General features: G+C 40.4%; 2 protein-coding genes across 2 annotated transcripts; both read left to right on the forward strand.

Annotated features, from left to right (window-relative positions):
- Positions 1 to 16,405: 16,405 nt before the first annotated feature.
- LOC142550152 (uncharacterized) lies at positions 16,406 to 17,011 on the forward strand. The gene has a single exon (XM_075659388.1). It carries the CDS (start codon positions 16,406 to 16,408, stop codon positions 17,009 to 17,011), a length of 606 nt encoding a protein of 201 aa, XP_075515503.1.
- A 198-nt stretch (positions 17,012 to 17,209) lies between these two features.
- LOC142550153 (uncharacterized) lies at positions 17,210 to 31,871 on the forward strand. The gene is made up of 6 exons (XM_075659389.1): positions 17,210 to 17,903; positions 18,159 to 18,252; positions 30,203 to 30,467; positions 30,579 to 30,827; positions 31,164 to 31,692; positions 31,798 to 31,871. Exons 1-6 carry the CDS (start codon positions 17,210 to 17,212, stop codon positions 31,869 to 31,871), a joined length of 1,905 nt encoding a protein of 634 aa, XP_075515504.1.
- Positions 31,872 to 72,089: the final 40,218 nt, after the last annotated feature.

A 72,089-nucleotide genomic window follows, 5' to 3' on the forward strand; every position in this document is an offset into this window, starting at 1 on the left:
CCCTGATAAGACTGCAAAGGTGGTAGATGAATTCAGTAAGTTATTGAAGGAGCAAGCAAAGGTCCATGGCGAACAAATTCTGTGGGGACCCGGACGCTAATCATCTTCTTAATCATCTTTGGGATTTAATTATCAATTAAGATAAACAGGGTCTAAATTTTTTTTTTTTAAAATATAAGTGCGGAACGTAATGGAATTTAACAAATATACATCTCAGTATAAAAGTACAATAATGTACAACAATTATTCAAACTAGTCTAAGGTTCAACTACTAATTTTCAGTATTAAACCAAGTCTACATCCAAGTCCGGAATCACCACTCTAATCTCGATCTCTCATCATCCTCTTGACCCTGATCCTGTCCCACCTGTTGTCATGCACACATACAAACAAGACAACAGCCGAATACTCTGGTGAGAATAAATCCCAGTATAAATAATGTATACATGCAGTTAACTGAATTAACATAAAAGCATGAATTATATCTTGTGACACCTCAACCCGTTAACAATAAAAATAGCAGCAGAATTTAAAATTTTCTTATAAAATGAAGAAAGGTTTCAAAATACATCACCATAAAATGTTTAAAAGTAATAAATGATCATTCAAATGATATAACAAAATACAAAATATCATTCCTATGATCATGATCCAAAAATACTTGCAAAATAACATCTTCCTTCCAACTTCGTATGCATATGACTCCGGGCCACAATCAACGTCCTGGTCCGTCGCTCTTATCTGCATTACATGAAATAACTGAAATGAGTATAAAACTCAGCAAGTGGAACTCTTACATAGCAATGATACATAGTATATTCTGTAAAACATGGCTTTGGAAACATAAAATACCATCAACTCTGAAACATGTATATCGTAGCAATAGAATAACAATGAGATGGTATTTCTCTTTACTATGGTGGATTTATATCAATAGTAACTCTGTCTGTGGTGCTCGTATCCCATCGATATAAATCGACAACTCTGAGGGATATAAGCCTATGGTCGTTGATCAACTAATTGCATGCAATCTCTGACTATGTATCTATCAATCTATAAAACATTTAAACTCTTTCTTTGGGACATTTCATCAAACACTTTGATATTCTTTCTCTTTTGTATTCCCTTCTCAAAGTTGAGACATCAATTGCCTCCACAATACACAACAAAGGTATCAATACATAAGAGTGAATCAAATGAAGGGAATGACACAATAAAACCTTTGAAACACAATACATATATAATCATGTGAGCACAAGGGATGAATTTCCACTTACAAACCACAAGAACACCTTGAATTTATAATCTTGGTACAAAACCTACAACAATAAACCATGTATTGAACCATCAACAACTCAATAATCATAAACCCATGCCAAATAATCCATAAAACCAACATAAACAACAAACCCGTATCATCTCTCTTCCAAAACCAAGAAATAACATAACCAAAAGCTTACCTTAGCTTCCTAGCACCAAGAAGAACTTCGATCTTAACTCAAATCACCAACTAAAAGCTTGAATGGAAGATAGGAAGTGAAATAAATAAGGAACCCTAGCCTTCCCAAGGAGAGAAATCCGAAAATGAGAGGTGAGAAATTAGAGAAATGAGGGCAAACACTTGTATTTTAAAACTAAAAATACCAAAACACGATTTTTAAAATTGCTGGCCGCTCGGGCGGATATATTTTTCTGCTCGGGCGTGGAACTCTCGGCCAGAAATCCAAAATTTTCGAAGTAGGCTCGCCCGGGCGCACAAACATTCCCCCCCGGGCGCGCACTCTGCGCACTGCCACTCCAAAGATTGCTTCTGAAACGCCTCTTCCCTTCATAATTTAGAAACGTGGTAAACTACAAAGTTGTAGCTCTATGTCTTATCTTGAATTGCTCAAAATTTCAGATCAATTGGACGTCTAAGTAAAACGTTATGCCCATTCTCCCAACATATGTCACTGGAGGAACGTCGAAACACACGAAACACTTCGGGGCACTTTTGGCTTACCTTCCGCAATGATTTGAACAAAACTCAAAATAAGAAAGTTATACCTCTATGTCTTATCTTTCAAATGAAAAAGGCCTCACCTCATTTGGATCAATTTACAATTTATCATGAATTTAATCGTAAAGCCGCTACAAAAGCACTACATATCATCTATAACCAACCATACTATAAATCATAAATCGAAACTCTTAACATCCAAACTATACCTAAACTTGACCAAGTAGTCAATAAACTTATGAAAACTTAAACCATACCGTACACCAGGCTTGGCTATTACAATCTCCCCTCCTTAGAGGAATTTCCTCCTCGAAATTGACGTCACTGCACGAACAACTCAGGATATTTCTCTCTCATCTCATCCTCTGGTTCCCACGTGGCCTCTTCGATCAAATGGTTCCTCCAAAGAACTTTAACGATGCCGATATCTTTGTTCCTCAAAACTTTAACTTTGCGGTCCAGTATCTGTACCGGAATCTCTTGGTACGTCAAATTCGGCGTCAAGTCCAATGGCTCGTGGCGAAGAACATGGGAAGGATTCGCAATATACTTCCTGAGAATCGATACGTGAAAAATATTATGGACTCTGTCAAGATCTGACGGTAGGGCTAACCTGCAGGCTCGATCACCAACTCTGTCCAAAATCTCAAATGGGCCAATAAATCTCGAACTCAACTTGCCCTTCTTGCCAAACCGCATCACACCCTTGAGAGGTGCTATCTTCAAAAACACGTGATCGCCAACCTCAAACTGCAAAGGTCTACGACGTACATCCGCATAGCTCTTCTGTCTCGACTGCGCTGTCTTTATCCTCTCTCTAATAACAGCAACTACATCAGCAGTCTGTTGGACCAACTCTGGACCCAACATCTTCCTCTCACCAATCTCATCCCAATACAAGGGAGATCTACACTTCCTGCCATAAAGTGCTTCGTACGGTGCCATCCCAATCGTCGCCTGGTAACTGTTATTGTACGTGAACTCCACAAGAGGCAATTTAGAATCCCAGCTACCAGAGTAATCAATAGTGCAAGCTCTGAGCATATCCTCTAGAATCTGAATAACTCTCTCTGATTGACCGTCGCTCTGAGGGTGATATGCTGTACTGAAAGCTAACCGTGAACCCATAGCTCTGTGCAAACTCTTCCAAAACTCTGAAGTAAATCTAGGGTCACGATCAGACACGATCGACACAAGAACACCATGAAGTCTAACAATCTCTGCTACGTACTCTTCGGCATACTGATTCATGGAATACGTCGTCTTGACTGGAAGAAAATGCGCTGACTTGGTCAATCGATCCACAATAACCCAAATAGAATTAAAACCCTTCTGCGTCCTTGTATGACCAGTCACGAAATCCATCGTAATATGCTCCCATTTCCACTGAGGAATCGGTAATGATAGCAATGTCCCAGCAGGCGTCTGGTGCTCAATCTTCACCTGCTGACAAGTTAGGCACTGAGAAATAAACATGGCAATATCTTTCTTCATACCTGGCCACCAGTAGAGTCTACGAAGATCCTGATACATCTTGGTGCTGCCTGGATGTATCGAATATGGTGCAGTATGTGCCTCTGTCAAGACGTCTCGCCGAATATCATCACCAGTAGGAACACAAATACGACCTCTGAATGTCATCAAACCGTCTCCATTCACTCCAAACTCTGAATTACCTCTCTCCTCAGCCCTGGCTCTCAACTATGACAACTGAACATCAACAGCCTGCTCTCTACGGATCCTGTCCGTCAAAGTAGCCCGAATGACCAACGCTGAAAAGCGAGCAATGGTCCCCGGAACCACCAAAGCTATCTCCTCTCGCTGCAAGTCTAACAACAACGGCTGCTGAATCATCGAACTCAAAGAAGAACTCGATTTACGGCTCAAAGCATCTGCTACAACATTCGCTTTCCCTGGGTGGTAACTAATCGTCACATCATAACCTTTGACAAGCTCTAACCACCTCCTCTGCCGCATATTGAGCTCTTTCTAAGAGAACAAATACTTCAAACTCTTGTGGTCCGTGAAAATTTCACACTTTTCGCCATATAAGTAATGTCTCCAGATTTTCAAGGCGAAAACCACAGCTGCCAGCTCCAGATCGTGCGTAGGACAATTCTTCTCGTAGTCCTTCAACTGGCGAGAAGCATAAGCTATAACCTTTCCACGTTGCATCAGCACTGCACCAAGACCTTTCTTCGACGCGTCAGTACAAACAACAAATTCCTCTGAACCACTGGGCAATGCAAGTACCGGAGCTGTCGTCAACTTGTCCTTCAACTCTTGGAATGCACTCTGGGAATCATTGGACCACTCGAACTTCACAGTCTTCCTCGTCAGATTGGTTAACGGCAGGGCAATCTTAGAAAAATCTGAGATGAAACGACGATAATAACCTGCCAACCCAAGAAAACTGCGTACCTCTAAAACATGGGTAGGAATAGGCCACCTCTGAATCGCCTCAATCTTTGCTGGATCAACAGCTATGCCATCCTTCGAAACAACATGGCCTAGAAAGGAAATCTGCTCCAACCAAAACTCACACTTCTTCAACTTAGCAAACAACCTCTTCTCTCTCAACAACTGAAGAACAACTCTGAGATGTTCTGCATGAAGCTCTATGGTCTTGGAATAAATCAAAATGTCGTCGATGAAGACAATGACGAAGCTATCCAAATACGGCTTGAACACACGGTTCATCAGATCCATGAAAACTGAAGGAGCATTGGTCAGACCAAAAGACATCACAAGAAACTCATAGTGACCATACCTGGTCCGGAACGCTGTCTTAGGGATATTAGATTCCCTAACCTTCAACTGATTGTAGCCAGACCGAAGATCAATCTTCGAAAATACAGTAACACCTTGCAGCTAATCAAACAAATCATCTATCCGTGGCAACGGATACTTGTTCTTGATAGTCACTTTGTTGAGCTCCCTATAGTCGATACACAGCCGCAACGACCCATCTTTCTTCTTGACAAAAAGAACCGGAGCTCCCCAAGGCGAAGAACTCGGTCGAATAAAACCCTTGTCTAAAAGATCCTGCAACTGCGTCTTCAACTCCTTCATCTCGGTAGGAGCCATCCTATACGGAGCCTTAGAAATAGGAACCGTACCTGGAGCTAGATCAATCACAAACTCAACATCCCTGTCCGACGGCAAACCCGGCACATCATCCTCAAACACATCAGCAAACTCCCTCACAACATCGATATCATCTATATTTAAATTAATCATTCTATCCACATCCACAATCGAAGCCAGAAACACATCACAACCTCAACACAGCAACTTCTCAGCCTCAAGACAAGAAATAAAAAGAAGGACCAGCGAAGTACCTGCACTGGCGAGCATACCTTCCCTATTGCAATCATCTGCAAAAGTCACCGTCTTAGCAACGCAATCAATCACTGCACGATAGGTTGATAGCCAATCCATGCCCAGAATAACATCAAATGAAACCATCGGGATGACAATCAAATCAGCAAAAACCATACGCCCATCAATTTGAACAGAGCACGCATACACAATCGATGTCGGGCACAACACATCTCCCGAAGGCAAAACAACATTGAACTGGAGGGAAAGAACAGAAGGAACTATACCCAAAGATCTCAAAAACAATTCAGACATAGAAGAATGAGTAGCACCAGTATCAATCAATGTCGTAGCTACTCTGCCTGAAATTAAAATAGTACTAGAGATCACAGAAGAATCATGGTTTATACCTTCCTTGGTCATCGTAAAGATGCGACCCTGCACCTTATCCTTGCTCGCTCCCCTTGGACAATCTTTAGCAATGTGGCCTGCCGTGCCACAACGATAACACATATGAGTGCCAAATCTGCACTCTCCTTGATGATGCCTGCTGCACTTGGGACACAAAGTCTTCTCGGGATCAAATGGAACTGCCAGTGGTTTAGGACTCGATTCCATCTTGCCCTTCCCTTTGAAACAATTCTTGCCTCTTTGATTCGAGCCCTGGCCTCTCTGAGCAACAGCTTGATGCCTCTCCTGCCTCTCTTTGGCGATATCCTTCTCGTCTTGTTCGGCCAATAACGCCTTAGACACAATCTCTTTGAAAGTCACAGCCTTTAACATGTTGATATCTCTCCTGATGTCAGCTCTAAGGCCTCGAATGAAATGAGCACCTTTATCTTTGTCATTTGAAGCAATATACAGAGCAAATAAACAACCCTCCTCGAACTTGAGAATGTACTCATCAACGTTCATACCTCCCTGTCGAAGCTCCAAGAACTCTGTCACCTTTCTAGCTCGAAGTGCTTTGGGAAAGTACTTGTCATAGAACAGGTTTGTGAACTCTTGCCACTTCAAAGCTGAAACATCGACACCAACCTTAGTGGCATTCCACCAGATACGTGCAGCCTTTATCAACATGAATACTGCACAGCTGATCCTGTCTTTATCCTCATACTGAAGATGGTCGAAGATTGCTTCAAGCGCCTTGACCCACTCGACAGCCACTAACGGATTAGTGCTACCTGCGAATTCCGGTGGATCCATTCTCTTAAAAGCAGAAAAGACGGCATCAGTGCCAACTGCCTGAGCTACTTGGCCTCTCACTTGGCCTCTACCCTGGACTGCTCCTTGCAATCGAAGCAGCTGCTGAATCTGCTCGCTATGGACTTTGGCCTGCTCTTTAAGCAACTTGCCGAACTCGTCGACAACTCTCAAGGAAGAACTATCCTCACCCTCTGACGCATTACGCTTAGGAGGCATACTCTACAATGTGCTCACAAAAGACATATCAATAAATAACAATGAATAGATGCAAAAGAAAACATACCCGGACAGTTGAAAGTAGACGAAGTCATATGCATTGGTCCGAAGAACGGTGCTCTGATACCACTAAATGTGACACCTCGACCCGTTAACAATAAAAATAGCAGCGGAATTTAAAATTTTTTTATAAAATGAAGGAAGGTTTCAAAATACATCACCATAAAATGTTTAAAAGTAATAAAAGATCATTCAAATGATATAACAAAATACAAAATATCATTCCTATGATCATGATCCAAAAATACTTGCAAAATAACATCCTCCTTCCAACTTCGTATGCATATGACTTCGGGCCACAATCAACGTCCTGGTCCGTCGCTCTTATCTGCATCACATGAAATAACTGAAATGAGTATAAAACTCAGCAAGTGGAACTCTTACATAGCAATGATACATAGTATATTCTGTAAAACATGGCTTTGGAAACATAAAATACCATCAACTCTGAAACATGTATATCGTAGCAATAGAATAACAATGAGATGGTATTTCTCTTTACTATGGTGGATTGATATCAATAGTAACTCTGTCTGTGGTGCTCGTATCCCATCGATATAAATCGACAACTCTGAGAGATATAAGCCTATGGTCGTTGATCAACTAATTGCATGCAATCTCTGACTATGTATCTATCAATCCATAAAACATTTAAACTCTTTCTTTGGGACATTTCATCAAACACTTTGATATTCTTTCTCTTTTGTATTCCCTTCTCAAAGTTGAGACATCAATTGCTTCCACAATATACAACAAAGGTATCAATACATTGAAGGGAATGACACAATAAAACCTTTGAAACACAATACATATATAATCATGTGAGCACAAGGGATGAATTTCCACTTACAAACCACAAGAACACCTTGAATCTATAATCTTGGTACAAAACCTACAACAATAAACCATGTATTGAACCATCAACAACTCAATAATCATAAACCCATGCCAAATAATCCATAAAACCAACATAAACAACAAACCCATATCATCTCTCTTCCAAAACCAAGAAATAACAACATCAAAAGCTTACCTTAGCTTCCTAGCACCAAGAAGAACTTCGATCTTAACTCAAATCACCAACTAAAAGCTTGAATCGAAGATAGGAAGTGAAAGAAATAAGAAACCCTAGCCTTCCCAAGGAGAGAAATCCGAAAATGAGAGGTGGGATATATTTTTCCGCTCGGGCGCGGAACTCTCGGCCAGAAATCCAAAATTTTCGAAGTAGGATCGCCCGGGCGCACAAACATTCCCGCCCGGGCGCGCACTCTGCGCATTGCCACTCCAAAGATCGCTTCTGAAACGCCTCTTTCCTTCATAATTTGGAAAAGTGGTAAACTACAAAGTTGTAGCTCTATGTCTTATCTTGAATCCCTCAACATTTCAGATCAATTAGACGTCTAAGTAAAAAGTTAAGCCCATTCTCCCAACATGTGTCACTGGAGGAACGTCGAAACACACGAAACACTTCGGGCACTTTTGGCTTACCTTCCACAATGATTTGAACAAAACTCAAAATAAGAAAGTTACACCTCAATGTCTTATCTTTCAAATGGAAAAGGCCTCACCTCATTTGGATCAATATACAATTTATCATGAATTTAATTGTAACGCCGCTACAAAAGCACTACACATCATCTATAACCAACCATACTATAAATCATAAATCGAAACTCTTAACATCCAAACTATACCTAAACTTGACCAAGTAGTCAATAAACTTATGAAAACTTAAACTGTACCGTAAATTGGCTATTACATATCTTATCACATGTAGCATAATCAAACAACATGTATCCATACCATTCTGTAAATAAAACATGAATCGTAATCTACGAAACTTAAATCAATACGGATATGTAAATCAAATTCTAGTCTCAATATCTAAAACTCGACTCATCTCTTATTTTAATCTAGGGATCCCGGTGAATAAGAACGTAACAAGTCTCCCACCTACTACTACCAGTCGCAGTGGCGGTACGTTCTTATTTTTGGACTTTGGTCTAATCTATATCGAATAGAATGCTATCTGTATCTGAAGCATAACGATATACCAAACGTCCAGTGCCTTGGCGTATCTACCAAGACTAAGCCTATTCTGACAATGTGCAATGGGTCAGTGACAAGTCCGTCAAAATCTAACCCCTCTGTCAGTGACTCTTACTTAATAGCTCTCTGTTTTCTACTTCTAATTCAATAGAATAAACATACTCATTAAAACACAAAGGTATAAAAACAATACCATACAAGTATGTGATTTAGGGAAACTCGAGTTAAATCTAACTCAAGTCGATCTCCCAATGAACATCCATTTATAACTTTCTCTTCTCGGTCTGATGAAGACGAAGTCTTGTATTACAATCTGTCCATATCCAAATCTGATAATGACGATCATATAAATACCATATCAGTATATAACTCAGTTCAAGACCTGTTCTGATCAATACTCACATCAGTATATAATCTGATCCATATCTGAACAAGGTACAATCTAATTCATATCAATGATATCACGGTATAATCGAAATCATTACTGAATCTGATTAATATCAATCTACTGATGTTTTGACGGCATAATAATACAGTCACGATAACCCCGTCTATCTCAACATCACAGATATAATACCAGAATTCATAACCAGTATCAGTACAACTAAAAATCTGAATAATAACACAACTCTGATATAGAATCTCAACTAAATCAACTCTGAAATTCATAACAATTTCATAAACAGTCTATTCTTTAATCTGACTTCAGTTATACAATGTCTACTGTAGCAGAAACATCATATCTGATTCATATTCAATTCTGACAATATCATAAATTCAAATCATGTCTAACCGTTCCGAAACCTATGTCCTTGTATAGCTCGTAGCGAGAGAAGTACGATACTATGTTCGGATTCGACTTCTGATACACGGATATCTCAAAATCACTATTTGAAGATATGAAAGGCTTTAAGAAATTTGTTGAAGGAAAACCCACGATTTCTTATGCTGAAATCGTGAGAATCAATACATATATATATATCTCAATTGCATGTCAAACAAATGGCTAAACCTTCACACTGCACGTCGCACCGCGGGTGCGCTCACTTTTGCACCGCGGGTGCGCTCTGTCTTTTAACGCGGGTGCGCTGACCCTACTGGTACAACACCGCGGGTGCGGTCTGTCTAGCACCGCAGGTGCGGTGTCACTTCCGTATTAAATCTCCAACTCTCTGTCCATCAACCGCGGGTGCGGTCTTGTTCGTAGCGCGGGTGCGGTCTAGACTTTATGCAACACTTCATAATCTCATTTAGTGCTTCTCATTACATGTCATGCATACTCATATCTTCCGAATATCACATCAATGAAGACTAATAAATCTCGAGTCTTACATTTCTCCCCCTTTAAGAAATGATTTTGTCCTCGAAATCACAAGTAATTAGTTCAGACATATCAGAAGGAATGTATATAGAGTTTAAATCAAAACTCTTGTCAATGAATCCATTCTGAAATCTTAATCTCATATCAGATTCTGTCTTTCAAGGAATATTTCTAATGCTCCGTCGACTTTACTGTATATGCAACAGTAGAATATACTTCGTTCTAAATTTTCTTCCTTTCACGGATCTCTGATTCCAGACCGGAGTAATCATTCAAGAAGCATAAAATCATAATACCACTCGAAATCATTTTAATCGAATCAATCGCAAAATACTGGCTATACAACATCCGTATATACCAATCAACGGCTCATACCAAATCAATATCATTAGCTGATATCAAATCTGTTTATCCCAGTCAAGGATATATTAAGTCTTCGGCCCAAATACCAATCGTCATCATCCGACGTTGGCGTATTAAGTCTGTCTGGTCTGAGCTATCTTTATTTTCTTCTGAATTAGCTACATTTTCTTTGTCACATCTCTGACTGTATCAAATCTTATCTCAGGTATCTCCGAGATATTATTCTTATACCAAAGAAATCTACAGTACTCACTGTACAATGTATCGTCTGTAACTATTTCATTATCCATCCGATCATCTTATAACTATGATCGTACAATAATTCACATAGCGACAATATGTCATATCAACTGGTGCTAGCATCCAGCACTGCCACTCCCTGGATATCTCTCAATATCCGGATAGTACATTCTGGCTATCTGTCAGTCGGTGGATAATATATGAATGAGTTCATGGTACGTTCTGCCACAATTACAAACTCAATCAAAATCACAATCTGATATAGTCTAGTTCTACATTCTGCTCAATCTGACCATTTCTTTGACATCGATCTTTGTCATCTTGTACAAACTAATAGATATAGATTGAACAATCTGTCAATCACAATCATATCATATCATAATCTGGAAAGTATTACAGTGGTCTTATTACGAAATTCATCGAAATATACTCCCAATGTCTAGTCAAGAATATACAAATTCTGTAATAAATCTTCTGATTTCTATCTTTCTATCTTCATTTATTGGCGATTTAGACATTTCAGTACAAATTCTGCCAACATTTCAGCATAAATTTTGCCATAACTGATTTAATCGGTCTATATCAAAACTATCTGTTCAAATTATCATATACTTTCTGTTACCGAAATTACTACTGAATCTCTTTCTGTGCGCTTCTGACCCTATATGTCATTTCCAATTCGAACTATTTGGTATAAACAATCAGTTAATAATATAAATTAAAGAAAAATACCTACCTGGTATTCGGTTCTGAGTGTCGATAACAAATTCTGTTATACAATTCTGAAACATTTGACATCACAAGATAATCATTCTCATACCGTAAAATCACATATCTGTCACTCTGATCGATGCTCTGTTCTGATTATTGAAATTAAGCTCTGAACATTATGATTATATTTCTGATCTACTGAAATTCTCGAATTCAACTCTGATTCGGTTTGAATAATCTATATCAAACACTGACTCAGAATAACAGTACTATCAAATCAGATTCATAATATCAATAATCTATACTGATCTAGTGAGTTTAGTAAATTCATAAAACGGCAATTCCTGGAAATATTGTCAATTCTGACTAATCAATCACGTCTTCATGTCGTTCTGATCAACTGCTATATATCATCTGCAAATATAATATGCCCTCAAACAATATAAGCTGTCTCAAATATTGTGTTAGAACAATAACAATACTCAAGCAGATACAAAACAAAAATCGTATAGGATAATCTGCCAACTAAGACCAAAATAAATTTCTGACATTCTGAATTTTCTGATATTTTTGACATCGGTATCGTTCTCAGTCACTGATCACAATCTCAACTGTGTCAAAATCAATCGGTATACTAACTTCAGATATCACATACTTTGAATACAATCTGTTTCAAACAGGATTCATATCTGAAAATTTCTGTATACAATAATCACAGTTCTCAGAGTATTCAATACAATCTTCAGATATTCGATTCAATCAATCAGATGCTACAAATATATCAAAACATCATAGATACAACGAGCATAAAATCATCATAATATCTCTGAACATACTGAAATATGCCACCGAGAAACACTAAATCAAATGTAACTCCTGGTCGGTACTCTTCTACTGATCTTTTAATTCTTTCACTCCATTCAGTGACATTCTGCACATTCAATATCATTCCGTACTGAACTCTAAAACACAACATGTACCTGGTATCAATTCAATTCTGAAATCTATCTTTCTAATATAAAGCAAATCTTAAATCTTATCGGGCAATTATCAGCCAACTCGTACATCACTGGCAATCTACCAATGCTAGGCTCGATTTCAGTGCATCTACTGAATACATAAGGATATCATCTGCTCCTTTATGTATCAATCGAGTCATAATCAATAAAGATATCAAAGGAATTCTAAATCTAGAATCCTTGCCGAGGAAATCTTTACTCATCAGCCATATCTAGTCTGAATTTTTTTTTATACTCTCCTGAAAGGAATCTATAATAGTTTTGTACTTGTTCAGCATATTAATATCAATAATGCGGTCAACTCAGAAATACAAGTACATCATAATCTAACTCGACCTCATTCTCATTTTACTGTAGTATACAATATATCACAGAAATCTCTGATATCAATTTTTCTTTTCCAACAAGTAAGAGAATCAATACTACAGTACAATCAGACTCAACAGATACAACATATTTCAATGCAACTCAGTCAAAGGTAATCGTATGGAATGCATTAGTATATATCAATACCTATGCAATATAATCATAAAAGAACAGTACCTGTCACTATATCATCAAGTGCCTCTTGGGTCTGTTCCTCGGTCACTACCACCAGATGGTCCTGATCCCTGAAATCTTCGGGAATCTCTCTGTGGACAAACTTTAGCAAAGTGTCCCCGTTGTTTGCAGATATTTCATATACCAGTCACTCCCTGGCATTGCTCGGTAGGATGTCTTCCTCCACAAGTTCTGCAATAACCTACAATGTAATCCGAGCTAGAACCACTGGAGCTAGATGACCCGCTCCCTAACTTCTTGAACTGCTTCTTTCGAGCTTGTAACTGTTCTTTCGTCCCACTACTGATACTGCCCATCTCAACTCTGTGGGGCAGTTGCTGTGAACTCGATATTGGAAGAACATACGATGCTCTCTTTTGTCCTCTCAGAACTGTTTCTGCTCTTTTGGCTCTGTTCAAGGTATCAGCAAAATTAATCGATCGTTTCACATTTACCAATGTACATATCTCCGAATTCAATCCCTGAATGAACTGATCAGATATAGCTTCATCATTTCTAGCAACATGAGGGACAAAACGTAGCAAGGTAAAGAACTGGCCCAAATACTCATCAATACTCAAGTGACACTGTCTCAAATTTGAAAACTCTGCACTTTTGTCTTGTCTGTATGATACGGGGAAAAATCTTTGATAGAATTCAACCTTAAAAATTTTCCAGGTAATTAGTGAACTACGTTGTTCCAAAGCTTCTTTGGTTATTAGCCACCAACTTCTTGCAGTCTCTTTTAGCTGGTTCCCAATCAGTGTGACTCTACAATCATCTGTGAAACCAAGAAATTCAAATAGCATTTCTATGTTTTCAAGCCAATTCTCACAATCTACAGGCGTCTCAGTACCCTTTAAAATCGGCGGTTGAAACGACTGAAACCTCTTCATCTGTGTTTCCATCTGAGTTTCTGATACATCGATCTGTTCAGTCGAAATACTACCCCTTTCTGGAATTCTCCGTGGAGGTATATCTGCTTATCAAAACATTAGTACTCAAATACTACAAATCTGTTCCAATCTTTCTCTGATCATCTTACTGCTGATCATGAATCAGATCTGACTCATACTCAATAATACATATTACCAATTCAAATCAGATAATTAGATAACATGTATTTTAAAGCAGTAAAGCATAATGTCATGCTAGCACACACAATGTAAGTCAACATTAAAATAAATTTCATGCTAGCAATCACATGCAAGGAAAGAAAACTCAATCTACCCCGCTCATTCTCTTCTATCTCAGCCTAAAGGATCTATCGCTCTGATACCACCTGTTGTGGGGACCCGGACGCTAATCATCTTCTTAATCATCTTTGGGATTTAATTATCAATTAAGATAAACAGGAAGTGCAGAACGTAATGAAATTTAACTAATATACATCTCAGTATAAATGTACAATAATATACAACAATTATTCAAACTAGTCTAAGGTTCAACTACTAATTTTCAGTATTAAACCAAGTCTACATCCAAGTCCGGAATCACCAATCTAATCTCGATCTCTCAACATCCTCTTGACCCTGATCCTGCACCACCTGTTGTCATGCACACATACAAACAAGACAACATCCGGATACTCCGGTGAGAATAAATCCCAGTATAAATAATGTATACATGCAGTTAACTGAATTAACATAAAAGCATGAATTATATCTTATCACATGTAGCATAATCAAACAACATGTATCCATACCAGTCTTTAAATAAAAATGAATCGTAATCTACGAAACATAAATCAATACGGATCTGTAAATCAAATTCTAGTCTCAATATCTAAAACTCGACTCATCCCTCATTTTAATCTAGGGATCCCGGTGAATAAGAAAGTAACAAGTCTCCCACCTACTACTACCAGTCGCAGTGGCGGTACGTTCTTATTTTTGGACTTTGGTCTAATCTATATCGAATAGAATGCTATCTGTATCTGAAGCATAACGATATACCAAACATCCAGTGCCTTGGCGTATCTACAAAGACTAAGCCTATTCTGACAATGTGCAATGGGTCAGTGACAAGTCCGTCAAAATCTAACCCCTCTGTCAGTGACTCTTGCTTAATAGCTCTCTGCTTTCTACTTCTAATTCAATAGAATAAACATACTCATTAAAACACAAAGGTATAAAAACAATACCATACAAGTATGTGATTTAGTGAAACTCGAGTTAAATCTAACTCAAGTCGATCTCCCAATGAACATCCATTTATACCTTTCTCTTCTCGGTCTGATGAAGACGAAGTCTTGTATTCCAATCCGTCCATATCCAAATCTGATAATGACGATCATATAAATACCATATCAGTATATAACTCAATTCAAGACCTGTTCTGATCAATACTCACATCAGTATATAATCTGATCCATATCTGAACAAGGTACAATCTAATTCATATAAATGATATCACGGTACAATCGAAATCATTACTGAATCTGATTAATATCAATCTACTGATGTTTCGACGGCATAATAATACAGTCACGATGACCCCGTCTATCTCAAAATCACAGATATCATACCAGAATTCATAACCAGTATCAGTACAACTCAAAATCTGAATAATAACACAACTCTGATATAGAATCTCAACTAAATCAACTCTGAAATTCATAACAATTTCATAAATAGTCTATTCTTTAATCTGACTTCAGTTATACAATGTCTACTGTAGCAGAAACATCATATCTGATTCATATTCAATTCTGACAATATCATAAATTCAAATCATGTCTAAACGTAACGAAACCTACGTCCTTGTATAGCTTGTAGCGAGAGGAGTACGATACTATGTTCGGATTCGACTTATGATACACGGATATCTCAAAATCACTATTTGAAGATATGAAAGGCTTTAAGAAATTTGTTGAAGGAAAACCCACGATTTCTTATGCTGAAATCGTGAGAATCAATACATATATATATATATATATCTCAATTGCATGTCAAACAAATGGCTAAACCTTCACACTGCACGTCGCACCGCGGGTGCGCTCACTTTTGCACCGCGGGTGCGCTCCATGTATTGATATGCATCAACTTTCCCCGAAGCTTGGACCGCGGGTGCGCTCTGTCTTTTAACGCGGGTGCGCTGACCCTACTGGTACAACACCGCGGGTGCGGTCTGTCTAGCACCGCGGGTGCGGTGTCGCTTCCGTAATTAATCTCCAACTCTCTGTCCATCAACCGCGGGTGCGGTCTTGTTCGTAGCGCGGGTGCGGTCTAGACTTTATGCAACACTTCATAATCTCATTTAGTGCTTCTCATTACATGTCATGCATACTCATATCTTCCGAATATCACATCAATGAAGACTAATAAATCTCGAGCCTTACAAATTCAACAGATATTGAGCATGCATACCTTGAGCCAGGGTTGTGGTAGTGGAAGAGGCCAAAGTACAACAGAAAGTTCTGTTGAGGGTGCTTATGATCGTTTCAGACGTATGAACCCTCCTGATTTTATTGGAGGCCCTGATCCCTTAGTGTCTCTTGAATGGATCAAATCTTTGGAAGCCATATTCGATTATTTGAAGTTAACTGACCACGAAAAGGTAAGTTGTGCTATGTTTATGTTGGCCAAAGCTGCTCATATTTGGTGGGAAGCCACCAAAGTGACAGTTAATGTTCAAGAATTAAAGTGGAACGAGTTTAAAGATTTATTCTACGCCAAATATTTCTCGAGCGAAGTAAAAGCCAAGAAGGTGAAGGAGTTTCTGGAATTGAGGCAGGATGCTTTGTCTGTTACTGAATATACGTTGAAGTTTGAGGAAGGATGTGTTTTTGTTCCTTTTATAGCTGAGAACGATAAGGATAAAGGTGAACACTTCCTCAGTGGATTGAAGCCAGAGATTCGAAGAGATGTGCATATGTCCAAGGTGGTCACATACCAGGATATTGTTGAGAGGGCTTGTCTAGCCGAGCACGATGAGCAAGAGATCGAGAAAGAGAGGCAGTTATGAAGACAAGCTTTCCAAGCTAGAGGACAAGGTGCAAGTGCAAATGTTTGTGGTGGCCACAAAGGTAAGGGTAAGATAGAGCAGCGCTCTAAACCTCCTGTGCCTTCTTCTGATACTAAAGGACAGGTATGTCCTAAGTGTGGAAAGCCACACAAGGGTGAGTGTTTGGTGGGTAGTGGACGATGTTTTAGATGCAAGGAGATGGGGCACACGCCATTGAAATGTCCTCTCTCCTCAGGCAATGGAAAAGTCCAAGGCAAAATTTTTGCTATGACAAAGGAAAGTGTTAATCCTGATTCTTCTGTGATATCAGGTAATATTTTAACCAACGGCAAAGAAGCAATTACATTGATTGACACTGGTGCAACTCATTCTTTTATTTCTGAAGTGTTTATGCATTTTATATCTGTTGAACCTACGGTTATGCCATTACACTTCAATATTGTGTTTCCCTCTGGGGATGAAATTTGTGCCACTAGTATTATCAAGGCATGTCCCATACAAGTAGGTAATAGATTACTGTTTGCTGATCTTATTCTTATTCCAATGGTTGCATTTGATGTTATTTTTGGAATGGATTGGTTATCTGCGTATCGTGCGGTAATTGATTGCGTGGGCAAAACAGTGAAGTTTTTAGCTGATGACCATGATAGTGATGTGTTTGTGGGTCTAGGCTCTTCGATGGGTATTCCTATTATTTCTTGCCTTCAAGCTAATAAGTTGTTGAACAAAGGTTGTATGGGTTTTCTAGCTTCAGTGGTTGATGTGCGAAAGGAAAGTAATTTGCAATTACAGGATATTGATGTGGTTCAGGATTATCCTGACGTTTTTGCTGATGATGTGCCTGGATTACCACCTGATCGGGAGGTGGAGTTTGTTATTGATTTAATTCCAGGTACAGCTCCAATTTCCAAGGCTCCATACAGAATAGCTCCTACTGAAATGAAAGAATTGAAGACTCAATTGCAGGATCTATTAGATAAAGGTTTTATCCGACCTAGTTCCTCACCGTGGGGAGCTCCAGTTTTGTTCGTAAAGAAGAAAGATGGATCATTGCGATTATGTATTGACTACCGAGAACTCAACAAGGTAACATTGAAGAACAAATATCCTTTGCCACGTATTCATGATCTCTTTGATCAATTGCAAGGAGCAGCAATATTTTCGAAGATTGACCTTCGGTCCGGTTACCATCAACTGAAGGTGAAAAAGGAGGACATAGCAAAGACTGCATTTAGAACGAGGTATGGCCATTATGAATTTTTGGTGATGTCGTTTGGGCTAACCAATGCTCCTTCAGTTTTTTTGGATTTGATGAATCGTGTCTTTAAGCCATATTTGGATACTTTTGTCATTGTTTTCATTGATGACATCTTGGTCTACTCAAAGACACGAGATCTTCATCGTGAGCATTTGAGGATTGTGTTGCAGCTGTTGAGGGATATGCAATTGTATGCTAAGTTAAAGAAATGTGAGTTCTGGTTGGAACAGGTGGCATGTTTAGGCCATATCGTTTCGAAAGAAGGAATATCTGTTGATCCATCCAAAGTTGAGTCCATAAAGCAATGGTCCATTCCAAAGAAATTTTCAGAGGTAAGAAGTTTTCTTGGTTTGGCAGGATATTACAGACGTTTAATAGTGGACTTTTCGAAGATAGCTTTGCCATTAACGAGTTTGACAAGGAAGGCAACAAAGTTCGAATGGACCATTGAGTGTCAATGAGCATTTCAAACATTGAAAGATAAGTTGACTTTTGCCCCTGTGTTGGTACTTCCTTGTGGAACTGAAGATTTTGTTGTATATACTGATGCTTCAAAGCAGGGGTTAGGTGCAGTACTTATGCAGCGTGGGAAAGTGATAGCATATGCTTCTCGTCAGTTGAAGGACTACGAGAAGAATTATCCCACTCATGATTTGGAGTTGGCGGCTGTGGTTTTTGCTTTAAAGATTTGGCGGCACTATTTATATGGTGAGAAATGTGAAATATTTACAGATCACAAATGTAGAACCCGTAAATCAGTAGACGTATAAGCCGTGCATAATTCTAGATTTTTAAATTTAATTGACTTCATTGCATGATTATTTTAAATGCATTTATTTGAAGTTAATTATTTTATTATTTCAGTTCAGTAGTTTGATTTTTTAGCATTTCAGTTATTTCAGTGAGGCCGGACCGGAGTTGGAGTTTTGAGATAGAATTTAAGATTCGATAAATATTTCCAGAAGTTAATTTAGCTAGCAACTAAGTTCATTTAAGTTAGAAAGGGAGGTTTGAGGATTTAATTTAATTATTTGAGGTGATTAAGAAATGAACTCATTTAAGTTATTAAATTAAGGGGTTAGCTCACTAAATTATTTAAAGGATTAGTAAGGCTTTCAAGGATTATTAGTTGACTAGATAATCAACATTTCCCCTACCATTTATCATGCATTTTCGGCCACACCCCTAGAAGAACAAACTAGGACTTGCCAACTCACCTTTGACCCATTCTTGGTTGATTAGCATGCTAATTCTTTTAGCTATTTTTCCACCTTAATTAATTAATACTAGACCACTATCCTAACCCTTGTTTGGCATGATAAAATCGGCCACTATACTCTAGAATCACCCAAGAGATCATTTGATAGCAATTCAAAATTCAAAATTCAAATGCATGAAGACTTGGTCTTGGATCTTCCTTATATTGTGCACCCTTCTCCTCACCCCTCATAACCACTCCATCACACTCCCTCCCCACCGAAATCAGACCCCTTTTCAGTAGAGAAAAATCGTGAGTAATAGCTAGGGAGAAAGGGAGAGAAATCGAGAGTAAAGAAAACAAGAGAAGCGCTCCACCTCCTCCGTGCCGCGTAGTCGTCGTTGTTTCGTTCGTTTTCATTCGAAACGAAACCAGGCATGTCTAGATTTCTTTCAAACCTCAATCAAGTCATATTATCATTTATTTTTCAGTACATGATCATGTTTAGTCAAGAAAAAATCGAGATCCATGTCAAAACATTTTGAAACCACACATGCAGAATTTTCGATTTCCTTGGCAAGCTTCACGATTTCTTTTGGTTTGTGAGTTTCAGGTATTGGATCGACTCCAGGCTCCCAAGGCGGCTTATATACATGTAGTAGGATGCATTAGGATCATGTTGGTCCATTCAAACCAGCCCCATGCTTGCTGGAAATTCAGAATGACAGCAAGTCCCCATAGGTGCAGAAATGTTGTTCGAAAAATTCAGTTTCTTGTCATGGAGGAAGGATCTGATCTTGTCTGCCCCAAGGGCCTATAGCCATGGTTGGATCACTTCCCTAGCATGTCTAAGACGTGACTAAGTTACCCTTTTGGTGGCTTGGTCCATGGTTCATCGGTTTTTAATAAAAACGTCAAAACAGCCCCTATACCCCTTCGGCTTCTTCATTTGTTCAGCTTTTGGTTCGTTCCTTTTGTTGCTTGGTATTGATCTTGGTTGGCCTATGGCCCTTAGCCACGGTTAATATCATGCTCCTAGATGTCTAGATCGTGCCATGGTCAATAAAATGGCCACTGGAATGACGCAAGACATCGATCATAGCATAAACACTACACACGCATGCACGTTGCTCTCGGTTGGACCCTTCGGTTGAGTTATGGTGTGATGCGGATTGTGGCTGGCCTATGGCCCTTATCCATGGTTCAAATCATTCCTTGGGATGTTGGTAAGAGTCTCTGGTCGGTCGTTCACTCCCCTAATGGCCGATAGTCTCGAAACCAACGCAAGTCTTGTAGTTGCGCAGCTGCTGGAAATCACAGCAAGTTTCTGTGTCGGTTCAGAGGCTCGTTCAAGTTCTTGGTTTGCTTTTAGCCCATGGCCTTGGACTGGACAGTGCCTCATTGAGTTAGGAAGGTCATGTTTTCGACCGTTCATCATTTGGATCATTTTTGAGGTCGTACGAGAATTTACGGTGCAATGTGCCAAATTGACTCTCGAAAGAGCGTTTCGTGTTTTGGCCTCCATTCCACCTAGATTTCGACCCTATATTTTTGGGAACATTATTTTATGATTTTTCAGCGTATTTTAATCATGACTATACGTCGGTTCAGTGTCGGTTCAGGTTGTCTCGGAGTCATGATTAAATGCGAAGTCATTAGGCGTCATAGTCGCATCTTTTGAACGTAAATTGCATAGTTGGTCATGTTTAAGCTATTGCATATTTTTCATGGCACAGTTAGGTTGCAGCGAGCCTGGGAACGATCCAATCCAATCCAGTTGGTAAAATTACAGGAATTTTCATTACGCCAGTTAATTATTTTACGTGCATTAAATAGAAAATGATTATTTTTTAGATTTATGCGATATGGCTTGTGGTTCATTCACTATGTGGGAGTGTTATTTTATACGGTCGCCAGTAACCGATCAGTTCAGTATGGTACCACCCGGTCGCCAGTGACCGGCCAGCTCAGTTCAGTTTCAGTCTCCCCGGTAGCCAGTTACCGATCAGTTCAGCTTAGTGCAGTGGCCACAGGCGTAAAACATAATCTCAACAGAAAATTTTATCAGTTATTTCAGTACAGGCTCCAAGAAGCAAATATTTTTACAGTGATTTCCAGTTCAGTTATGCACGTATTATAATTGCTTAGTACAGATTATTTTCAGTATGCCTCAGGACAGGATATGTTAACTCATGCATATTTTAAATTCAGATTTTTACTCGTTACCTGCGATATATGCATGCTGTGTCTTTAGGCTCACTAGACTTGATTGTTGTAGGTACTGATGAGGCCAGGGCCGAGGGCGGGGACCAGTGAGCCAGCTTGGGTCGGCAGTAGTGGTACCCGAGGACCTCAGAGCAGCAGTTGTTATTTTTTTCCGCAAACAATTTTATCAGTCGTTGGATATTTTTAAATCGTTGTTGTTGGCAAAACTTTAATTTTCTTCCGCTGCAATATTTTGAAATATTGAACTTGATTCACCAGTGATTTTATGAATGAGGCCATTTAAGTTCTTTTAAAAAGAAAATTTTTAATTTTCCGCAAATTTTCAAGAAAGGAGTTGTTGGCCCTTCACAGTTGGTATCAGAGCGGTGGTTCTGTATAGGGTTTCACTACTACTGACCGCGAGAAGCTCACGAAGCCACCTCTTCGGTCTGTAAGTTTTTCAGTTCAGCATTTTGTTCAGCATTTTAGTTAAAGCATGAATTAGTTTGTCAGCATGCTTCCAGATTTTCAGTATTTCAGGGTTCATTTAAAATAAATTATGGAATTATGCATGTTAGTTACGTATGGGTTATGTTGGAACAGTATGCCCCCTAGATGCATTTTAGAGCGCAACAGAGAGGAGGAGCCTCGCCGAGAAGACATGGAGTAGCGTAGACCAGAGGGAGACCTACCACCTCCTCCACCGCCCCCACCGGACATGAGTGCCCAGATGTTAGCTGGGATGGCACAGTTCTTCAGACAGTTTGCGGGGGGCAATGCCGCAGCCGTAGCCGCAACCGCAGCCAGGCCGACAGGGCCCGAGGCTATTTATGAGCGATTCATGAAGATGCGCCCGAAGGAATTCTCTGGGGCATCTGACCCCATGGTTGCCGAGGGATGGATCAAATCCCTCGAGGTTATATTCGATTTTATGGAGCTGGGAGACGCAGACCGAGTCCGATGTGCCACCTACCTGTTCACTGGAGACGCCCGCTTATGGTGGGAAGGAGCTTCGGTAGCCTTGACTTTGGCTACACTTTCATGGACCCGCTTTACGGAGGTTTTCTACTCCAAGTATTTTGCTGAGGAGGTTCGCACCAGGCTTACCACCGAGTTCATGAGTCTGAGATAGGGCGATATGTCGGTTACGGAATTTATCCGTAAGTTTGAGAGGGGCTGTCACTTTGTGCCCCTGATAGCGAATGATGCCAGAGCCAAGCTGATGCACTTCCTGGTGGGTTTATGGCCGATCTTGCGCCGAGATGTTAGGGTATCTGACCCTGCTACTTATGAGATTGCCGTCTCCAAGGCCTTAGCCGCAGAGCAGGATCTGCGGGATATCGAGATGGATCGCCAGGGCAAGCGCCGAGTCCAGGCACCGCACCGCCCTCCTCCTCATCAGCATCAGCAGCACAATAAGAGTCCTTTTCATGGACCGCCCAGGAACCGAGGCCAGCAGCAGCAGCGGGGACGCCCAGCCCCGAGGACTCAGAAGCACCCAGTCTGTCCCAGGTGCTAGCGTCGCCATCCTAGAGCATGTATGGCTGGCTCAGGAAAGTGTTTTAAGTGTGGCAGTCCAGACCACATGTTGCTGCAGTGCCCTCAGAGGAATCTGCCTACCCAAGGCAGAGTTTTTGCTCTCCATGCCGCGGAAACCAACCCGGAGACTATGTTGTTGACAGGTACCTTTAAACTTTAAGCTATTATTTGAATTTCCGTGTTTTGGGAATCGGGATTTAGATTTTGAACTTAGAACTGTTATAGGATTGCATGCTCTACTCAGATTTATTTCGGGGGAATTAAGCTAGAGGAACCTTGACCTTTGCATGTCTATAAGTTTAGATCTTGTAGTGGGATTCAACTTAGAGTTCCGATCTTTCAGGGAAAATTTTTATATCTGGTTCCGCTACCAAGGCCTTGTTAGATTCAGGGGCCACTCACTCGTTTATTTCGAAGGTCTTTGCTAACTTCCTCAAGATCTAGACCATTGGGCTCGATACAGCCTTTTCAGTAGTGTTGCCGTCAGGCGAGGAGATGGCAGCTACCAATGTTATCCGAGATATAGACCTTGAGTTGCACGGTAATCTTGTTTATGCGGATCTGATCGTGCTACCAATGCCGGAATTTGACATCATCCTAGGGATGGACTGGCTATTGAGGAACAGAGTGTTGATAGACTTCCAGCGGAGATCGGTTCTTGTCCGACTGCCTGGAATGGAGCAGTTCTTATTTGAGCCGGACAGGTACTTTCCTTTACCGCGCATTATTCCTTATGTTCAGGCTAGGAAGCCCTTGCATAGAGGGTGTCGGGGATTTCTAGTAACCTTTTTATCTGTCCCCGAGGAACCCAGCCAGTCAGCCTCAGATGTTCCGGTTGTCAGAGATTTCTTAGACGTTTTTCCCGAAGACGTCTCTGGTATTCCACCAGAGAGAGAGGTGGAGTTTTCCATTGAGCTTATGCCAGGTACGGCTCCGATATCCAAAGCGCCGTACCGACTAGCAGCGACAGAGATGGCAGAGCTTAAGAAGCAGATCCAGGAACTTCTCGACAAGGAGTTCATTCGCCCGAGCTTTTCTCCATGGGGCGCGCCAGTCTTATTCGTGAAAAAGAAGGATGGCACGATGAGGCTTTGCATTGACTACCGGGAGTTGAACAGGGTTACAGTGAAGAATAAATACCCACTGCCGAGGATTGAGGATCTGTTTGACCAGTTGCAGGGAGCTTCGATTTTCTCCAAGATAGATCTGCGTTCTGGTTATCACCAGTTGAGGGTGAGAGGTGCTGATGTTTCGAAGACAGCTTTCAGGACTCGTTATGGTCACTACGAGTTCCTTGTGATGCCGTTCGGTCTGACGAATGCGCCAGCGATCTTCATGGATCTCATGAATCGCGTATTTCAGCCGTACCTCGACCAGTTTGTGATAGTGTTCATAGATGACATTCTCGTCTACTCCAAGAATCGGGAGGAGCACAGCAGGCATCTGACCACAGTGTTGCAGACATTGCAGAAGCACAAATTATTCGCAAAGTTCAGTAAGTGCGAATTCTGGTTAGAGAAGGTGGCATTCTTGGGCCACATTGTTTCTAGCAGTGGTATTGAGGTACACCCCGCAAAAGTTGTAGCAGTCAGAGATTGGGTTGTGCCTCAGAATGCATCCGAGATCCGCAGTTTCCTTGGGCTAGCAGGATATTACAGAAAATTCATCCAGGGATTCTCCTCTATCGCCGTTCCACTCACAGCACTGACAAAGAAAAATGTGAAGTTTGTGTGGAGCGAGGAGTGTCAGAAGATCTTCGATACTTTGAAGCAAGCTTTTATTTCAGCACCAGTTTTGGCCATGCCATCAGGGCCCGGCGAGTTTGTCCTTTATACCGATGCTTCGAAGCTTGGTTTAGGTGCAGTTTTGATGCAGCATGGGAGAGTGATAGCGTATGCTTCTCGACAGCTGAAAATCCACGAGAAGAATTACCCTACCCATGATCTGGAGTTAGCGGCCGTAGTTTTTGCTTTGAAGATTTGGAGGCACTATCTGTATGGAGAGAAGTGCCAGATCTTTACCGACCATAAGAGCCTCAAGTATTTCTTTACGCAGAAGGAGCTGAACATGCGTCAGAGGCGTTGGTTGGAGCTTGTGAAAGACTACGATTGTGACATTAGCTACCACCCGGGTAAAGCTAATGTAGTTGCGGATGCTTTGAGCAGGAAAGTCGCAGTGATGGCTCATTTGACGATGCAGAAACCTCTTCAGATTGAGATGCAGAGGTTTGATCTTGAGACTTACCCTCGAGGTAGAGTTCCTCGTTTATCCACCTTGACTATCCAGTCCTCTCTTATTGACCGTATTCGCAGCGGTCAGGCAGTAGATGAGCAGTTGGCACAGTGGAAGAAGAGAGATGAAGCCAAGGGCAGTGTTTTGTATTCAGTCAGCGACGGTATTGTGAGATACCGAGATAGGATATGGGTTCCTAGCAGTGATTCTATCCGAGCAGACATCTTATCAGAGGCCCATACGTCCCCGTACTCCATTCACCCTGGGAGTACGAAGATGTATAAAGATCTGCAGCTATTGTATTGGTGGCCAGGAATGAAGAAGGACATCAGGCGTTTTGTATCCGAGTGCCTGACTTGCCAGTTAGTGAAGGCCGAGCATCAGAGACCAGCAGGTTTGCTCAAGCCTCTTCCTATCCCCGAGTGGAAGTGGGAGAACATTACCATGGACTTTGTGACCGGATTGCCGAGGTCAGCCAGAGGATCGAATGCTATCTGGGTGATTGTAGATCGTCTTACCAAATCAGCGCACTTCTTGCCTATTAAGACGACTTTCACCATGGTTCAGTATGCAGAGCTGTATATCCGAGAGATAGTCCGACTCCATGGTATTCCAGTTTCGATCGTATCCGACAGAGATCCCAGATTCACTTCCTCGTTTTGGAAGAGTTTGCATTCGAATACGGGTACGAAGTTGCTGTTTAGCACAGCTTTCCATCCGCAGACAGATGGACAGTCGGAGCGAGTTATTCAGATCTTAGAGGATCTTCTCCGTGCTTGCGTCATTGATTTCTCTGGGAGTTGTGAGTTAAACTTACCATTGGTAGAGTTCACCTATAACAACAGTTTCCAGTCGTCTATAGGTATGGCTCCGTATGAGGCGCTGTATGGCCGCAAGTGTAGATCTCCTGTTCATTGGGATGAAGTAGGAGAGAGAGCAGAGTTTGGTCCAGAGATTGTTCAGCATGCAGCAGATGTAGTAGTCAAGATCCGTGATAGAATGAGGACTGCTCAGAGCCGACAGAAGAGTTATGCCGATCAGCGGAGGAGAGAGTTAGAGTTTGCAGTGGGCGATCATGTCTTCGTGAAAGTGGCACCTATGAAGGGTGTCATGAGATTTGGCAAGAAAGGGAAGCTCAGTCCGAGATTCATTGGACCGTTTGAGATCCTTGACAGAGTTGGGACGCTTGCTTATCGTGTGGCTCTTCCGCCAAATCTGGCCGGAGTACACAATGTCTTTCACGTCTTCATGCTGAGGAAGTATATGGCAAATCCTTCGCATGTTCTGAATTTCGAGCCGTTGCAGCTTACTCGGAACTTATCTTATGAGGAGAGACCCGTGCAGATCCTATACAGACAGGAGAAGAAACTTCGGAACAAGTTGGTTAAGCGAGTCAAAGTCAAATGGCTTAACCATTCAGAGGAGGAAGCTACGTGGGAGTCTGAGCCGGAGATGAGAAGTCGATACCCTGAGTTATTCGGTGAGTTCTAATTTCGAGGACGAAATTTATTTAAGGGGGGAAGGATTGTAGAACCCGTAAATCAGTAGACGTATAAGCCGTGCATAATTCTAGATTTTTAAATTTAATTGAATTCATTGCATGATTATTTTAAATGCATTTATTTGAAGTTAATTATTTTATTATTTCAGTTCAGTAGTTTGATTTTTTAGCATTTCAGTTATTTCAGTGAGGCCGGACCGGAGTTGGAGTTTTGAGATAGAATTTAAGATTCGATAAATATTTCCAGAAGTTAATTTAGCTAGCAACTAAGTTCATTTAAGTTAGAAAGGGAGGTTTGAGGATTTAATTTAATTATTTGAGGTGATTAAGAAATGAACTCATTTAAGTTATTAAATTAAGGGGTTAGCTCACTAAATTATTTAAAGGATTAGTAAGGCTTTCAAGGATTATTAGTTGACTAGATAATCAACATTTCCCCTACCATTTATCATGCATTTTCGGCCACACCCCTAGAAGAACAAACTAGGACTTGCCAACTCACCTTTGACCCATTCTTGGTTGATTAGCATGCTAATTCTTTTAGCTATTTTTCCACCTTAATTAATTAATACTAGACCACTATCCTAACCCTTGTTTGGCATGATAAAATCGGCCACTATACTCTAGAATCACCCAAGAGATCATTTGATAGCAATTCAAAATTCAAAATTCAAATGCATGAAGACTTGGTCTTGGATCTTCCTTATATTGTGCACCCTTCTCCTCACCCCTCATAACCACTCCATCACACTCCCTCCCAACCGAAATCAGACCCCTTTTCAGTTGAGAAAAATCGTGAGTAATAGCTAGGGAGAAAGGGAGAGAAATCATGAGTAAAGAAAACAAGAGAAGCGCTCCACCTCCTCCGTGCCGCGTAGTCGTCGTCGTTTCGTTCGTTTTCTTTCGAAACGAAACCAGGCATGTCTAGATTTCTTTCAAACCTCAATCAAGTCATATTATCATTTATTTTTCAGTACATGATCATGTTTAGTCAAGCAAAAATCGAGATCCATGTCAAAACATTTTGAAACCACACATGCAGAATTTTCGATTTCCTTGGCAAGCTTCACGATTTCTTTTGGTTTGTGAGTTTCAGGTATTGGATCGACTCCAGGCTCCCAAGGCGGCTTATATACATGTAGTAGGTTTCATTAGGACCATTTTGGTCCATTCAAACCAGCCCCATGCTTGCTGGAAATTCAGAATGACAGCAAGTCCCCATAGGTGCAGAAATGTTGTTCGAAAAATTCAGTTTCTTGTCATGGAAGAAGGATCTGATCTTGGCTGCCCCAAGGGCCTATAGCCATGGTTGGATCACTTCCCTAGCATGCCTAAGATGTGACTAAGTTGCCTTTTTTGTGGCTTGGTCCATGGTTCATCGGTTTTTAATAAAAACGTCAAAACAGCCCCTATACCCCTTCGGCTTCTTCATTTGTTCAGCTTTTGGTTCGTTCCTTTTGTTGCTTGGTATGGATCTTGGTTGGCCTATGGCCCTTAGCCATGGTTCATATAATGCTCCTAGATGCCTAGATCGTGCCATGGTCAATCAAATGGCCACTGGAATGACGCAAGACATCGATCATAGCATAAACACTACACACGCATGCACGTTGCTCTCGGTTGGACCCTTCGGTTGAGTTATGGTGTGATGCGGATTGTGGCTGGCCTATGGCCCTTATCCATGGTTCAAATCATTCCTTGGGATGTTGGTAAGAGTCTCTGGTCGGTGGTTCACTCCCCTAATGGCCGATAGTCTCGAAACCAACGCAAGTCTTGTAGTTGCGCAGCTGCTGGAAATCACAGCAAGTTGCTGTGTCGGTTCAGAGGCTCGTTCGAGTTCTTGGTTGGCTTTTAGCCCATGGCCTTGGACTGGACAGTGCCTCATTGAGTTAGGAAGGTCATGTTTTCAACCGTTTGTCATTTGGATCATTTTTGAGGTCGTACGAGAATTTACGGTGCAATGTGCCAAATTGACTCTCGAAAGAGCGTTTCGTGTTTTGGCCTCCATTCCACCTAGATTTCGACCCTATCATTTTAGGAACATTATTTTATGATTTTTCAGCGTATTTTAATAATGACTATACGTCGGTTCAGTGTCGGTTCAGGTTGGCTCGGAGTCATGATTAAATGCGAAGTCATTAGGCGTCATAGTCGCATCTTTTGAACGTAAATTGCATAGTTGGTCATGTTTAAGCTATTGCATATTTTTCATGGCACAGTTAGGTTGCAGCGAGCCTGGGAACGATCCAATCCAATCCAGTTGGTAAAATTACAGGAATTTTCATTACGCCAGTTAATTATTTTACGTGCATTAAATAGAAAATGATTATTTTTTAGATTTATGCGATATGGCTTGTGGTTTATTCACTATGTGGGAGTGTTATTTTATACGGTCGCCAGTGACCGATCAGTTCAGTATGGTACCACCCGGTCGCCAGTGACCGGCCAGCTCAGTTCAGTTTCAGCCTCCCCGGTAGCCAGTTACCGATCAGTTCAGCTTAGTGCAGTGGCCACAGACGTAAAACATAATCTCAACAGAAAATTTTATCAGTTATTTCAGTACAGGCTCCAAGGAGCAAATATTTTTACAGTGATTTCCAGTTCAGTTATGCACGTATTATAATTGCTTAGTACAGATTATTTTCAGTATGCCTCAGGACAGGATATGTTAACTCATGCATATTTTAAATTCAGATTTTTACTCGTTACCTGCGATATATGCATGCTGAGTCTTTAGGCTCACTAGACTTGATTGTTGTAGGTACTGATGAGGCCAGGGCCGAGGGCGGGGACCAGTGAGCCAGCTTGGGTCGGCAGTAGTGGCACCCGAGGACCTCATAGCAGCAGTTGTTATTTTTTTCCGCAAACAATTTTATCAGTCGTTGGATATTTTTAAATCGTTGTTGTTGGCAAAACTTTAATTTTCTTCCGCTGCAATATTTTGAAATATTGAACTTGATTCACCAGTGATTTTATGAATGAGGCCATTTAAGTTCTTTTAAAAAGAAAATTTTTAATTTTCCGCAAATTTTCAAGAAAGGAGTTGTTGGCCCTTCACAACAAAAGTTTGGGTTATTTGTTTTCGAAGAAGGAATTGAATATGCGGCAGCGGAGATGGTTGGAACTGGTAAAGGATTATGATTGCACCATTAGCTATCATCCTGGTAAAGCTAATGTGGTTGCGGATGCTTTGAGTCGCAAATCGAGTTCATTATTGGGTTCCATGATTTCTAAACTTTTGTTGTTTGATTTGCAAAGAAATGAGATCAATTTGGTATCTTCAGGTACAGTTGCTCGATTATCTGCACTGGTTCTCCACTCAACCTTATTTGACCGAATTTTGAAGGAACAACAGCTGGACACTCAGTTATTAGAGTTGAAGAGAAAAAGTGATCTTACAGGAGTTTCTGTGTTTGGGTCGAATCGTGATGGGTTATTGACCTTTCGAGGTAAAATATGTGTTCCTATAGGTGATGACATCCGAAAAGATGTACTTCTTGAAGCTCATACAGTGCCATATTCTGTACATCCCGGTAGTACCAAGATGTACCAAGATCTTCGATGTCTTTACTGGTGGCCAGGTATGAAGAAAGATATCATGTTATTTGTTTCTGAATGTCTAACCTGTCAGCAGGTTAAGATTGAGCACCAGAGACCGGCGGGATTGTTACAATCCTTGCCTATACCGCAATGGAAATGGGAGCACATAACTATGGATTTTGTTACTGGGTTACCAAGGACGCAAAAAGGCTTCAATTCTATTTGGGTGATCGTGGATCGATTAACCAAGTCATCTCATTTTCTTCCTGTCAAGACGACGTATTCTATGAATCAGTATGCTGAGGCTTATATTCAAGAGATTGTGAGGCTTCATGGGATACCGGTATCGATAGTTTCAGATCGTGATCCAAGGTTTACATCAGAGTTTTGGAAGAGTTTGCATCGAGCCTTGGGAACGAAATTGGCTTTCAATACTGCATACCATCCTCAAAGCGATGGTCAATCAGAAAGGGTTATCCAAATTCTTGAAGATATGCTAAGGGCTTGTACGATTGATTTCCCGAGAAGTTGGGATTCCAAGTTACCTTTGGTGGAGTTCACGTATAATAACAGCTACCAGTCGTCTATAGGCATGGCACCTTATGAAGCTTTATATGGAAGAAAGTGCCGATCCCCTTTGTTTTGGGAAGAGGTAAGTGAAACGAAGATGTTGGGACAGGAGTTGGTTCAACAAACAGCAGATGTTGTGGCATTGATCCAAGAAAGAATGAGGACCGCTCAGTCTCGACAGAAGAGTTATGCCGATGTTCGACGACGACCCGTAGCATTCGAGGTTGGTGATCATGTATTTATTAAGATAGCTCCTCTCAAGGGAGTTATGCGATTTGGCAAGAAAGGTAAGTTAAGTCCTCGATATATTGGGACGTTTGAGATTCTTGATAAGATTGGAGACCGAGCCTATCGTCTTGCATTGCCACCGGACTTGGAGAGAGTTCACAACGTATTTCATGTTTCTATGCTACGTAAATACCTTCCCAATCCATCGCATGTTCTTCGACATGAATCATTAGACCTTTTGCCTAATTTAAGCTACGAGGAAATGCCGGTTCAAATTCTTGATCGCAAAGTTAAAGTGTTGAGGAATAAAGAAATTGGCCTTGTCAAAGTTCTTTGGAGGAATCATGTTATTGAAGAGGCATGGGAACCGGAAGAGGAGATGAAACATCGTTATCCGAATCTATTTGACGGTAAGCAAATTTCGGGGACGAAATTTTTATAAGGATGGAAGATTGTAATATCCTAATCTTTTAGCATTTTATTGTTTATAATATTATTTTTGGTTGGATGTTTAGGAAATATGTTTATTGTTGGAATGATTGTTATATGGTCATTGTTTATGGTTATTGTTTTGGAATCATGTTCATAGTTGGTGATGATTATGGAAGTGAATGGGTAGAATAGAAAGTTGATCTTAAGCCAAATAGGAAATGGAAGTGCAGAAACGGTATGAAAAATGTGGCAGTAGTTGTGGTTTTTAGTATAATATTTTGTATATTGATCCAATTGATGTGAGGCCACTTCCATTAGAAAGATAAGATATAAGGCTATAACTTTCATGTTTTGAGTTTTTTTCAAATCATTAGGGAAGACAAGCCAAAAGTGGCCCGAAGTGTGTCGTGTGTTTCGTTGTTCCTGCACTAACAAATGTTGGTAGAATGGGCATAACCTTTTGCTCAGACCTCCAAATGACCTGAAATTTGGGGAGATTCAAGAAAAGACATAGGGCTACAACTTTGATGTTTACCACTTTGGCTAATTCGGAAGAAAAAGTTCAGTTTTGGCCCTTGGACCGAGGGTACACGGACCCCTATATGGGGTCCGGGTCTGGCCATGCAAAATGAGTGATTTCCCGAGTGTACACTGTAATGCCCTAGATTGTAAGTGGATAAAATGAAAAGTTGAAGTGTTGCTTGAAGAAAGGGACCGCACCCGCGCCTAGAGAAGCACCGCACCCGCGGTGCATGGACAGAAAGATGGCCATTTTACAGTAGGGTCACCGCACCCGCGGTCCAAGAAACAGTGCACCCGCTATTGATGGACAGAGAGTTGGAAAGTATTTACAGAAATGACACCGCACCCGCGGTTCAAACGTGACTGCACCTGCGTTGATGTTACCGCACCCGCGGTCTTATATGTAGCGCACCAGCGGCCGTTTAATTTCAGAAAATGAAAGGCATGCCGTGGGCACAGCGCACCCGCGGTGAAGAGTGACAGGTGCGGTGCTGCATGCGAGAAATCAACCTTTGTTTCTTAAGTTGACACATGGCATGGTATATATATAATTCAAGCATGAGTCATTCTTCCTTCACTTCAGCAGCCGAGAATAAGAACAAGGAGAGAGTTCCTTCAAGCTTCTTTGTGGGAAATGTGAATTGTGAAAGAATTACATGTCCAAAGTGTGAACCAAGTGGAGATTCTTATTCCTTGCATCAAGGGCTTCAAAAGGGTATATGTTTTATTAAGTTCATGTTTTGAAGTTGAGCTGTTAAAGGAAATCAGATTTGGTTTCTATTTTGTGTTCTTATGATTGTTGTGAACATATAGTGGAAAAAGAGATAGAAGAAATAATACTATATGTGATTGTTATGATTTTCCAGCATGTATGGAATTGAGATGGTGCAGATTTCAGAATAGTACATGTGATTCATGAAGATTTTGGATTATGGTTATTGATTACTGTTATATGAGTTGATCGGTATATCGAGAATCCGCCGTTATGCCGTTGAAATTGCATTGAAATGAAATATTGAATCTCATGTGTATTGAGGTATACTAGAGCTTGATAGAATGTACATTGATGATGCCATTTCAGATTTGTATTGGCGACTTTGACATCGAGACTTCGATATCGACAGAGATTGTGCGACGAAAGGTATAATGCAAGTTTTGTTTGGGGAAGACACAACTCAAATGAGATTCAATTTGAGTTTCCTAAATAAAATCACATACTAGAATTATTGTTTATCTTTTGATATGATTGCGATTTGTTTATAGATTTATATTCAAATCTCTTGATATGATGATGTCTTGTTTATAGATTTATATTCAAGCCTTTGAGATAGGAGAGTCATTGGCAGACTTGCCAAACTAGATGTTCGGTGGTATCGACGCTTTGGATCAGATTCACTCCGATTGTAGACACTCGATATAGACTTGACCGAAGTCTAGGAATAAGACGTACAGTTACCCCGATTGGGAGGGTAGGTGACAGACAGTGACGTCTTATTCACACCGGGATCCCTAGAGTAGAGTCGATTCGAGTCAGGACATGATTTGATTTGAGTTGCATGTTTAGATAGATCGGTTTCATAGACTATGGAGCCATTGTTATTGCTTTCATGCATGATTTATGATTTCGTATCAGCATGTATACATGTTTTATACTGGGATTTGATCTCACCGGAGTTTCCGACTGTTGTTATGTCTGTATGTGTGCATAACAACAGGTGGGCCAGGATCAGGGTCACGACAGATATGAGAGATCGAGATAGCGTGGTGACTTCGGGCGCAACAGATTACTAGTGGTTTCTTTTACTAGACATGTACTATATTTTGATTATGGTTGGGATTGAACACTAGTTTGTATGAATGTATTAGAACAAGACATGTAATTATGTTTATTGAAATAAAATAAAGAACTATCTTGTGCTTGAGTTATAAACATTTGATTTAATGTTAAAAGCAAAATTTTGACCCGTATTTTGAACGAGGATCCGATTAATCCCGAAAAGAATTGAGTTAGAGCCCGGGTCCCCACAACAGGTGGTATCAAAGCCGTAGGTTCTGTAGACTGAGATAGAATAGAATGAGCAGGGTAGATCGAGTCTTCTTCCATGCTTTTGATGTGCTAGCATGATTTAATGCTTTCCCTATTATATGTTGTATTGTATCTGAGTTGATTTACAGCATATACTTGTAAAGACTGAATCAGAACCGATTCTGGATCAGAGGTATATGATCAGAGGAGGGCTGAGACAGATTGTATAGATTTTATCCTAATCTGTTTGATAATCAGATATGCTGCCTAGAAGAAGACCACAACCAGCTGCAGGTCAAGTGCCGGAACAGGGTAGTACGTCGGGTACTCAGATGGATGTTACTGCGACACCGATGGAGACTTTGTTGAACAGATTTCAATCATTCCATCCACCTACCTTGAAGGGCATAGAAAATACAGTGGATTGTGAAAGCTGGTTTGATGATATAGAGATGTTATTTGAATCACTTGCCCATACAGATGAACGTAGAGTGAAGCTGGTTGGGCATCAATTGCAAGAAGTGGCCAAGAGTTGGTGGCTAACGGCGAAACGAGCCTTAGAACATCGAGGTATTGATATTACTTGGAAAGTCTTTAAAGATGAATTTTATCAACGTTTCTTTCCAGTGTCATACCGAAAAGACAAAGGGGCCGAGTTCGCCAACTTGAGAAAGGGGCAATGGAACATAGAGGAGTATGTTACAAAATTCTCGTCCTTACTTCGATTTGCACCTCACGTAGCAGGGAATGATGAGGCAGTTGCCGATCAGTTCATAAATGGTTTGAATCCGGATATCTTCACTTTAGTGAACACGGGGCGACCCAACACTTTTTCTGAGGCGCTGAATAGAGGGAAGGGAGCAGAGGCTGGCTTGATTAGGCAACGAGGAGCTTCCTATAGTGTTCAGGGACAGAGACCGCCATCGTTCGCCACAAAGTTTCCACCACCTCCTCCTCGATTTGATAGTGGAATCAGTAGTAGTGGGAAGAAAGATTCTTTGAAAGCTAAGGGTAAGCAGTTCAAGAGAGCATGGAGCAGTTCATCGAGCTCCAGTGGGGCAAGACAGAGAGGTCCTGGCCAGAGTACAGATGTGACAGGTGTATATTGTACTAATTGTGGAGGTCGACATGCCACAGAGCAGTGTCAGGGAGTGATGGGCAGATGTAACATATGCAGGCAACAGGGACACTTTGCCAGAGTTTGTCCCTAGAGAGGTGCACAGAGATTTCAGAGTGCAGGGTCATCAGCATCAGTGACTCAGCCTGAGAGACAAGCTTCGTCTGTCCATTCTTTCCAGCCCACGCCTACACAGTCTCAACCTAGAGCCAGAGGTGGCCAGACAGTGAGCCAACCTCCCAGACAACAGGCTAGGGTGTTTACACTGACCGAGGAGCAAGCCCAAGATGCACCAGACGGTGTGATTGCAGGTAACTGTTTTCTCTGCGGTTATCCTGCATATGTATTGATAGATATAGGTGCATCACATACATTCATATCAGAACGTTTTGCATTGACACATGCATTGCCTGTAGAGTCATTTTCTACTGTAGTGTCTATTTCTTCTCCGTTGGGAAGTGGTCTGATATCTGTGACTTCATTTAGACATTGTGTACTACAGTTTGAAGGGCATGAGATCGATTTAGAATGTGTTGTACTTGGTTTATCTTATTTTGATTGTATTGTCGGGATTGACATGTTGACTAAGTACAGAGCCACCATAGACTGTTCTCACAAGATTGTCAGATTCAGACCTGAAATGACAGAGGAGTGGAAATTTTATGGTAAGGGTTCCAGATCTCAGATTCCCTTAGTATCTGCTCTGGCTATGAGTAGATTGTTGCAGCAAGGAGCAGAAGGGTTCCTTATTTATTCAGTAGATTTACTGAAATCGAGCCCGACATTGGCAGAATTGCCAGTAGTACGGGAGTTTGCAGATGTATTTCCTGACGAGATTCCAGGGTTACCTCCAGCCCGAGAGGTAGATTTTAGTATTGATCTTATTCCAGGTACCACTCCTATATCTCGAGCTCCGTATAGGATGGCGCCTATAGAGTTGAAGGAATTGAAAGCACAACTAGAAGATCTTCTAGCCAAGGGATATATCAGATCCAGTGTATCTCCTTGGGGTGCACCAGTTCTATTTGTGCGAAAGAAAGATGGTTCTATGAGATTGTGTATAGACTACAAACAGCTGAACAAGGCAACGATAAAGAACAAATATCCTTTGCCTCGTATCGACGACTTATTTGATCAGTTGCAGGGATCATCTATCTATTCCAAGATCGATCTGAGATCTGGATATCACCAGCTGCGAGTACGAGATATTGATATACCAAAGACAGCATTCCGAACCAGGTATGGACATTACGAATTTATTGTCATGCCTTTCGGTTTAATGAATGCTCCAGCGGTGTTCATGGGGTTGATGAACCGTGTCTTTCAGAAATATTTAGATGAGTTTGTGATTGTTTTTATTGATGATATTTTGGTGTATTCAAGGAATTTGGATGAGCATGCTAATCATTTGAGAATTGTGTTGCAAACATTGAGAAATGAAAGATTGTATGCTAAACTGTCAAAGTGTGAGTTTTGGCTGAGACAGGTTGTCCTCTAGGGTCATATCATATCTGGAGATGGTATTTCTGTGGATCCGAGTAAAGTGGAAGCTGTGATCGGTTGGACTAGACCAACTTCGGTGCCTAAGATACGCAGTTTCATGGGTCTAGCAGGGTACTATAGACGATTCATCAAAGATTTCTCCAGTATTGCGAAGCCGATTACCCAGTTAACGCAAAAGAATACACCATTTGTGTGGTCGGAGGATTGCGAGTCTAGCTTCCTAGAGTTGAAGAAGAGGCTGACCAGTGCACCTGTCTTGATGATTCCTTCGGGTACTGGCGATTTCGTTGTATATTGTGATGCATCTCACAGAGGGCTGGGATGTGTTCTTATGCAGCGAGGTCATGTGATCGCATATGCCTCTAGACAGCTGAAGCCACACGAGAGTCGATACCCTTCATGATCTTGAATTGGCGGCTATCGTATTTGCCTTGAAGATCTGGCGTCACTATCTTTATGGTGAGAAATTTGAAATTTACTCTGACCATAAAAGCCTGAAGTATCTGTTTTCTCAGTCAGAGTTGAACATGAGGCAGCGTAGATGGCTTGATCTACTGAAAGATTTTGATTGCGAGATCAAGTACTATCCAGGGAATTCAAATGCAGCAGCAGATGCCTTGAGTCGAAAGGTTTGTGCCCTATCCTTATCGACGATAGGTTTTCGAATTTAGTTGAAGATTGTTGTTTGTCTGGTTTAGCGTTTGACACAGATAGTAGACCATTAAGACTTGCCACGATTCAAGTTGAGCCAGATTTGATGATGAAAATCAAAGAAGCTCAAAGAACAGATCAAAATATACAGCAGTCAATTCAGATAGTCAGATCTGGACATCAGTCTGAATATCAGATACGTGATTTTGTCCTATATGTGAATAACCGTATTGTAGTGCCAGATGTTTCAGAGTTGAAACAACAGATATTGTCAGCAGCGCACTGTAGTCGGTTCAGCATTCACCCTGGTGGTAGAAAGATGTACAACGACTTGAAGACACAGTTCTGGTGGAAACAGATGAAATCAGATATTGCCGAATATGTGTCTAAATGCTTGAATTGCCAACAGGTGAAAGCCGAGAGAAAAAAACCCGGAGGTTTACTTCAGAGCCTATCTATTCCAGAATGGAAATGGGATCACATTTCCATGGATTTCGTGACGAAGTTACCTCGATCATCCCGGGGTTGTGATGCGATTTGGGTTGTGATAGACAGATTAACCAAATCAGCGTGTTTTATTCCATACAGAATGACATATCGACACGATCAGATGGCAGAATTGTAAGTTAGAGAGGTAGTTAGATTACATGGTGTGCCGAAGTTTATCGTATCAGATCGTGATCCACGATTCACTTCTCACTTTTGACACAGTCTGCAGCAGGCTTTAGGTACGACATTGCACCTGAGCACTGCTTATCATCCCCAGACAGACGGACAGTCAGAGCGGACTATCCAGACTTTAGAGGACATGTTGAGAGCTGTAGTGCTAGACTTTGGCACTAGTTGGCAAGATTCACTACCGTTATGTGAATTCTCGTACAACAACAGCTATCAAACGAGCATAGAGATGGCACCGTTTGAGGCATTGTATGGCAAGAAGTGCAGATCTCCTTTATATTGGGATGATATATCTGAAGTACCAGAACTTGGGCCTTATATGATTCGGGAAATGACTGAGAAGGTGAAGATCATTCAGAAAAGAATGAAGAAGGCACAGGATAGACAGGCCAAGTATGCCAATATCAGACGTAGACCGTTAGTATTAGAACAGGGAGACAGAGTATTCTTGAAGATTTCTCCTTTCAGAGGCGTTGTCAGATTTGGCAAACGCGGGAAATTGTCTCCTAGATACATCGGTCCATACGAGATTCTTGAAAAGATTGGCGATCGAGCATATCGACTGGCTCTTCTTCCTTCTCTATCCGGGATACATGACGTTTTTCATGTATCGATGCTGCGTAGATACATGCGAGATTGTACTGATGTCATTCGGCCTGACGAAGCTGAGCTGGATACGACATTGAGTTATGTTGAACAACCGATACAGATTCTTGATCGGAAAGAGAAACAGCTCAGAACGAAGACTATTCCACTAGTGAAAGTCCAGTGGAGTCGTCATGGAACCGAGGAAGCGACTTGGGAGACATAAACAGATATGAGATAGGAATATCCCGAGTTATTCTCCTGATGAGAGTATTTATTCAGCTTTTGATTTTACTGCTGTTTGTACATAATTTGATTAGTTAATTTCACGTTCGAGGACGAACTAATATCTAAGAGGGGGAGATATGTAATGCCCTAGATTGTATGTGGATAAAATGAAAAGATGAAGTGTTGCTTGAAGAAAGGGACCGCACCCGCGCCTAGAGAAGCACCGCACCCGCGGTGCATGGACAGAAATATGGCCATTTTACAGTAGGGTCACCGCACCCGCGGTCCAAGAAAGAGTGCACCCGCGGTTGATGGACAGAGAGTTGGAAAGTATTTACAGAAATGACACCGCACCCGCGGTTCAAACTTGACCGCACCTGCGTTGATGTTACCGCACCCGCGGTCTTATATGTAGCGCACCAGCGGCCGTTTAATTTCAGAAAATGAAAGGCATGACGTGGGCACAGCGCACCCGCGGTGAAGAGTGACCGCCCCCGCGGTGCTGCATGCGAGAAATCCACCTTTGTTTCTTAAGTTGACACATGGCATGGTATATATATAATTCAAGCATGAGTTATTCTTGCTTCACTTCAGCAGCCGAGAATAAGAACAAGGAGAGAGTTCCTTCAAGCTTCTTTGTGGGAAATGTGAATTGTGAAAGAATTACATGTCCAAAGTGTGAACCAAGTGGAGATTCTTATTACTTGCATCAAGGGCTTCAAAAGGGTATATGTTTTATTAAGTTCAGCATGTTTTGAAGTTGAGCTGTTAAAGGAAATCAGATTTGGTTTCTATTTTGTGTTCTTATGATTGTTGTGAACATATAGTGGAAAAAGAGATAGAAGAAATAATACTATATGTGATTGTTATGATTTTCCAGCATGTATGGAATTGAGATGGTGCAGATTTCAGAATAGTACATGTGATTCATGAAGATTTTGGATTATGGTTATTGATTACTGTTATATGAGTTGATCGGTATGTGACACCTCTGACCCATTTTATAAAATATCAGCGGAATTTAAAATTTTTCTTTAAAGGGAGGAAGGATTCAAAATACATTTCCAATATATATACCATCAAAAGAATATACATGATCCAAAAAGTATTGCATCAAAATACAAAATATCATTTTGATCATGTATAACAAAATAATCTTCCACTTCCTTCCTTCTCTTATGCATATGACCCCGGCTCCAATCAACGTCCTGGTCCGTCTCTCTTATCTGCATCACATGAATAACTGAAATGAGTATAAAACTCAGCAAGTGGAACTCTTATATAGCAATGATACATAGCATACTCTCAAAACATAGCTTTGAAATCAATAAATACCATCAACTCTTGAATTAAGAATAACATAGCAACATAACAATAAGATGGTATTTCTCTTTTCTCGGTTGGATTGATATCTATATAGTATCTCTGTCTCTGTACCTATATCCCATCGATATAAATCGACAACTCTGAGGGATATAAGCGTATGGTCGTTGATCAACTAATTGCATGCAATCTCTGACTATGTATCTATCAATCCATAAATCATTTGAACTCTCTTTGGGGCATTTTATCAAACACTTTGCATACTCTTTCTTTTGTATTCCCTTTTTACACAATTGAGACATTCAATTGTCTCTAATATACAATCAAGTGTATCAATACATAATATGGGTCAAATGGAAGGGAATAACATGTTAAAACCATTGAAACACAATACATATACTATCATGTGAGCACAAGGAAATGAATTCCACTTACAACCACTTGGAACACTTGAATCTATAATCTTGGTACAAAACCTACAACAATAAACCATGTATTGAACCATCAACAACTCAATAATCATAAACCCATATCAATTAATCCATAAAATCAACACATCACCAAACCCATGATTTCTCCCAACTCCAAAACCAAGAATAAACTAAACCAAAAGCTTACCTTAGCTTTCTTGAAACCAAAATAACCTTGCTCTCACTCCAATAATCTAACAAGAGGCTAGAATCAAGAGAACAAAAGAAAGAAAATGGAACCCTAGCTCACCCCTTGAGAGAAGAATCGAGAATGAGGGATGAAATGAGAGAAAATAGAGCAACACTTGTATATAAGCACTTAAAACTCCAAAAACACGCTTTTTAAAAATCGCTGGCCGCCCAGGCGGACATTTTTTTTCCGCGCGGGTGCGGAACTCTCGGCCAAAATACCAAATTTTCGAACAAGGCCCGCCCGGGCGCACAAACATTCCCGCCCGGGCGCGCACTCTGCGCACTGCCACTCCAACGATCGCTTCTGAAACGCCTCTTCCCTTCATAATTTGGAAGAGTGGTAAACTACAAAGTTGTAGCTCTATGTCTTATATTGAATCCTTCAAAATTTCAGATAATTTGGACATCTGAGTAAAATGTTATGCCCATTCTCCCAACATGTGTCACTGGAGAAACGTCGAAACACACAAAACACTTCGGGGCACTATTGGCTTACCTTCCACAATGATTTGAACAAAACTCAAAATAAGAAAGTTACCCCTCTATGTCTTATCTTTCTAATGGAAAAGGCCTCACCTTATTTGGATCAATATATAATTTATCATGAATTTAATCGTAACGCCGCTACAAAAGCACTACACATCATCTATAACCAACCATACTATAAATCATAAATCGAAACTCTTAACATCCAAACTATACCTAAACTTGACCAAGTAGTCAATAAACTTATGAAAACTTAAACCGTATCGTACACCAGGCTTGGCTATTACAATCTTCCCTCCATAGAGGAATTTCGTCCTCGAAATTGACGTCACTGCACGAACAACTCAGGATACTTCTCTCTCATCTCATCCTCCGGTTCCCACGTAGCCTCTTCAATCAAATGATTCCTTCAAAGGACTTTAACGATGCCGATCTCTTTGCTTCTCAACACTTTAACTTTGCGATCCAGAATCTGGACCGGAATCTCTTGGTACGTCAAGTTCGGCGTTAAATCCAATGGCTCGTGGCGAAGAACATGGGAAGGATTCGCAATATACTTCCTGAGCATGGAGACATGAAAAACATTGTGAACTCTATCAAGATCTGGCGGTAGGGCTAACCTGTAAGCTCGATCACCAACTCTGTCCAAAATCTCAAATGGACCAATAAATCTCGGACTCAACTTGCCCTTCTTGCCAAACCGCATCACACCCTTGAGAGGTGCTATCTTCAAAAACACAAGGTCGCCAACCTCAAACTGCAACGGCCTACGACGTACATCTACATAGCTCTTCTGTCTCGACTGTGCTGTCTTCATCCTCTCTCGAATGACAGCAACAACATCGGCCGTCTGTTGGACCAACTCTGGACCCAACATCTTCCTCTCGCCAACCTCATCCCAATACAAAGGAGATCTACACTTTCTGCCATAAAGTGCTTCATACGGTGCCATGCCAATCGTCGCTTGGTAGCTATTATTGTACGTGAACTCAACAAAAAGTAACTTAGAGTCCCAGCTACCAGGATAATCAATGGTACAAGCTCTGAGCATATCCTCTAAAATCTGAATAACTCTCTCTGATTGACCGTCGCTCTGAGGGTGATATGCTGTACTGAAAGCTAACCGTGAACCCATAGCTCTGTGCAAACTCTTCCAAAACTCTGAAGTAAATCTAGGGTCACGATCAGACACGATCGACACAGGAACACCATGAAGTCTAACAATCTCTGCTACGTACTCTTCGGCATACTGATTCATGGAATACGTCGTCTTGACTAGAAGAAAATGCGCTGACTTGGTCAATCGATCAACAATAACCCAAATAGAATTTAAACCCTTCTGCGTCCTTGGAAGACCAATCACGAAATCCATCGTAATATGCTCCCATTTCCACTGAGGAATCGGCAATGATAGCAATGTCCCAGCAGGTCTCTGGTGCTCAATCTTCACCTGCTGACAAGTTAGGCACTGAGAAATAAACATGGCAATATCTTTCTTCATACCTGGCCACCAGTAGAGTCTACGAAGATCCTGATACATCTTGGTGCTGCCTGGATGTATCGAATATGGTGCAGTATGTGCCTCTGTCAAGACGTCTCGCCGAATATCATCACCAGTAGGAACACAAATACGACCTCTGAATGTCATCAAACCGTCTCCATTCACTCCAAACTCTGAATTACCTCTCTCCTCAGCCCTGGCTCTCAACTCTGACAACTGAACATCAACAGCCTGCTCTCTACGGATCCTGTCCGTCAAAGTAGCCCGAATGACCAACGCTGAAAAGCGAGCAATGGTCCCCGAAACCACCAAAGCTATCTCCTCTCGCTGCAAGTCTAACAACAACGGCTGCTGAATCATCGAACTCAAAGAAGAACTCGATTTACGGCTCAAAGCATCTGCTACAACATTCGCTTTCCCTGGGTGGTAACTAATCGTCACATCATAATCTTTGACAAGCTCTAACCACCTCCTCTGCCGCATATTGAGCTCTTTCTGAGAGAACAAATACTTCAAACTCTTGTGGTCCATGAAAATTTCACACTTTTCGCCATACAAATAATGTCTCCAAATCTTCAAGGCGAAAACCACAGCTGCCAGCTCCAAATCGTGCGTAGGATAATTCTTCTCGTAATCCTTCAACTGGCGAGAAGCATAGGCTATGACTTTCCCACGCTGCATCAACACTGCTCCAAGACCCTTCTTCGACGCATCAGTAAAAACAACAAAATCCTCAGAACCACTGGGCAATGCAAGAACAGGAGCTGTCGTCAACTTATCTTTCAATTCTTGAAATGCACTCTGGCAATCACTGGACCACTCGAACTTCACGGTCTTCTTCGTCAGATTGGTTAATGGCAGGGCAATCTTGGAAAAATCTGAAATGAAACGACGATAGTAACCCGCCAAACCAAGGAAACTGCGTACCTCTGATACAGTGGTAGGAATAGGCCACCTCTGAATCGCCTTGATCTTCACTGGATCAATAGCTATGCCATCCTTCGAAACACCATGGCCTAGAAAAGAAATCTGCTCCAACCTAAACTCACACTTCTTCAACTTAGCATACAGCCTCTTCTCTCTCAACAACTGAAGAACAACACGGAGATGCTCTGCATGAAGCTCTCTGGTCTTGGAATAGATCAGAATGTCATCGATGAAAACAATGACGAAGCTATCCAAATAAGGCTTGAACACACGGTTCATCAGATTCATAAAGACTGAAGGAGCATTAGTCAGACCAAAAGACATCACAAGGAATTAATAATGACCGTATCTGGTCCGGAACGCTGTCTTAGGGATATCAGACTCCCTAACCTTCAACTGATAATAGCCAGATCGCAGATCAATCTTCGAGAACACTCTAGCCCCTTGCAGCTGATCAAACAAGTCATCTATCCGTGGCAACAGATACTTATTCTTGATCGTCACTTTGTTGAGCTCTCTATAATCAATACAAAGACGCAACGACCCATCTTTCTTCTTGTCGAAAAGAACCGGAGCTCCACAAGGTGAAGAACTCGGTCGAATGAAACCTTTATCCAAAAGATCCTGCAACTGCGTCTTCAACTCCTTCATCTCGGTAGGGGCCATTCTGTACGGAGCCTTAGAAATAGGAACCGTACCTGGAACCAGATCAATCACAAACTCCACATCTCTATCCGGCGGCAAACCCGGCACATCATCCTCAAACACATCAGCGAACTCTCTCACAACATCAATATCATTAATATTCAACTTAACCATTCTATCCATATCCACAATAGAAGCCAAAAACCCATCACAACCTCTACACAACAACTTCTCAGCCTCAAGACAAGAAATAAAAAGAAGGACCAGCGAAGTACCTGCACTAGCGAGCATACCTTCCCTATTGCCATCATCTGCAAAAGTCACCGTCTTAGCAACGCAATCAATCACTGCACGATAGGTCGATAGCAAATCCATGCCAAGAATAACATCAAATGCAACCATAGGGATAACAATCAAATCAGCATAGACCACTCGCTCATCGATACGAACAGAGCACGCATACACAATCGAAGTCGGGCACAACACATCTCCCGAAGGAAAAACAACATTGAACTGGAGGGGAAGAACAGAAGGAACTATACCCAAAGATCTCAAAAACAATTCAGACATAAAAGAATGAGTAGCACCTGTATCAATCAATGTCGTAGCTACTCTGCCTGAAATTAAAATAGTGCTAGAGATCACAGAAGAATCATGGTTTATACCTTCCTTTGTCATGGTAAAGATGCGTCCCTGCACCTTCTCCTTACTCGCTCCTCTTGGACAGTCTTTGGCAATATGGCCCGTAGTGCCACAACGGTAACAAGTATGAGTACCAAATCTGCACTCTCCTGTATGATGCCTGCTGCACTTGGGACACAAAGGCTTCTCAGGATCAAATGGAACTGCCGGTTGTTTGGGACTCGGCTCTATCTTGCCTTTCCCCTTGAAACGATCTTTGCCTCTTTGGTTCGATCCCTGGCCTCTCTGAGCAATGGCCTGCTGTCTTGCTTGCCTCTCTCTGGCTATGTCTTTCTCATCTTGCTCAGCCAACAAAGCCTTAGACACAATTTCCATGAACGTCACAGCCTTCGACATGTTGATATCTCTTCTGATGTCCGCTCGAAGACCTCTGATGAAATGAGCACCTTTGTCCTTGTCGTTGGAAGCAATATACGGAGCAAATAGACAACCCTCCTCGAATTTCAAGATGTACTCATCAACGTTCATACCTCCCTGTCGAAGCTCCAAGAACTCTGTCACCTTCCTAGCTCGAAGTGCGTCTGGGAAGTACTTGTCGTAAAACAGATCAGTGAACTCTGACCACTTCAAAGCCGGTAGATCAACACTAACCTTGGTCGCATTCCACCAAATACGTGCAGCCTTGACCAACATGAACACTGCACAACTGATTCGGTCCTTGTCCTCGTAGTTGAGATGATCAAAGATAGCCTCAAGAGCCTTGATCCACTCCACAGCCACTAACGGATCGGTGCTCCGTGCAAACTCAGGCGGATCCATCCTCTTGAAAGCAGAAAAGATGCCATCGGTACCAACTGGTTGAGCAACTTGACCTCTCACTTGGCCTGCTCCTTGCATACGAAGCAACTGCTGGATCTGTTCGCTATGAACCTTGGCTTGCTCTTTCAACAACTTGCCGAACTCATCGACAACTCTAGAGGAAGAACTATCCTCACCCTCTACGGCTTTCCTCTTAGGAGGCATACTCTACAATGTGCTCACAAAATGCGAATCAATAGATAACAATGAATAGATGTAGAATAAGACATACCCGGACTGTTAAAAGTAGACGAAGTCATATGCATTGGTCCGAAGAACCTGGCTCTGATACCACTAAATGTGACACCTCTGACCCATTTTATAAAATATCAGCCGAATTTAAAATTTTTCTTTAAAGGGAGGAAGGATTCAAAATACATTTCCAATATATATACCATCAAAAGAATATACATGATCCAAAAAGTATTGCATCAAAATACAAAATATCATTTTGATCATGTATAACAAAATAATCTTCCACTTCCTTCCATCTCTTATGCATATGACCCCGGCTCCAATCAACGTCCTGGTCCGTCGCTCTTATCTGCATCACATGAATAACTGAAATGAGTATAAAATTCAGCAAGTGGAACTCTTATATAGCAATGATACATAGCATACTCTGAAAACATAGTTTTGAAATCAATAAATACCATCAACTCTTGAATTAAGAATAGCATAGCAACATAACAATAAGATGGTATTTCTCTTTTCTCTATTGGATTGATATCTATATAGTATCTCTGTCTCTGTACCTATATCCCATCGATATAAATCGACAACTCTGAGGGATATAAGCGTATGGTCGTTGATCAACTAATTGCATGCAATCTCTGACTATGTATCTATCAATCCATAAATCATTTGAACTCTCTTTGGGGCATTTTATCAAACACTTTGCATACTCTTTCTTTTGTATTCCCTTTTTACACAATTGAGACATTCAATTGTCTCTAATATACAATCAAGTGTATCAATACATAATATGGGTCAAATGGAAGGGAATAACATGTTAAAACCATTGAAACACAATACATATACTATCATGTGAGCACAAGGAAATGAATTCCACTTACAACCACTTGGAACACTTGAATCTATAATCTTGGTACAAAACCTACAACAATAAACCATGTATTGAACCATCAACAACTCAATAATCATAAACCCATATCAATTAATCCATAAAATCAACACATCACCAAACCCATGATTTCTCCCAACTCCAAAACCAAGAATAAACTAAACCAAAAGCTTACCTTAGATTTCTTGAACCCAAAATAACCTTGCTCTCACTCCAATAATCCAACAAGAGGCTAGAATCAAGAGAACAAAAGAAAGAAAATGGAAACCTAGCTCACCCCTTGAGAGAAGAATCGAGAATGAGGGAAGAAATGAGAGAAAATAGAGCAACACTTGTATATAAGCACTTAAAACTCAAAAAACACGCTTTTTAAAAATCACAGGCCGCCCGGGCGGACATCTTTTTCCGCGCGGGCGCGACACTCTCGGCCAAAGTTGTAAAATGTTATGCCCTCAAAATATCAGATCAATTGTACGTCTGAGTAAAATGTTATGCCCATTCTCCCAAAATGTGTCACTGGAGGAACGTCAAAACACACAAAACAGTTCGGGGCGCTATTGGCTTACCTTCCACAATGATTTGAACAAAACTCAAAATAAGAAAGTTACCCCTCTATGTCTTATCTTTCTAATGGAAAAGGCCTCACCTCATTTGGATGAATATACAATTTATCATGAATTTAATCGTAACGCCGCTAAAAAAGCACTACACATCATCTATAACCAACCATACTATAAATCATAAATCGAAACTCTTAACATCCAAACTATACCTAAATTTGACCAAGTAGTCAATAAACTTATGAAAACTTAAACCGTACCGTACACCATACTTGGCTATTACACGGTATATCGAGAATCCGCCGTTATGCCGTCGAAATTGCATTGAAATGAAATATTGAATCTCATGTGTATTGAGGTATACTAGAGCTTGATAGAATGTACATTGATGATGCCATTTCAGATTTGTATTGGCGACTTTGACATCGAGACTTCGATATCGACAGAGATTGTGCGACGAAAGGTATAATACATGTTTTGTTTGGGGAAGACACAACTCAAATGAGTTTCCCAACAAAATCACATACTAGAATTATTGTTTATCTTTTGATATGATTGCGATTTGTTTATAGATTTATATTCAAATCTCTTGATATGATGATGTCTTGTTTATAGATTTATATTCAAGCCTTTGAGATAGGAGAGTCATTGGCAGACTTGCCAAACTAGATGTTCGGTGGTATCGACGCTTCGGATCAGATTCACTCCGATTGTAGACACTCGATACAGACTTGACCAAAGTCTAGGAATAAGACGTACAGTTACCCCGATTGGGAGGGTAGGTGACAGACAGTGACGTCTTATTCACACCGGGATCCCTAGAGTAGAGTCGATTCGAGTCAGGACATGATTTGATTTGAGTTGCATGTTTAGATAGATCGGTTTCATAGACTATGGAGTCATTTTTATTGCTTTCATGCATGATTTATGATTTCGTATCAGCATGTATACATGTTTTATACTGGGATTTGTTCTCACCGGAGTTTCCGGCTGTTGTTATGTCTGTATGTGTGCATAACAACAGGTGGGCCAGGATTAGGGTCACGACAGAGATGAGAGATCGAGATAGCGTGGTGACTTCGGGCGCAACAGATTACTAGTGGTTTCTTTTACTAGACATGTACTATATTTTGATTATGGTTGGGATTGAACACTAGTTTGTATGAATGTATTAGAACAAGACATGTAATTATGTTTATTGAAATAAAATAAAGAACTATCTTGTGCTTGAGTTATAAACATTTGATTTAATGTTAAAAGCAAAATTTTGACCCGTATTTTTGAATGAGGATCCGATTAATCCCGAAAAGAATTGAGTTAGAGCCCGGGTCCCCACATACACGGACCTATACACGGAGGGGGGCACGGGGTCCGTGTCTATGGCATCGAAAACACGTTTTTGATGGATTTTGATGGCTTATAACTTGATTCTAGAGGCTTCTATCATAATCTATCTTCCTCCCATTCCCTTGCATCGGTTCTTACTTCTTTTCCCTTCAAAGTTTTCTCTCCAAATTATATCTTCCATTCCAAGTCAAGGATTTTAGTTGTATTCTTAGTGGTTTCCACCGTTTCCTACAAGCTATAAGGTAAGGATTATAGTATTGGAGTTGGAAGGGTTTTTAATATTAAGGTTATGTGAAGGGTTAAGTGGAATTGATGGATTCTTTGGATTAATGTTAATGATTCATAGTTATTATTGTATTTATTGTTGTAGGAATCATTCAAGATCACCTTAGCCATCTTTTGGTTGTTGGGTTGTAAGTAGAAGTTTTTCATTCTAATGCTCACATGATATATATGTATATAAGCCATGTTTATTGATGTCTAGCTCCTTCCATTGTTAGATTATTGATGTATGTATTGTTATTTGTTCATTGAGCCAAGAATATCATTGAATTCATTGATAAGGAGCTAGTACTCTATTGTTGCTTACCAAGTGTTTGCTAAAATGTCCCAATGTAGTTTCCTATGATTAAAGCCAAGGAATGATAGTAATTCATGCATGTCATTGGCCAATCACATGATTATGAGTATCTCTCACAGTTTTGATATATTAATATATCAAAGAGATACTATCCACAGGTCACAGGTCACAGAACTATCATTTTCTTTCCTTTAATTCATGCCATGTTATACCATCTATGTTGCCTTGATTTTGTATTGTTCATTGAAGATGGTATTGTTCGATTTTCATTGCCATTTCCATAGCCATGTTTCAAGCCAAGCCATGTATATGTATTTGTTATGTACAGATTTCTTCTTATTGAGTTTTATCTCATTCCAGTTAATGTCATGTGATGCAGGCGATAAAAAAGATTGAAGTGGATTGTCCGAACGGGGGGGGGGGGGGGGGGGGGGAGAAGTCATATAGCAAGTTGAAGGGGAAGACTTTTGAACTTTTGTTATGTAACCATTATTTTGGTGAACATTGAAAGTTTAAAATATCATGTATTTGGTAACATGAATCTTGTGAGAAAATGTGGGGTGATTTTTGAAAATATGTTGATGATGGTTTTGTAAATGGTTATGGTTAAAAGTTTGAAATGTTTTTGGTGCAAATAGTATTATTTCCTTTAAATTGTAATGCTTCCGCGTATGTTATTTATTTAAATTAATTTTCATGGGAGTGGGGTTGTTTCAAATGGACTCGTCATGTCACTGAAAAAGCTACTTGGGAGACTGAATTAGATATGAGACAGGAATTCCCAGCATTATTTCACTGATGTGAGTTTTCTATTCAGTATTCTCTTATATACATTTCTTTTCGATATGATTTGATTGCATGTGGTTTCGGAGACGAAATCGTATCTTAGGGGGGGAGAAATGTATTGGCTGAGATTTTGATTCCATTAATCTGAGATTATTTATTATGAACTAATATGATTATAGACGGGTTAGTCCGAGACCAGATTGTCCAAAGCATATGAAGGGTGCCATTTTTGGACAGAACTTTTGGCGTCCGAGCGGTAGGAAATGATCGCCCGAGCGCCAATGTTCAATAGGAACATGTTTTGGGCAGAAGATGTGGCGCCCAAGCGGTAGTTTGTGACCGCCCGAGCGCCAAGGGTGAAATCCGAAAGTGCTTGGACAGAGAATGCCGCGCCCAGGCGTTAAGCTTCAACCGCCCGAGCGCCGAACAAGCGCCCGGGTGGAAATTTATAACCGCCCGAGCGCCAACCAGAATTGAAAAAAATGAGCCACGTATCATAGACATGCAAGTTAGGATATATATATGAGTTCATCCTTCAGAATTGCTTTAAAACGAAGAATGGAAAACGAGATAGTTTAATAAAAATCCTTACGCCTTTAGATTTTGATCCGCCCGTCTGATTTTGAATCCGACTTCAGTACTGAGTTCTTATCGACGCAGGCTTCAACTGGACGTAGGTTTTCTTATGTTCTGATATGATTTGAAAATATGATGTTGAAGGAATCAGATATGATTCATATATGGTGTTTCTAATATGTTAGACATCGTATAATCGAAACCGGATTGAAGAACAGATACCGTATCGAATTGTTATGATTTTTAGAGTTGATTTGACCGAGATGTGATATCAGATTTGTATCGTTATTGAGTATGAGTTGTGGGAATTTATATCTGTTGATTTGTATTGCTGGGTATACTGAGATTATGCAGTTATGCTGTTGAAACTGAATTCGATTTAGTTCTGATTATATCCAGTATCGATTGATTAAGATATTGATATTATATTCCTCGGTATTGTCATTGTCAGATTGAGTATTGACAGATTTGAGTTCGGGACTTCGACAGAGTCAGATTGACAGAAAGAAAGGTATAAATTAATGTTGATGCGGGATTGCACAACTCGAGTTCGATTCGACTTGAGTTTCCCAAAATCACATACTGAATGATTATTGCATTCGATATTTGCAATGCTTGATATTGATATGCTTACTCTATTGAATTGTAGCAAAGCATGACTTAGAATTGGGCATATCCGCCTAGTCTTTGGTAGAACCGCCAAGGCAGAACCGCCAACTCAGTAGACTTTTGGATATATATTGATAGACTGAGGAGAAGATCGACTCCTATTGCAGATCTTCAATATAGACTGCCAAAGTCTGGGACTAAGAACGTACCACCATCTAGCTGGGGTAAAGTAAATGGGAGAACGTTTCGTTCTTATTCAGATCGGGATCCCTAGATTAGGATGAGTCAAGTCAGAGTCTAGTAGTCACAGAGTGTGATTCAGAGATTTTATTGATACATGTTTTCCAGATTTGATACATGTTATTGATATGTGTTTCATGCTTTTATATATGCTTTTATATGACTGCATGTTTACATTGTTTATACTGGGATATATATCTCACCGGAGTTATCCGGCTGTTGTCGTGTTTGTATGTGTGCATGGCAACAGGTAGGACAGGATCAGGGTCGAGGAGATGAAGATAGATCGTGACTAGAGTGGAGACTACGGACTTGGATTAGAGATAGGGTTTGGACACTTGACATTTAGTTGTTAAACTTTAGTTGAATGATTGTATATATATATAGTACAAGATTTGTACTGTAATACTGATATGTATATTAGATTGAATCCTATTACATTCCGCATGTTAAAAAAAAAATTTAGACCCAGATTATTTACATTGATCCAATTATCCCAATAACGATTAAGAAGATGATTAGCGTCCGGGTCCCCATAGGTAGACTTCCCCACTCAGAAGGAGGAGGCAGGAGGATCACGCGCCGCCGTCCCTCGTCGCCCACAGCCCCGCAGGCGCACTTAGAACGAAAAAATGGACGAGGCTCTTGCCTACATGGCTCACTAGGAGCAGGTCAACACCAATGTCACGGCACATCTTGCCCATCTCGACTCCATGATGCGCACTATGCTCATCCACGGGTAGATCCAGGGTTCATACCACCACGACCGCTGTTCATTTCCCCCTACCAGTTTCAGTATGACTATCATCAGCAGGGGGATGTTCCGGGAGTGCCACCGCCAGAGGTTGACAAGGAGGAGCCTTTATCAGGGGAGTTCACTATCTCCCCTTATTTGCATTTTTATTGTCTATTGTGTTATGTTTATTTCTTATTGTTCTTTCATTCGTGCATTTATTTTTGCATTTGTTTTTGTGTCTCCATTCGTGTTTGCATTTTTGTGTTCTGGTCTTTTGTGCAATGGGGACATTGCACCCACCTAGTATGAGGGGGTTGGTCGTTCGGTTTGTGTCGTGCATGTGAGTCAGTTGATGGAGAAACAAGTAAATTGGTAGCCAATGATGATTTTGGGCTAAATGAACTGCATATTGCTTAGTCTTATCACTCGTTATGAATCCCCCGGTGAATTGAAATTTTTTTTATGCACATTTAGTGGATTTTGATAGTGGTGTCGATGACAGTTAAGTTCAAAATAATCTGCGAGGGGAACTGGAGAAAAATAAGATGCGAGTAGAACTTGACTGAATATCTGTTGAAATGAATGACTGACCAGTAGCATGAACTCGAGTAGAAAATCAAAAGTATACCTCAAATATCCTTCATCCCAATCGTGCATAGGACCTAAAAATTCATCTCTAGGCCAGATAAATAAACATACCCTATATTACAAGCCTAGGGAGTACGCATGAGAAAACTATGCGCCAAAAATGAAAAAAAAAATTAAAAGGGTATGTAAGGTGTGGGGGAGCCAAAAGGGGATGAAATCCTATCCCAAGGCTAAAAAGATGGAGATGTAATGCGTTGAGGAATGTCAGAGAAAATTTCTGTCAAGTGCATAGTGAAAATGATCTACGTACTCCAAATCTTTCTGAACCACGTGAGCATTTATGGCTATTGACTCCCTACATTTTGATGTTCAACTATGAAACTCTACCAATTTTTGTGTTTACTGGTTGGTCCCAAATGGAAACATAACCCAGGAAAGATAAACTTGCGTGGACTTGTTGATTCGGCGACCAACATGATTTGCGAATAAAACTGTCTGAAACACAATCTAGAAAAATCCACAACAGACACGACCACACTTTTTGGAAAAATACAAATATTTTGTGAGGTTTTGAAAAGGGGTATTAATTGATGTTGTTTTTTGACTAACTAGATGTGGTTCACAAACCCACTGAGGCAGGAGATGTCAGTTAGCAACTTCTCCATCAGTCTAGTTATTTTAGTACTTTCAATTTGTGTTTGTTTCATGTTTTGGTAGTGGTCTGTAACCTATTTTTGCTTGAGGGCAAGCCAAAGGTTAGTATGAGGGGGTTGATAGGTGTGGTTTTTACGTGTTTTATTGCATTAGTTTGTGTGTGTTTGCATTGTGCATGCGTACATTTCATTGACATTTTGTTCGTTTAGAGTAAGCATATGCATTTTGCATTTCTCACTTTTGCGTGACAAATTTGCAGGTAAAATGACCGGAAAACCGAAATTGGAGCAAAATGTGCGAGCTAAGGAAATCAACTTACAGAAAGACTCGCGCCCGAGCTGTATATTTCACCGTTCGGGCGCGAGAGGTGATCCGAGCAGCAAATCTCCAGAGAGGATGGCGCTCGGGTGGTAATTTTCTGCCGCCCGGGCGCGAGAAATGCTTACCGAGAAGAAAACTTACAGAAGACTCGGCGCTCGGACGGTAATTTTCTACTGCCCGAGCGCGACTGCCGCATTCCCCAAGCAAGTTACAGAAGGTGTGACGCTCGAGCGGTAATTTTCTACCGCCCCAGCGCAACCTATTTTTGGAAAAAATTCTTTGCCGATTCCTTACCTTATTCTAGGGATGTGGATGATATGGAGGGGATTTTTTCAGACGGTGAGGGGCATTCAGACATTTTTGGAGAGCCGCCACAAGCTTTGGAGAGGACTTTTGCGCTTGGAGTTGAAGATTCGAAGATTTTCGGGCATCGTTCCTCGCATTTTCGTCACGACTAATATTTCTAATCTAGTTTTTATCATCTAAACATTTTTTTGTTTATTTTAAATATGAATTCGAGTAGCAAACTCCAAAATATTTGTTGGGATTTAAGGGGATCCTACCCTAAACTTTGATTTAATTAATTTATATTTCGATTGTTGCGTTATTCTTGAATGTGCTACTGTTTTTCAGTGTGTTGTTAGAGCGTAGCTAACTTTAACAACGTTTTTATATTGCTAGTGAGTTCGAGAGAATAACTTGTGATAGGAACGAGTAGTATAATCCGTGGATCTACAATTTACATAGATATATGAAATTGGATATGCGCCGATAGTCATAGTGCGGTAGGGCGAAAACTAGGGGATTTCATAGATCGACACGCGATTCACTCTTGATAAATAATTAAAGACATTTAATTACTTCATTGAGTAGAATTAGTTTGGCATAGCTCGAGAGAGTGTGTTCAATTGAATAGAAAATTCTCTCGGAAGCATACAATCACTATCGAATGAATTAATTAATTAACGAGGGGTAGGTGAACCGATATTCCCAACAAATTCATTTCTCATTGAATTTTAAATCAACCAATTTAGATATTATATTTCATGATCCAATTCTTGAATCATTTTATTTGCGTATTTATTTGAGCATGGTAGTACTAAAACAACCAATCAATTTTCGTTGCTAAAGATTTAATAATTTAAAATAATAATTGTCAAATACAGTCTTCAGTGGAACGATACTCGTACTCACGTACATTATACTATTACTTGACATCGTGCACTTGCAATTAATTTTTGAGCATACAAAATAATATTTTTATTGAGGATTCTACAGTGCAAGTTTTTCTCGATTAGACCTTCAAGGAAGCGTTATCTGATGCCGATTCATCGAAGTGGCTTGAAGTAATGGAATCTGAGATGAATTCCATGCATTCGAACCAAGTGTTGAACCTTGTGGATCCACCTGAGGGAACTGTTCCCACAAGGTGTAAATGGATTTACAAGAGGAAACTTGGGGCAGATGGGAAGGTATTGACCTTCAAGGCACGATTAGTGGCAAAATGATATACTCAAAGACAAGGAGTTGAATTTGACGAAACCTTTTCTCCAAATGCAATGTTCAAGTCTATAAGGATATTATTAGCCATAGCCTAATGGTATGACTATGAGATATGGCAGATGGATGTCAAGACAGCCTTTCTTAATGGGGATATTAAGGAAGTGATTTACATGTCTCAACCTGAAGGGTTTACAACTATCGGAAGTGAGCATATGGTATGAAAACTTTAGAGATCTATTTATGGTCTAAAGCAGGCATCTAGGAGTTGGAAACTCAGATTCAATAATAAAATCAAAGAGTTTGGTTTTACTAAGAATCCTGAGGAACCCTGTGTGTATAAGAAGGTCAGTGGGAGTGCTTTTACATTCCTGGTGCTTTATGTTGATGACATTCTACTCATTGGGAATGATGTAGGGATGATGCAATCGACTAAAATATGGTTAGCGAGTAAGTTCCCGATGCAGGACTTGGGTGAAGCATCTTTTGTATTGGGAATGCAAATCTATAGAGATAGATAAAGAAGATTGTTAGGTCTCACCCAGTCCACATACATTGATACCATCGTGAAACGGTTCTCGATGGATGAGTCTTAGGTTCTCGATGGATGAGTCTAAGAGAGGACATCTACAAATGTGTCATGATGTGTCCCTATCCAAGTCTATGTCTCCCAAGACTGATGTAGAGATAGCGGCGATGACAAGCATTCCTTAAGCATCTGCAATTGGTGGCATCATGTATGGGATGATATCTACACGTCCTGAGGTGGCTTTCGCACTAAGTGTAGTGAGTAGATATCAATCGAACCCTGGTCTTCCACATTGGAAAGCTGTGGAAGACATCCTCAAGTATTTGAGAAGGACCAATAAGTTGTTCTTGGTCTATGGGGGTGGAGAACTAAAATTGGAAGGCTATACCGACTCTAGCTTCCAAAGCGATATCGATGACTCGAAGTCAACCTCTAGGTTCGTATTCATGCTCAATGGTGCTGCTGTTTCTTGGAAGAGTTCCAAAAAAGACAGTACTGCGGATTCCACCACTGAGGCCAAATACATTGATGCATCAGCTGCTGCAAAGGAGGCTGTTTGGATAAGGAATTTCGTCCAAGAGTTGGGCGTCATTCCTAATGGAGTTGCTCATGTCCCGGTGTTTTGTAACAACACGGGAGCTATAGCTAATGTAATGCCCTAGATTGTTTGTAGATAAAATGCTAAGATGAAATGTTGCTCGAAGAAGAGACCGCACCCGCGCCAACTTTTCTACCGCCCCCGCGGTTGTTGGCCAGTAAGTTAGGAATTTTTGTACGAAGCAACACCGTACCCGCGGTGCAGAACTGAACGCACCCGTGGTCGACGTTTATGCAAATTTGGATTGACTGCCGAAGCTTGAGCGCAGCCGCGGTTCATGAACTACCGCACCCGCGGTCATGCGTATTACTTGAAAAATATGACACTTGTCCCTCAACATGCATGATATATATATGAGGTGTTAGCATTCTTTCCTTTCCGTTTTCAGCAACCAGAGGACCGAGACCATTAGCAGGAAAGCTTCAAAGTTTCTTCCATTCTGTAATTGAGTTTGTGCAAGATTTAGCCATCCAAACTTAAATCCAATTTCGGTTTTGAGCTCCTCTCTTCAAGGGCTAGCTAAGGATGTAAGTTTCATTCATTTCCTGCATGATTTGAGATATTGTGATTGGAGAAATTGTGAATTTCACTAGATTATGTGTGCTTGTGAAGTTGGTGATCGTATATTCGTAGTCGGATCGAAGAAATATTATCGTATGCAATTGTTATGAAATTCCAGCGTAGTTATGATTTAACATGTTCAGACTTCAGAATTTAGAGTGTGTTATGAAGAGAATGGTGAATTGTTGATATTGATTATATTGTGTTGATTTGTTCGGTATCGAGAAACTACGCTGTTATGCCGTCGAAATGTACCGAGATTGAATATTGATGTGTACATGTATCAATTTGAGTTGTGAATTGATATTGAACATTCAACAATTGCCATTTCGGATTTGATATTGACAGATTCGACATCGAGACTTCGATCACGATAAAGACTGTACGACGAAAGGTATAATTCAATGTTTGTTTGGGGAAGACAACACTCAAATGAGATTCAATTTGAGTTTCCCAACAAAATCACATACTTATTCTATTTGTACTTTATATTGATTTATATATATGTACCGAGATAGGAGTGTCATTGGTAGATACGCCAATTTTCTAAACGTTCGGTGATATCGATGCTTCGGATCCGATTCACTCCGATTTTAGATTTCGATACAGACCAGACCGAAGTTTAGGAATAAGATGTAACGCCACCAAGATTGGGAGAGTAGGTGGGAGACCTGTTACATCTTATTCACACCGGGATCCCTAGACTTAGATACGAGTCGAGTTTAAGAGTAAGAGTCAGATTGTTTTATCTGTAATCACTAGTGTGTCATAATTACTGATTAGGTGTTATGTTTTGTATTGAACTGCATGACATGCATGTATACATGTTTTATACTGGGATTTATTCTCACCGGAGTTTTCGGCTGTTGTTGTGTCTGTATGTGTGCATAACAACAGGTAGGGCAGAATCTGGGTCGCAGCAGAGATGAGAGATGGATATAGCGTGGTGATCACGGGCATAGCAGATGTACTTTTGTCATGTACTATATTTGAATACTGGTTTGTTGAATATGTACTGGACAAGACATGTATATTATGTTTGTAGAAATAAAATAAATAAAGATCTTGTGCATGTTTATATACATTTGAATTAATGTTAAAAGCAAAAATTTGACCCACATTTTCTAGCAAAGATCCAACTAATCCCAAAAAGAATCGAGTTAGAGCCCGGGTCCCCACAACAGGTGGTATCGGAGCAGTAGGTTCTGTAGACTGAGATAGAATAGAATGAGCGGGGTAGATCGAGTCTTCTTCCTTGCTTTTGATGTGCTAGCATGATTTATTGCTTTCCCTATTACATGTTATATTGTTATCTGAATTGACTTACAGCATGTACTGGTAAAGACTGAATCAGAACCGATTCTGGATCAGAGGTATATGATTAGAGGAGGGTTGAGACAAATTGTATAGATTGTGTACTAATCTTTTGATAATCAGATATGCCGCCTAGAAGAATACCACAACCAGCTGCAGGTCAAGTGCCAGAACAGGGTAGTACGTCAGGTACTCAGATGGATGTGACAACTACACCTATGGAGACGTTATTAAAGAGGTTTCAGTCATTCCATCCTCCGACTTTGAAGGGCACGGAGAATGCAGTGAATTGTGAGAGCTGGTTAGACGATATAGAGATGTTGTTTGAATCTCTTGCCAATACAGATGAACGAAGAGTGAAGTTGATTGGGCATCAGTTACAAGAAGTGGCCAATAGTTGGTGGCTTACCACGAAACGATCATTGGAGCATAGAGGTATTGATATTACTTGGAAGGTATTCAAGGATGAATTTTATCAACGTTTCATTCCAGTCTCCTATCGAAAATACAAAGGGGCTGAATTTGCCAACTTGAGACAGGGGCAGTGGAACATAGAAGAGTATGTTACCAAGTTTTCTTCCTTGCTTCGATTTGCGGCACATGTGGCAGGAAATGATGAAGCGGTCGCCGATCAATTCATCAATGGTTTAAACCCTGATATTTTTACTTTGGTGAACACGAGATGACTCAATACCTTTTCTGATGCACTGAACAGAGCAAAAGGAGCAGAGGCTGGCTTGATCAGGCAGTGAGGAGCTTCCTATAGTGCACAGAGTCAGAGACCGCCACAGCCCGCCGCACAGTTTCCACCACCTCCTCCTCGATTTGATAGTGGAAGCAGTAGTAGTGGCAAGAAAGATTGAAAGCTAAAGGTAAGCAGTTCAAGAGAGCAGGGAGCAGATCGTCGAGCTCCAGCGAGTCACGACAGAGAGGGCCTGGCCAGAGTGCAGAGTATACTGGTGTTTATTGCAGTTCTTGCGGAGGCCGACATGCCACAGAGCAGTGTCAGGGAGTGATGGGCAGATGCAACATATGTAGGCAACAGGGACATTTCGCCAAAGTCTGTCTACAAAGAGGTGCACAGAAATTCCAAGGTGCGGGGTCATCTGCATCAGTGACTCAGCCAGAGAGGCAAGCTTCATCTGTCCATTCCTTCCAGCCCACTCATACACAGTCCCACCCTAGAGCCAGAGGTGGCCAGACAGTGAGCCGACCTCCCAGACAACATGCTCAGGTGTTTGCATTGACGGAGGAGCAGGCCCAAGATGCACCAGACGATGTGATTGCAGGTAACTGTTTTCTTTGCGGTTATCCTGCATATGTGTTGATAGATACAAGTGCATCACATACATTCATATCAGAACGTTTTGCATTAACACATGCATTGCCTGTTGAGTCATTGTCTACTGTAGTGTCTATTTCTTCTCCATTGGGAAGTGGTTTGATATCTGTGATTTCAGTTAGACAGTGTATGCTACAGTTTGAAGGACATGAGATTGATTTAGATTGTGTTGTACTTGGTTTATCTGATTTTGATTGTATTGTCGGGATTGACATGTTAACCAAGTACAGAGCCACTGTAGATTGTTTTCACAAGATTGTCAGATTCAGACCTAAAATGACAAAAGAGTGAAAATTCTACGGTAAGGATTCCAGATCTCGGATTCCCTTAGTGTCTGCTTTGACTATGAGTAGATTGCTGCAGAAAGGAGCAGAGGGGTTCCTTATTTATTCTGTAGACCTTCAGAAATCGAGCCCGGCATTGGCAGATTTGCCAGTAGTACGGGAGTTTGCAGATGTATTTCCAGATGAGATCCCAGGGTTACCCACAGCCCGAGAGGTAGATTTCAGTATTGGTCTGATTCCAGGTACCGTTCCTATATCTCGAACTCCATATAGGATGGCGTCGATAGAGTTGAAAGAATTGAAAGCACAGTTAGAAGATCTTCTAGCCAAGGGATATATCAGACCCAGTGTACCTCCTTAGGGTGCTTCAGTGCTATTCGTGCGCAAGAAAGATGGTTCCATGAGATTATGCATCGAATACCGGCAACTGAATAAAGCAATGGTGAAGAATAAATATCCATTGCCGCGTATTGACGATTTATTTGATAAGTTACAGGGATCATCTGTCTATTCCAAGATTGATTTGCGATCGGGATATCACCAACTGAGAGTTAGAGATGTTGATATACCGAAGACAACATTCCGAACCAGGTATGGACATTATGAGTTTGTTGTCATGCCTTTTGGTTTAACGAATGCTCCAGCAGTGTTTATGGTATTGATGAACCGTGTCTTTCAGAGGTATTTGGATGAGTTTCTGATTGTTTTTATTGATGATATCTTTGTTTATTCTAAGAATCTGAATGAACATGCCAATCATTTGAGAATTGTGTTGCAAACGTTGAGAAATGAAAGATTATTTGCTAAACTGTCAAAGTATGAGTTTTGGCTGAGACAGGTTGTCTTCTTGGGTCATATCATATCTGGAGACAGTATTTCTGTGGATCCGAGTAAAGTTGAAGCTGTGATCAGTTGGCCGAGACCGACTTCGGTGCCTGAGATACGCAGTTTCATGGGTCTGGCAGGGTAATATCGACGATTCATTAAAGATTTCTCCAGTATTGCGAAGCCGATTACCCAGTTGACACAGAAGAATGCACCGTTTGTGTGGTCTGAGGATTGTGAGTCTAGCTTCATAGAGTTGAAGAAGAGGCTGACCAGTGCACCTGTCTTGATGATTCCTTCAGGTACTGGTGATTTTGTTGTGTATTGTGATGCATCTCACAGAGGGTTATGATGTGTTCTTATGCAGCGAGGACATGTGATCGCATATGCCTCTAGACAGCTGAAGCCACACGAGATCCGATATCCAATTCATGATCTTTGTGGGGACCCGGACGCTAATTAATTCCTTAATCGTCTTTAGGAATGATTCAAACAATTGTAATAAACAGGGTCTAAATTTTCTTTTAAAATACAAAGCGGAAACGTAATGTAATTCAATTCAAATTACATATTAAACATAAATATACAAATCTTGTATTATTCACAAGAATTCAACTAGGTTCAACTATATCTCAGTGCTGAATCCTAAGTTGCTTCGAAGCCCGGATCTCCACGCTATCTAGTCCAGCCTCTTTCTCTTCTTGACCCTGATCCTATCCCACCTGTTGCCAAGCACACATACAAACAAGACAACAGCTAGATAACTCCGGTGAGAATTACATTCTCAGTATAAATCATGTATACATGCAATCATAAAGACAATATAAAAGCATATAACAGATATTTCTAACATGTATTCAAATCAGAATATAAATCCATATCAAGAATGAATTCTATTCTAAACATGTACTATTATCAAGAACATAAATCGATATGTACCATATTCAGGAACATAATCAACATAAATCAATATAACCTGTCAATTAGACTCATGACTCCAAATTTAAGACTAGACTCAATCCTAGTCTAGGGATCCCGGTTTCCAGAAGTTAGCATTCCCATATCGACCAACAGTAATAGAAAAGACTCCAGTTCTATCCACGTCGATAGGGTTTCGATCACCGGTAATAGAAGAAGCTCTGATTCTATCCACATCGATATAGTATCGATCACCAGTAATAAAAGAAACTCCAATTCTATCCACATCGATATGATATCGATCATCAGTAATAGAAGAGTTACATTCTATCCACATCAATACAGTACCGATCACCAGTAATAGAAGAAGCCACATTTCTATCAACATCGATAGCCAATCATCCAGTGACAGACTTTGGCACTATCGCCAATACACTATCTTGTGACATCGTGCAATGTGCCCGTGGCGATCCCACCACTATCAGGCACTTCTGTCACAATATTAATCGTCTAATACATGCTGTCTATAAATCAAGAGAACAAGTACATCAATCAAATCAATATAATAAGGTAAAGTATGTGATTTAGGGAAACTCGAGCCAAACCTCACTCGAGTTGTGCAATCCCAACTCAACATTAATTTATACCTTTATCTTCTCGGTCCGACGAAGACGAAGTATTGAAGTCAACTCTGTTCATACCCAATCTGATAATGACAATCGAATTGATACAATACCAGTATATAACTCAATTCAAAACCTGTTCTGATTAATACTCAAATTAAAACATAATCTGATCAATGCCAATCGACATATGATATCACAATACCATCTAAATCAATACCGAATCTGATCAATATCAATCAACTGATGTTTCAACGGCATAATAATACAATCTCGATAACCCCGTCAATTTCAACATCACAGATATAATATCAGAACTCATAATTAATATCGGTAGAAATCAGAATCTCAACGATGATATAAATCTGATATCGATTCTCAATCAAACTGACTCCAAAATTCATAACAATTCCATAATCAGTCTGTTTTTTAATCTTACTTCGATTCTATGATGTCTAACATGTCATGAACATCATATATGAATTCCATTCAATTCTGGCAACATCATAATTTCAAAACATATCAAAACGTAGTAAAACTTACGTCCAGTTGTAGCCTACGTCGACAGGAACACAGTACTGAAGTCGGATTTAAAATCGGACAGACGAATTTCTCACAAAAGGCTTAAGGATTTTCTATCACTTTCCCCTGACCCTTTTCTCGGTTTTCTTGCCAAATTCTGAAGGGAATTGCATTGTATATATATATATATACATCAACGATGCATGCTGAAGCCAAGTGGATCATTCTTCATAAAACACGTCTCGCGCATATGCGCGACATCAACCGCCGCATATGCGCGAGACCTACTGGTCATCGCACATCACTTCTCGGCAGCTCGCGCATATGCGCGACGTCTTCCGCGCATATGCGCGAGGCTCTCTGGACGTTGGGAACATATGCTCGCGCATATGCGCTCACTCACTTCGCGCATATGCGCGGGGCCTTCTGTCCATCTTGCGCATGTGCGCGCATTATGATGCGCATGTGCGCGCATTATGATGCGCATGTGCGCGAGAGCTACGGTCCTCGCACCACAGATCTCACGCGACACCTCATTTCGTGTCTCGGTTAGCCCTTTCATAATTGTCTCGATTAAAATCAATCATCGTAATTTAGCACGATATAAAATCTCGGGCATTACATTTTTCCCCCTCTAAGATATGATTTCGTCCTCGAAATCACAGGCAACCAATTCAGATTAAAGAAGGAATGTATAATAGAGGTTACTTCAGAAAACTCATTCTACCAAACCATTCTGATAAAATTAAGTGCAAATACTGGCTATACAACATCCGTATATACCAATCAACAGCTCATACCAAATCAATATCATCAGCTGTTATCAAATATGTTTATCCCAGTCAAGGATTTACTCAATCTTCGGCTTCAAATACCAATCGTCACCATCCGACGTCGGCATATTAAGTCGGTTCATTCGAAGCTGGTTTTCATCCTTTTCTGAGTCAGCTTCATTTTATTTATCAGATCTTGGATCCCGTCAAATCCAATCTCAGGCATCACCGCAATATCATTCCCATACGAAGGAAATCCGCAGTTTTCACTGTACAATACCTCGACTAGAGCTATCTCGATACTCATCTAATAGCTATTATTGTACAATAATTCATTAAGTGACAAGACATCAGGTAACTAGTGCTAAAATCCAGCACTACAGTTCCTGGATATCCTCCAGTATCTAGATAGTTTGCTCCGAGTATCCGTCAATTTATAAATCATAGATAAAAAATCATGCTATACATTCTGCCAACAGTACTAAATCAACCAAAAATCACGGTATGATATAATTAACTTTGGCATTCAATACGATTTGACCCCTTTTCTGACATACCTCTCAGTCGTCTTGTCATATCTGTACGTCATCCTGTACAATATCCATATATAGATTTGAACAATCGTTCAATCATAACCACATCCTGGTACATTCTTGGCACCATTTCGGTAAGTCTATTACCAGATCCATAGAATTATACTCCTATTTCTGTTCAGGAATCGATAATCTGTATAAATAATCTCCTGGTTTCTATCTTCTTGTCTTCATCTGTCATCGAATTAGACATTTCAATACAAACTCTGACATAATTGATCTCGGTTATTTACTACATCAAAACTATCCGTTCGAATTATCACACATCTCGTGTTATCAGAATAATACTGACTCTACTACTGTGTGCCTCTGACAATACCTGTTATTTCAATTCGAAGTATCTGGCACAAACCTATCAGCTAATTATATAAAATAAAGCATTACCTACCTGGTATTTTGATTGACACACTGTTCTGACTATCGAAATCAAGTTCTGAACAATCTGATCATTGTTTCAACTGTGCTACAATCAATCAGTATACTATCTTCAGATATCACAGACTCTGAATACAATCTCTTGCAATCTGGATTCATAGCCGAACAATTTTGTATACAACAATTTTAGTTTCCAGAATATTCAATACAAATTTCAATTGTTCGATTCAATCAATCATACGCTGCGAATATATCAAAATATCATAGATAAAAAGAGCATAAGGTCATCATAACACTTCGGAAGACAGGATTTATCAACCCATACACCGAACTGAAGTATTTCCCAGAGAAACACATAATCAGATGTAACTCTAACTCTCAGGCAGTAAATCTTCTAGCTGACATTTCCATTCTTTCAATTCAATCAATATCATTCTGTACAAAAGTCTAAAATGGAATCCATACCTGCTATCAAATCAAGGCTGAAGTCGCTCTCCTTGATATAAGACAAACCCGGATTTCATCTGGAACGACTATAGCAACTCTTCTGCTACTGACAAATCATTTCCAGATAGGCTCAACTTCAGTAATCAACCGAATACATAAGGAATTACTCCATTCTTTTCGATAATCATCGAATCATACATAATATGGATATCAAGGAATTCAAAATCGAGAATCCTTACCGTATATCATTCGTTCATCGGCCATCTCAGGTCCGAATCTTACCATCTCCTGGCAAGAATCTATAATAGTTCTGTACTTGTTAGTATATTAATATCAATAATGTAATCAAAATCAGATAACACAAGTACAATACAATCTAATTCAATCTCATTCTCTTTTCCTTGCAGTACACAATATATCATAGAATTCACTGATATCAATTCCTCTCCCCAAAAGGTACAAAGATCAATACTACAGTAATACAGACCCAGCAGGTACAACATATATCAATACAACTCAGTCAAAGATAATCGTAGGGAATGCATTAGTATATATCAATACATATGCAACATAATCATAAAAGATTATTACCTGCCACTATATCATCACGTGTGTCCAGGGTCTGTTCCTCGATCACTACCACCAGATGATTCTGCTCTCTGAAATCTTCGGGAACCTCTCTGTGGACAGACTCTAGCAAAGTGTCCCTGCTGTTTACAGATATTGCACCTACCAGTCACTCCCTGGCACTACTCCATGGGATGTCTCCCTCCGCAAGTCCTGCAATAAACTCAAGTATAACTCGGGCTAGAACCACTGGAGCTAGATGAACCGCTCCCTAACTTCTTGAACTGCTCCTTTTGAACTTCCAACTGCTCTTTCTTTCCACCACTGCTGCTGCCAATCTCAATTCTGGAAGGCAGTTGTTGTGGTATTGGTGTTGGAAGAACATGTAAAGCTTTCTTTTGTCGCCTCAGAACGGTTTCTGCTCTTTTGGCTCGATTCAGAATATCAGCAAAATTACTCGGTTGTTTCACATTCACCAATGTGCGTATCTCCGGATTCAATCCCTGGATAAACTGATCAGATACAGTTGTATCATTTCTAGCCACTTGAGGGGCAAAATGTAGCAAGGTGAAAAACTGGGCCAAATACTCATCAACATTCAACTAACCCTGTCTCAGATTTGTAAAATCTGCACTTTTATCCTATCGATATGATAGAGGTACAAATCTTTGATAAAATTCAACTTTAAAAATTTTCCACGTAATCGTTGAGCTACGCTGTGCTATGGCTTCCCTGGTTACCAGCCACCAGCTCCTAGCGACTTCCCGTAGTTGATTTCCAACCAGTTTAACTCTACAATCATCTGTAAAACCAAGAAATTCAAATAACATTTGTTGTATATGCTCCAGCAAACTCTCACAATCGACTGGCGCCTCAATACCCCTCAAAATCGGCGGTTGAAACAATTGAAACCTCTTCATCTGTATTTTCATCAAAATTTCTGTCTCATCCATCTGATCAATCGAAGTACTAACCAATTCTCGAATTCTTCTGGGAGGGATATCTGATTACCACAAGGGTTAGTACCACATGAGATAAATCAATCTCAATCCCTTCCTGATCAGCTTACCTTATGATCAAGAATTGGTTCTGATTTATTTTCAAATCAGACATATTACCAAATCACTCAGGTATTCAGGTAACATGTATATAAAAGCAGTAAACATAATATCATGCTAGCATACACAATGTAAGTCAACATTATAATAAGTCACATGCTGCAATCAAAAGCAGGAAAGAAAACTCAATCTACCCCGCTCACTCTCTTCTATCTCAATCTCAGGAACCTACAGTTCTAGAACCTACTGTTCTGGAACCTAATGCTCTGTACCACCTGTTGTGGGGACCCGGACGCTAATTAATTCCTTAATCGTCTTTAGGAATGATTCAAACAATTATAATAAACAGGGTCTAAATTTTTTTTTAAAATACAAAGCGGAAACGTAATGTAATTCAATTCAAATTACATATTAAACATAAATATACAAATCTTGTATTATCTACAAGAATTTAACTAGGTTCAACTATATCTCAGTGCTGAATCCTAAGTTGCTTAGAAGCCCGGATCTCCACGCTATCTAGTCCAGCCTCTTTCTCTTCTTGACCCTGATCCTATCCCACCTGTTGCCATGCACACATACAAACAAGACAACAGTCGGATAACTCCGGTGAGAATTACATTCTCAGTATAAATCATGTTTACATGCAATCATAAAGACAATATAAAAGCATATAATAGATATTTCTAACATGTATTCAAATCAGAATATAAATCCATATCAAGAATGAATCATATTCTAAACATGTACCATTATCAGGAACATAAATCGATATGTACCATATTCAGGAACATAATCAACATAAATCAATATAACCCGTCAATTAGACTCATGACTCCAAATTTAAGACTAGACTCAATCTTAGTCTAGGGATCCCGGTTTCCAGAAGTTAGCATTCTCATATCGACCAACAGTAATAGAAAACACTCCAGTTCTATCCACGTCGATAGGGTTTCGATCACCAGTAATAGAAGAAGTTCTGATTCTATCCACATCGATATAGTATGGATCACCAGTAATAGAAAAAACTCCAATTCTATCCACATCGATATGATATCGATCATCAGTAATAGAAGAGTTACATTCTATCCACATCAATACAGTACCGATCACTAGTAATAGAAGAAGCCACATTTCTATCCACATCGATAGCCAATCATACGGTGACAGACTTTGGCACTATCGCCAATACACTATCTTGTGACATCGTGCAATGTGCCCATGGCGATCCCACCACTATCAGGCACTTCTGTCACAAGATTACTCGTCTAATAACTGTTGTCTATAAATCAAGAGAACAAGTACATCAATCAAATCAATACAATTAGGTAAAGTATGTGATTTAGGGAAACTCGAGCCAAACCTCACTCGAGTTGTGCAATCCCAACTCAACATTAATTTATACCTTTATCTTCTCGGTCCGACGAAGATGAAGTATTGAAGTCAACTCTGTTCATACCCAATCTGATAATGACAATCGAATAGTTACAATATCAGTATATAACTCAGTTCAAAACCTGTCCTGATTAATACTCAAATTAAAACATAATCTGATCAATGCCAATCGACATATGATATCACAATACCATCTAAATCAATACCGAATCTGATCAATATCAATCAACTGATGTTTCGACGGCATAATAATACAATCTCGATAACCCCGTCAATTTCAACATCACAGATATAATACCAGAACTCATAATTAATATCGGTAGAAATCAGAATCTCAACGATGATATAAATCTGATATCGATTCTCAATCAAATTGACTTAAAAATTCATAACAATTCCATAATCAGTCAGTTTCTTAATCTGACTTCGATTCTATGATGTCTAACATGTCAGGAACATCATATATGAATTCCATTCAATTCTGGCAACATCATAATTTCAAAACATATCAAAACGTAGTAAAACTTACGTCCAGTTGTAGCCTACGTCGACAGGAACACAGTACTGAAGTCGGATTTAAAATCGGACGGACGAATTTCTCACAAAAGGCTTAAGGATTTTCTATCACTTTCCCCTGACACTTTTCTCGGTTTTCTTGCCAAATTCTGAAGGGAATTGCATTGTATATATATATATATACATCAACGATGCATGCTGAAGCCAAGTGGATCATTCTTCATAAAACACGTCTCGCGCATATGCGCGACATCAACCGGCACATATGCGCGAGACCTACTGGTCATCGCACATCACTTCTCGGCAGCTCGCGCATATGCGCGACGTCTTCCGCGCATATGCGCGAGGCTCTCTGGACGTTGGTAACATATGCTTGCGCATATGCGCGCACTCACTTCGCGCATATGCGCGGGGCCTTCTGTCCATCTTGCGCATGTGCGCGCATTATGACGCGCATGTGCGCGAGAGCTACGGTCCTCGCACCACAAATCTCACGCGACACCTCATTTCGCACCACAAATCTCACGCGACACCTCATTTCTTCTCTCGATTAGGCCTTTCATAATTGTCTCGATTAAAATCAATAATCGTAATTTAGCACGATATAACTCGGGCATTACAATCTTGAATTGGCGGCTATTGTTTTTGCATTGAAGATTTGGCGTCATTATCTTTATGGAGAGAAATTTGAGATCTACTCTGATTACAAGAGCCTAAAATATTTGTTTTCTCAGTCAGAATTGAACATGAGACAGCGTAGATGGCTTGATTTGTTTAAAGATTTTGATTGCGAGATCAAGTATTATCCAGGGAAGTCAAATGCAGCAGCAGATGCCTTGAGTCGAAAGGTATGTGCCCTATCCTTATCGACGATAGGTGTTTCGAATTTAGTTGAAGATTGCTGTTTGTCTGGTTTAGCATTTGACACAGATGGTAGTCCATTGAAACTTGCTACGATTCAAGTTGAGCCAGATTTGATTATAAGAATTAAGAAAGCCCAAAGAACTGATCAGGATGTGCAGAAGTCGATTGATATGGTCAGATCAGGACATCAGTCTGAGTATCAGGTACATGATTATGTTCTGTATGTGAATAACCGTATTGTAGTGCCAGATGTTCCAGAATTGAAACAACAGATTATGTCAGAAGCGCACTGTAGTCGGTTTAGTATTCATCCTGGAGGCAGAAAGATGTACAATGATTTGAAGACACAGTTCTGGTGGAAACAGATGAAGTCAGATATTGCAGAGTTTGTGTTCAAGTGCTTGAATTGCCAGCAGGTGAAGGCCGAGAGAAAGAAGCCCGGAGGTCTACTTCAGAGTTTGTCTATTCCTTAATGAAAATGGGATCACATTTCCATGGATTTCGTTACGAAGTTACCACGATCATCCCGGGGCTGTGATGCGATTAGGGTCATTATTGACAGATTAACCAAATCAGCGTGTTTTATTCCATACAGAATAACATACCGACACGATCAGATGACTGAGATATATGTCCGAGAGGTAGTCAGATTACATGGTGTGCCGAAGTCTATCGTATCATATCGTGATCCACGATTCACTTCACACTTTTGGCATAGTTTGTAGCAGGCTTTAGGTACGACATTGCATCTGAGCACTGCTTATCATCCCCAGACAGACGGACAGTCAGAGCGGACTATCCAGACCTTAGAGGATATGCTGAGAGCAGTAGTGCTAGATTTTGGTACTAGTTGGCAAGATTCACTACCACATTGTGAATTCTCGTACAACAACAGCTATCAGACGAGCATTGAGATGGTTCCGTTTGAAGCCTTGTATGGCAAGAAGTGCAGATCTCCGTTGTATTGGGATGATATATCTGAGGTACCAGAACTTGGACCTGACATGATTCATGAAATGACTAAGAAAGTGAAGATCATTCAGAAGAGAATGAAAACGGCACAGGATAGGCAAGCCAAGTATGCGAACATTAGACGTAGACCGTTAGTATTTGAACAGGGAGACAGAGTATTCTTGAAGATTTCTCCATTCAGAGGCGTTGTCAGATTTGGCAAACGCGGGAAATTGTCTCCTAGATACATCGGTCCATACGAGATTCTTGAAAAGATTGGTGATCGAGCGTATCGACTTGCTCTTTCTCCTTCTTTATATGGGATACATGACGTTTTTCATGTATCGATGCTGCGTATATACATGCCTGATGCTTCTCATGTCATTCAGCTTGATGAGGTCAAGCTTGACGATACACTGAGTTATTTTGAGCAACCATTGCAGATTTTGGATCGAAAAGAGAAGCAACTCAGAACGAAGACTATTCCACTAGTGAAAGTCCAGTGGAGTCGTCATGGCAGTGAAGAAGCGACTTGGGAGACAGAAGCAGATATGAGACAGAAACATCCCGAGTTATTTCGATGATGTAAGTATTTATTCAATTTTGATTACATTTCTTCCTTTACATGCTTTGATTGATTGCTGCGAGTTCGAGGACGAACTTATATCTAAGAGGGGGAGAAATGTAATGCCCTAGATTGTTTGTATATAAAATGCTAAGATGAAATGTTGCTTGAAGAAGAGACCGCACCTGCACCAACTTTTATACCGCCCCCGCGGTTGTTGGCCAGTAGGGTAGGAATTTTGGTACCAAGCAACACCGCACCCGCGGTCGACGTATTGAACTGCATGACATGCATGTATACATGTTTTATAATGGGATTTATTTTCACCGGAGTTTTCGGCTGTTGTTGTGTCTGTATGTGTGCATAACAACAGGTAGGGCAGGATCTGGGTCGCAGCAGAGATGAGAGATGGATATAGCGTGGTGATCACGGGCATAGCAGATGTACTAGTAGTTCTACTTTTGTCATGTACTGTATTTGAATACTGGTTTGTTGACTATGTACTGGACAAGACATGTATATTATGTTTGTAGAAATAAAATAAATAAAGACCTTGTGCATGTTTATATACATTTGAATTAATGTTAAAAGCAAAAATTTGACCCACATTTTCTAGCAAAGATCCAAATAATCCCAAAAAGAATCGAGTTAGAGCCCGGTTCCCCACATCTCAAGCAAAGGAGCCAATGTCTCATAAGAAATCCAAACACATATTGAGAAAGTACCACATCCTCCGAGAGATTGTGGAAAGAGGAGAAGTGTCGATTGACAAAGTCGGCTCCGCAGATAATGTTGCCGATTCACTAACTAAGCGTTTACC

The sequence above is a fragment of the Primulina tabacum genome, chromosome 6, assembly GCF_025594145.1.
Source record: "Primulina tabacum isolate GXHZ01 chromosome 6, ASM2559414v2, whole genome shotgun sequence".
Lineage (NCBI taxonomy): Eukaryota > Viridiplantae > Streptophyta > Magnoliopsida > Lamiales > Gesneriaceae > Primulina > Primulina tabacum.

Coding starts and splice junctions, on each gene's coding strand:
- LOC142550152 (XM_075659388.1), top strand. CDS start 16,406: ATGCATACCTTGAGCCAGGGTTGTGGTAGTGGAAGAGGCCAAAGTACA.
- LOC142550153 (XM_075659389.1), top strand. CDS start 17,210: ATGGGGCACACGCCATTGAAATGTCCTCTCTCCTCAGGCAATGGAAAA. Junction 30,468..30,578: donor CTCATACAGTGCCATATTCT/GTACATCCCGGT, acceptor ACCTGTCAGCAG/GTTAAGATTGAGCACCAGAG. Junction 30,828..31,163: donor TGAGGCTTCATGGGATACCG/GTATCGATAGTT, acceptor ATGTTGGGACAG/GAGTTGGTTCAACAAACAGC.